Raw genomic sequence first — 69,371 nt, 5'->3', positions numbered from 1 at the left:
CATTCATTTATCACGGTCGGCTAACGGCAGGGACCGATTTGAAATTTTTTGAAATTTTAGGGGGTGACTTTGACGTTTCGAAAAGTCCAGGGGGTGGCATTGAATAAGGACCAAAGTTCAGGGGTTGGCAATGCAATTTTCTCTTTGCTTAATGTATGCAACTTCAAATATTTATATTTCATATCACATCGGTAGTAAAAGAGAGTGTGCAAGACTGTCATGTGAAACACAAGATGTAATTCTTAAAAGGTTGATCAAAGCTTCTTTAATTGGTTTCCATCGTATCAGACTTATTTGAAGAAAAAGCACTTGTTCAATTAAATTAAATATTTATTATCCACCCTAATTAGCGGAAAAAATAAAATAATAATAAAGTAATCCCATTTAGGCTTTAGCTATTCTTCCACACAAGAATGAGCAAGCAACCAAGAAGGAAGAGACCTATCACTGCTCCAATAATTCCAAAAGTACTTCCAAACTTTGACTTCCAGGACTCATCTGTACGTACATTGTTAAGTTAACATAGATGTGAGAATTTTACACCACAATACAAATGATTTCTTGTAAAATTGAATGTTCAAATTTGGAACAAATGCTTAGGGACTTGTCTGCTCAAGCCTTCCCTTGAGTTCAATTTCTACTTCAGTTGAATTGTCTATCTCTTTGTGTGTCATTTGAGTTTTTTTTTTTTTCATCTACAAGAAGTGATTCATGGGTGCCAAGGTAGTCTTTTGAGAGCAAGAATATATGTAGTTCGACAACCATAGACCCCCATGGCTGTAGCAACTTGATCTCTACTGGTTACTCTCATTAACTTAGTACCTATTGAAATTCTATCAATCAAAGTGAAGGATGCAATGCATGTTTTCAACTGAAAATTCATTAGTTTTTGAGATCTACTGAGATTGAATGTGGCTTACAGACTCAATAGTTTTATTTCAATTCAAAGAAAAGAAAAACAAATTTTGACGTAAAGATTGAAATCCTCACCTTCGTTGGGTTCTCTCCACTTGTTTCCCTTCTAAATGCTTCTTTGTTTGTCCAAGTTGTTTCTCTGTTTCAACTAAAATCAAAGCAAAGATTAGTAGATAATGGAGAAAAACGATTTCTGAAAAATAATAAAGCCAACCATCTATGATTTTTATAAATGTGAATAAAAAACGAAAGCTCAAGGAAGTGAACTGAAACAGAGTGTCTGGTCTGAAAACTAATAGTATCTAAACAATGGTCCCATTTGCTACCTATCTAGTTCATTTTATGTTCACCCTTTAGCCATTGAACAATGAAGAATCACCCAAAACATGAGACCACATGCATAAATCATTCATATTTTCAACAGAATATCTATAAATTTAAAACTTGGTGTGCAGACATACTGATACTTCATATACAAGGGAGATTAACAGTAACAATAGAAATGAATTCAAACCTTTTATTCCTGATGCTAATAATGAGAAATGTAACAAGATTAGGATGGAAAACAATAACAACAGCTTAACTTAACGACACAATCAAGGAGTTGATCGCAAGAAATAGAAAAAGAATGCTAACAAGGGCAAGGAATGAACTCTGTTCCTAACGGACCCAGGCCTCTCGAGTGATTGGCTTGGAGATTTGGTATTAACCGTGGCCACACATGGCATTAGGTGAGCCACTCCAACTTGACTCCCTCCATGATGAGAACGGGAAGACATAAATGGAGGGATACGGCAATATAACTGAGATGCTACAAGTAAAGGAAAAAAGAAACTAAAGATAAAAATCCAGAAAACATGCAGACAAAGGAACACCGTTGGGACTAATCATTGCTCTCAGCTTCCAGCAAAAGAAAATAGAGCATATTTCCCCCAAAATAAAGAATAGCGATAAGTTGGTGACCAGCCCATTTAATTGCTTGCAAAAGGGGGAAAAAACACTTCTCTATACAGAGAAGAACCTCTGCTCAAGTTGATTCCCATTCGTGATGGAATTTTTTAAATGAGTACAAATGCAACAGAAAAATGATGTTGGAAGAACAACTGTAAAAAGCTGTTAGGTATAGAGTATAAACCCTCTAGATTTAATACTCTAACCAGTTTCATGGCTCCAAAAAAGCCTTCGTCATCCACATGTTCCTCTCAATACCTTCGGAAAAAAAAAAATTAAGACTCAGTACCTTCAGAAAAAAAAAAAATTAAGGAATGAAGATGATTTGGTGTACCTTGGCTTAGAGCAGTAGTTGGACTACTGTGCATTCCTCCAATGTGTTCAATGAACAAAAGCCGATGGTTTCGATAGCAGAGACACAAAGCCTACTGGCGATGCTTCATTATGCGCTTTTGAAGGCAAAGCCAGGCCTCTGGGGAGAAGATGCAAAGAAGACCATCACAGAGGAGGAAATTGGAAATCCCAATTGTAGTTAGATCACATTCCCAATTCAAACGATTTTCTGTCAAATTGATGATAGCAGAGATTAAATAAGCTTCTGTTGGTGACGCTGTGAGCAGATGCTATAACTAATCGGCCATGGCGGAGAATTGTAGCAGTTGCAGAAAGAAGGTGGAGATCACCCTCAAAACCATAATGCCTGCAATAGAGATCATAGGGATTCACCTCTTGATCCAAGGGTGTATGCGGGAGATCCTTTCAGAACCAAATTTCATGTTTTGTTAAGGTTTTAAATCTTGGGATCGATCATAACTGAAACTGATCTAGATCGGACATGTATTAGTTGGAATCGGACTATACGGGACACATTTACCCCTTTTATAATAAAAAAAAATGGTAACTTGAACCATTTTACCCTAACCAATGGCTCGGTGTTGGATGCTCATGATTGGGGACAATCTCGATCGATGTCAATTTCGGTGATCTTGATCAGTCCGATCCAAATTTTAAAACTATAGTTTTGACACAATAAATTAAAGTACTTCATTTCTGGTTTGGAATGAAATCATTCCAAAGCCCACCAATCCAACAGTCCATTTTCACTAAATCACGAGGGGTTCTGTTGGAATCCCTGAAATGGATCAACAATTTGTGCATTGTGATAATTCTTTTTCAAACAAACTCTTCCATGTTATCTAATGGGGGAACAAAAAAAAAAAAAAAAAAAATTCCTCAACCATCTCCACATTCTTTCCAGAAGTGATGTTTTTGAGTGCTAAAGAATTTTTTTTTTTTGTGTTGAAAGTGCGAAGTTATTTAAATGTATAGTACTGAATAGGTGTATGGTGTAAATATTCTTTTGTTATAGCAATCTAGGTTGTTAAATATCTCTAAACTCTGAGCATCTAAACTGAATTGGTACTCATTAAATTTATATATCTTTGCGAATTAGCCAGTGGTTGAGGCAATGGCTATTAGTCCTACATAAAATTTAGCATTGAAAAATTATTTACAATGTTCAAAGAGTTACTTTGATTCAAGAGAGATTCACCACAACTGGAATTGTGTACTTAGACCACGAAAATTGATTCTTTTATTATAGTAAACTACGAGTTCTTTATATGTCTATATTCCTTAGCATCAAAATTGAATTTTTACTCATTATAATCTCTATTGTAGTTTTAATGTGGGATCAAGCATAGTTTGACTCATATTTTGAAAATGCAAGTGCACATCGGTACACACATGCATTTGCACATGCAAATTTGCTAATATATATATATATATATATATATATCTCTGTACCCATCTGAGTTTTCACCCTTCTCTTGATGGCTGACCTATATACTAGTAAAAATACACGTGTGATCACACATTTTTTTAATGTTTATTTTTGTGGACAAAAATTGCACATTCATTGTATTCATTTCTTTTCTTGTAGCTGGTAATCTAAATTATTTTCCAAATGTCTAACAATTCTTACAAACTTGAATGCTATAATTTTTTACTTGTAATTCTTTTAAACAATTTCTTCCTCAAGAGAGTTGTTTATCTTTAAAAAAATAATAATAAATAAATAAAATAGAACATATTTGAGATATGAAATTTTATTAGGAAGAAGTCTCATAACACAATATGGAAATGAAATAGTAAGGGGGAAAAAAAAAAACTCGATAACTATTCAATTTAATAATATTTGCAAAACTAATATTTGAGTCATAGAAGATTTGATGGCATTTAGGCTTTGTGTAATCATGCTACTTTTTTTAAAATTCCAACCTGGTTTATGTTCCCAATAGACAATTAAAGTTGAACCGAAATGAATATTCATTCCAATGGTCTATTATGATATTTTTATTAAAAAAATATTACTTATTGGGGTGGAAATAAAAGCCCTGCTGATCACTTTAGAGGCGGATACTAAACCGCCCCCATATGATAATTGATGCTTATATTTTAATAAAAAAATGAAAGCTATCGTAGAAGATCCAATAAACCACCTTTATGATGTATACTTTAGTGATAAACTATAAAAAACCGCCCTTAATTCCTAAGTTTTAAGACCGAAATGAAAAAAGGTGCCTCTAATTATCTATGTTTTGGGACGGACAAAAAAGTCGCCCCAAAGGCTAATTTTTAGGGGCGGATAAAAACTCGCCACTATAGTCTTTCTTATTGTGGCTGATAAAAAAATTGCCCCCAAAATCCACCCCTATTAGCCCATCTTTCTTGTAGTGACCAAAAAAATAAAAATAAAAGTACAAATAAAAATAAAACAGATCGTTTTGGCTTCATTTCAATCAAGGTGATTCAGTTTTTGTTCATGAATGAGAGAGTTTGAAACCAAATTATTAAGAAACTTTAGTCCTTAATTGATCTTGGTCCTATACAATTTCATTTTATATCAGTTCTTTAGTATCGGGTTAATTGATATAAATCGATTTTTTTTCAAGATTGAAACACAATGAAATTTTTACATTCAAAACCTTTACTGAGGAAAATTTTGATCGTTTTTTTTTTTTCTTATATGAAGATTTGTAATTTAGAAACTGAGAAATTTTAGCACAAACTTGATCAGATTTAAAATTAATAGACAACTAGAATTAACTAAGGTGTACTAGATTATTTACAAAGAAGTTATACGCACAAAATAACCTAGGTCCTTATCAAGGTGGTTGGTTCAGTAAACATAATCAAGATTATATCATCATGGTAAGCCTTTTGATAATTCACATACTATCAATTTCAACAATCAAAAAAGATAATATCTAGTCTAAATTGTTCCATAAACTAATGTATCTTAACAAAGGATTCAAATCATGGAAAATCGAAACCACCTAATTGTTCAAGTGGGATTCGATGATACTGATATCAAGTCACATAGAGTTCCAGGTGAAAATATTCTATTTTCTAGAAGCTAATTGTTCAAGTGGGATTCGATGATATTGATATCAGGTCACCTACTATTAAGAAACTTAGATTCTTGGTCGGTTTTATTTCAATTCAATTTAGGCTTATTGATTAAAAAAAGCAATATTTGAATAGTTTTGCATACATTTGTATGGAAAGTCAAATCCATATCATATTAAAATACCGAAACCAACCCAATTACAAACCGATATAAGAAATCAAAGACAAATCGAAACCAAGCCGCACCAAAACCAAAATCGAACCAAAATCAAAATTTTCTTATTGGTTCGATTTCAGTTTCAGCATTCCCACACCGAAACCAACTCAAACTGATCCGGACTGACCCGTTGACACCCCTATTTTATTTATGCGTAATGTACTTTAAAAATGGTGAGTAATCAAAATCATAAACGACTGTCTAAACCCTAGAAATGAAACCTTGGACCCTGAACCTCTAAATCGTTCCATAACTAATGTATCTCAACAAATGATTCAAACCACTAGTAATTGAAAATCTTAAATTTAAATCACTTAATTTTTCAAGCGGGATTTGATGTAATTGATATCAGGTCAAACAAATTTCCATATGAAAATATTTCATTATAAGAACCCTCAATGTCCTTGAATGATAAGAATGTAAAATCGTGAGGGACAATGAAAAATAAAAATCTTAAATCTAAACCGTTAAACTTTTCAATCGAGATCCGATGACTCAAGGTTTTTGTTGCTGCATTTTTTTAACTACAGCTTTGTTTCCACAGTAACAATGATTTTTTTTTTTTTTTTTTTTTTTTTTTTTTTTTTTTACTGCAGTCTTAACTATTGCAGCAATAAGTAGTAGATATTACTGCGTTTTTTCTAACTGCGATTTTATTTCCTTAGTTACAAGATTTTCTGTTACAACGATTTTTATTGCGATTTATTTCCATAGTTATAAGTTTTCTATTACTATGCTTTTTAACTACAATTTTGTTTCCGCAATAAAAAAGATTTTTTTTTACTGCAATCTTAACTATGCAGCAATAAGTAGCACATATTACTGTGTTTTTTCTAACTATAGTTTTATTTCTGTAGTTACAAGATTTTGTTTTACTGCAATTTTTTATTGCGATTCGTTTCTGTAGTTACAAGGTTTCTGTCACTGCGCTTTTTACCTGCAGTTTCATTTCCACAGTAAAAAGATTTTTTTTTACTGCAGTCTTAACTACTGCAACAATAAGTAGCACATATTATAACGTTTTTTCTAACTATGCTTTTATTTCTGTAGTTACAAGATTTCCTGTTACTGCGCTTTTTTATTGTGATTCGTTTCCGTAGTTACCAGTTTTCTATTACTGCGCTTTTTAACTGCAGTTTCGTTTATGCAGTAATAAAGATTTTTTTTTACTGCAGTCTTAACTACTACAACGTAACCACAGTAGAGGAATTAGACTCCACCCATAACTGATTAATACCCATGTCCTTAGCACGCATTAAGACTTCCATGAGACCCTCCATCTCAGCCTCGAACACACCTGTCATACCAATAATTACTTTATAGGTCCCCAACACTCTTCCCATAGGATCTCTAAGAACTCCTCTAGCTCCCGCACGACCAGGGTTCCTCATTGAACTGCCATCAAAATTTAGCTTGACCCAATGCACATGAGGTTTGCACCAAAATACTTCTAAAATTGGATTTGAGGGCATGCTCTGAGCGGCAAGCCCCAAATTCCTATAGCATATCAAGTCATCCACTGATCTCACTGTCCCTTTGATACAAGGCCTGCAATTTTTAATTTCCTCAAGAACTGAATAACACACAAACTTGGGCAGCCTCCCCCTTTCATCATGGCGCCGCATGTTCCTTTCTCTCCATATGCTATCTGCCACCATAACCAATCCTATCTCCCAAACATCCTTGCATCGAACCTGCTTCATCCAATGCTTCCACCACTGAAACAAATTGGAAATCATAGCTGGGTTTGCCCACTTGTCGTTAAAAGTCCCACAAAAGAAGATCCATATCTCAACCGAAAAGGGGTAGTGTATAAAGACATGCTCCAAGGATTCTTCCTTCTCACCACACAAAGCACATTTTGATGCAAGCTAAATACCTCTTTTTTTAACCACATCATCCACCGGCAGCCTTCCATGGATCAGCCGCCAACCAAACAAAGACATTCGAGGCTGAAGGTTTTTACCCCATATAATAGAAAACCAAGGCACTATTGGGTTACAAAATCGGGTCTCCTCCCATGCCGATTTAATAGAAAATGATCCATCCATAGAACCCTTCCAAAAACACCTATCCTCACATTCATATTGTGGAACTTTGATATCTTTGATCAAGACAAAAATGTCAGTCATGGTCGAAGATTGGACTGGAGGCAAGTTCCGCTAGAAGATGGTAATGAAGCGATCAATCGTCAAAGGACCTTGATCGCCAATGTCTTCCACTAAATCCTAGACAGAGAACCCATTAACCCATTTGTCCTTCCAAAAATCAATCTTCCTGCCATTTCCTACCATCCACCTCTCATTAGCCACAATGAGGCCCCACGCCTTTCTTATTCCAAGCCAAATAGATGACGCCCTGTAATCAGGTCTAAGCGAGCCATTTCGTTTCAGAAATCTAGCCCTGAGAAAGTTGTATGCTAATGAATTTTCATGCTTTATTCTCCATGCTAGACTACATAGAGTAGCCTTATTCATATCCCTCAACCTTCTTAGCCCCAAACCACCTTCCTCCTTTGGCCTACAACACATATCCCATTTAATAGTGACTTTTTTAACCGAATCGATATCACCTGTCCAAATGAAATTGGGCATCCACCTTTCCATAATGGAAATCAAAGTAGAAGGCCACCAATAAACAGCAAAGGAATGGCTAGTCATCCCCAAGATAACTGATCTCACTAGTTCAACTCTTCCAGCCATAGAAAGTAAATTTCCTTTCCACCCTGCCAATCTACTTTTGACCTTGTCCAAGATTGGACGCAAGGCCTCCTTTCTCACCCTTCCTTTGAAAATCTCCAGGCCCCGGTATTTGGTGGGAAAGTTGCAAACCGGGATTTTTAGTACATCAATAATGGCCTGCTTCCTCCGGGCCGTAATAGGGCCAAGAAAAATCTTACTTTTCTCAATATTAATTTTCTGACCCAAGAAATCCTCATACTTTGAAAGGATTGATTTTAAATTCTTCACATACCTGATCGAGGCATTGGAGAAAATAAAGATGTCATCCACGAGCAGACTATGCACTGGAGTAGCGGCACCACGTGGACCGTTCAGAGCTTTCAACCTCTTTTTTGCGATCAAGTTAGTCAGCCCTCTACATAACACCTCTTCAGCTATGATAAAAAACATTGGGAATATTGGGTCCCCTTGTCTAAGATGCCTTTCCATGCCAAAGTACCCAACCGATCCTCCATTCAACATAACCGAGATTTTTTCTGATTGAAGAAGCTGACTTATCCTGGAAATCCATTTTTCTGAGAGACCGAATTTACACATAACATGGAACAGAAATTTCCAAGAAATGGTATCATAGGCCTTATCTATCTTCAACCCCATAACTCCCCCCCCCCGGGTGGTGGAAAACATCAAATTTGCTAGCTCCGAAGCCAAACAAATGTTGGAGTGGATGATTTTTCCTTTCTGAAAGGTGCCCTACTCCTCAGAAATTATACTGGGCAGTACTCTCGATAATCTCAAAGCCAGGATTTTTGAAATAATTTTGCAAAAAAAATTCCCCATGCATAATGGGCGGAATTTATCCAGAGAAATCGCTCCCTCTACTTTTGGAATCAATACCAAAAAAATGTTATTGATTCCGTAAGGCAAGTAGTCTGTTCTGAAAAAGAAATTAATAGCTTTGCAAACATCTATCGCAATGATATCCCACCATACCTTATAAAATGTACCTGGAAATCCGTCCGGACCTGGGGCGCTCTCAGAATCAAGGTCCCAAACAACTCCCTTAATTTCTTCATCAGATGGAGTCAAATCCAGCCCAGTCCTCTCGCCCTCCTCTAAAGAATTAGGAATACACTCCAAGAGCTCCATATGATCATTGGGTAGGGACATCTTTATGAAAGTTTTCATAAAACGGTCACGTAGCTTTCAATTTGGTCTTTTTCAACAAGAACCACACCGTCCTCTTGTTTAATCATTCTAATAGAGTTTTTTATTCTTCTCATATTTGCAAAGATGTGAAAAAATTTAGAACATCTAGCGCCCTGCAGCCGCCATTTAATACAAGCTTTTTTCAGCCCATAATTTTTCATAATTCTCCAAGGCCTTCAGCTGCCTTGTTTTTGCGTTAGCTTCCCGAGCAAAAAGCTCATCAGACATGCCCTGTTCCTCAATCTCCCGTCGCACATCTTCCAGTCCTTTCCTTGCATCCTCCAACTCAACGTTAAAATTTGGGAAACTGCTTTTCCCTCATGTCCGCAGAACCCCTTTTAATCTTTTTAATTTTTCCACAAACACCACCATGGGGGAACCTTTGATGTCCTCGTCCCATGATCTCTTCACAGTTTGTAAAAAGGTCTCGTGCTCTGTCCAAAAGCGTTGAAATCTTAAGGGGCAATTTCTTAGCCTTTCTGAAGCTGTAGACACCACCAAGACCGGGGAGTGATCGGAGGCCACCCTCTAAAGGACAACTTGGTGGACATCCAAGAAGGTGGAGATCCAGGCGTTGTTGTAGAAACTTCAGTCCAGAACAGTAACAACATTGCCCCTCCTTCTGTTGTTGGACCAAGTGAATTTTCGACTCTGAGATGGGGTTTTGATAAGAAGGCAAGCATCCACCATAGCTCCAAAATCCGCAGTCGACCCCAGGTTAAATACTCTAGGACCCCTTTTTTCATGAGATGCCAAGGTAGCATTAAAATCTCCAACCACCATCCAGGGCACGTTAGGGCTAGGGTTAACACTTACCAAATCATTCCACAGGTCTATTCGAGCAGCCCACACACATTTTGCATGCACCACAGTGAAAAAGAAACAGGGTCTCTGCCTATTGCACCTTCATAGAAATCTGCTAGTCTGAGGAAGCCACAACAACAGGCTTGCTCACCCCTCTCCGCCAAGCAACCCATAGATTAGGGGGCTGATCATCTCTGACATTGTAAATAAAATCCGAATCAAAACCTCTCTTGCTGAAATTTTTTTTTGGAAAATTCACGGCCTCCAACATGGGTTCAGCGATGCACAAGAGGTCCACATTCTTCTCCCTTAATAAGTTACTCAAAGCCAGCTTTGCCGCTGATTTTCTCATCCCCCTGATATTCCAATAGAAGGCTAACATAATTTACTTTTTATATTCTGCAATTCAATCATACTTACTCAAAGTATGCTCCATATTAGCCATCTGTTTCCCTTTTTCTATCTCGCGATTACCCGCACAACCTCTTCCCTTTCCCATAGCATTTTATCTATATGTGCCACCTCAGGATGTGGCACTACGGCATTACCTCCATGCATATGAATGGGGCTAACATTTGTAATCACGTTATCCTATTGTAGCGCAGAGTATAATGAATTTCTTGAAGTCTTGGTCCGCGCTTCGCCCACCCCTTACAAGAGCTGTCTCAGGATCACTCTGGCCAAGACTTCCGAGCCCAGCACCACGGTCATGACTGTCCGCCTCTATCGAGTGGGTTGCTTTATCCCCCCATTCCTGTTGCTGTCTATTTCCTTCTAATTGGACCAAGTCGTCCCCTTCTTGCAATAATTGCTCTTCACGCCTCTGAACAATGCCATTGATAGAGTGCTGCCTCTTACCTTCCACTCCATAACCCAGTTCCTTGGGCGACCCACTTCCAGGCCCATCAAACCCATGGAGCAAGTCATCCTTATTGTTAACGTCAAGCTTATCCAATTTCAAAAGATTATTCCCACTTGGCATATAAAGGATATTCCTCCCATATTGAGAATCAATCATATTTGGCAGGTCACTATGAATTTGACCGTTAGCCATATTAGAATACCAATCTTGATTAATCTCCTCCCTGATTTGATTCCCAGATAAGGAAGGAAACCTAATAGGCAATTGGGAGAGATCTCTGCCCTACGATCTCACCAGAGCTCCTTCACCTTACCGTCCACCACCAACGTTCTCAAGGTAAACCACCCTTGGTATTGATCCCTGTTGCTGCCGTGCTTCATGTTCGTCAGCAGATTTTTTAGTTCTGCACTCATGTACAGTGTGCCCAGATTTTTTGCAAAATCCACAATGCTTCATATCATCCTCATATATAATTCTTTGCTTGAACTAGAAGGCCTTCCCTATGCCTGGTTGCATCCTCATGACTTGAAAATCTTCAAGGCGTTTAGCACAAATCTCGATCTCAACTTGAACACATGTATAAGTGCCCATCGCAGCTGAACGTGTGCGCTTATCCAAAGCTACCGGCCTTCCTGCCGCCTTAGCAATGGTTAGAAGAATCCTCTCATGCCAATACTCAAGGGGTAGGTCCGGAAACCTGATCCACATGAGTTTATTAGAGGGGTTATTAGCATGGACATCAAAATCAGGCCTCCATGGTTGAAATCTAATAATCTGTCCTCCGACCTTCATCAAACTCCTCCTCCACATTGATGCCATATCCACCTCAGTGTCGAATTGAAACAGGATGTACCCCTTCCCCATGGGTGCCATTCTGACATTGCCTTTGAGGTTCCATGATTTCTCAGCCTCTTTTCTAATATTATCAAGAGAGATGAATCTAAAATTAACCCTTCCAATCAGAGCGAATCTGAACCTCAAGAGCCCCTCCTCGTACACGTCTTGGGGAATAATAATTTTTGTGAGTGATCCAGCATGGATTGGATCAGGAAGTTGCCCAACATCTGGAATCGCCTTCCCTACCACCGTAGAGTAGGACCTCTTCTCAGCAGGTCTATGGTTGCTCGGATCATCAGAATTCCTCTCCTTATGTCCTCCATTGATCTCCTTAGGCCGACCCTCTCCGACTCCAATTGGCACTAGTGTAGTTCTAGGTCAGAGATACTCAGTAATCAGAGGTTTCTTTCCATGGTCAGGTGGTCGCCTCTCCATCGCATCTCTCACAGGCATCATCTTGTCTTCCATCCGTAGCTCAATCCATTAGGACAAATCAATTGTGAATCATAACAACCAAATGTCCTAATCGAATATGCAACAACCAAATGTCCTAAATGAAAATAGGGTTGACAGATAGAAGCCTAGCCTCATAACTGCTGCCATCAAAGAAGCCAAGCCTCATAAGAACAACTTAAAGATTGTTCAAAGCCTTGTCTATACATGTTTGCTTCTTTGACTTCGCCATTTAATGTGGTAGACTCAGTTAAATTGGTGTAAGAGACTCCACAATCAAAATCCAATCCTGGAAAAAAAAATTAAGTTGAAAAAAATGGTAATAGGCTGTACGAGTTCATTATGATATAAAGAGGGTTAATTTAGGATTATATGCCTATTCTTATTGCTCGTGCAACAGCATCTTCATAACCAAAACCTAGCCAATTGTGATTTTCAACCATTGTAACAATGGAATCACAATCGGAGGCAATATACCTATATAAGAAACCATCAATTAATACTATAACTAAACATAAGAAAAGCTTGTGATTTTTTTTTTCTAAAGGCTCAAGTGATTTTATTAATGAGGAAAAGGTACAGAGATATCAAAGGAAATTTTTTGTCCCCACCTTTGGCATTGCCATCAGCAGGAAAAAAAAATCCCCAATTACAATAGACTAAAAACTAGAGTAGGAAAAAAAGAACATCCAACTTTTTTCAGACTGAAAGGTTATCCTGAATCTCACACCTGGCATCTTGAATGTCCCGCTTAATTTTTTCAAAAATTTGGACGAAAGAGTGATGAGTATGATCATGGTATTTGATGTTTTTTTGCCTCCAATTATTGTCCGAAATCACAAGTCCTATGGACCAAACATCTTTCGCCGAAAGAGTTCTTCTTTTTCTCACCCACCACCGGGATAACTGATGAAGATCAATAGGCCTAGGTCAAGTTATACCAAAACACTCCAAATATTTTTTCCATATTTCCATGGAGAAAGAGTAGTATAAAAATTTTCGGTTGAATGATTCAACATCTAATCCACAGAGGCAGCACTTTGATGCCAGGGGTATGCCTTTAAGGATAATATTATCGTCTATGGGAAGTTTTTTATGCATCAACCGCCACCCAAAAATAGATTGCCGAGGTTGAAGATATTTGTTCCAAACTAGAGGCAACTAGGGGATCTTGGGATTTCTCTTTCTTATTTCATTCCACGCAGAGAAGGAAGAAAACACGCCAGAGGAGATCCCACTCCAGAGATAGCGATCTTCGATATCAACCTAAGGAATTCTAATTTTTTTTGCATTAGAGAAAACCTTCTTAAGCGCTTCAGAGTGAACTTTAGTAATTTTCCATCTGCCATCCGATATTATTTCAGAGACCTTAGTCCTGGAATTAATGAGCGCGGAGAGGGAACTGCCACAGACGTCCACTATAGATGCTTCCCCCATCCAAATGTCATTCCAGAGATTGATTTTTTTCCCATTTCCTATTATCCATCTCTCTCTGCTAGATATGAAAGACCACACTCTGTGGATGCCAGGACGAATTGAAGAAGGCCTAATAAGTTTTTTAGGCTACCATTTTGACAAAAACCGAGTCTTGAAGAAGCTTGAAGAATTTGATTCCCCATGCTTTATGTTCCATGCCTGCTTAGCAAGCAAGGAAATATTTACGTCTCTCATCCTGCGGATCCCCAAACCTCCTTCATCCATAGGCCTGCAAAACTGATCCCACTTGACAGTCATAGCCTTTGAAGTGTCAATGTCTCCTATCCAGATAAAATTTCTCATCCACTTCTCCATTTGTACGATCATAGAAGACGGCCACCAATATATCAAGAAATTATGCATTGGCATGCTTAATATAACTGGTTGAACTAGCTGAGCTTGACCAGCCATTGAGAGGGTCTTTCCTTTCCAACCTAATAAATGATCTCTGATCTTGTCCAAAGCAGGCATCATATATTGGTTTTTACTCGACCTTTGAAAATTTCCATGCCGAGGTACTTTGTGAGGAATTTACATGCTAGGATTCCCATTGTTTCCACAGTAGCCTGTTTCCTTGAAGAAGATATCGTACCCATGAATAGCTTACTTTTTTCCAAGTTCACTATCTGCCCTGAGAACTCCTGGTACTTTCTGATAAAATTCTTCAAGTTTCTGACATAATTGCTAGATGCATTTATGAAAATAAAAATATCTTCAGCAAAGAGAAGATGGGTAGGAGCAGACACACCTCAAGGGCCTTTTAAGGCTTTGATTTCCTTTCTATGGAGAAGGTGCTTCAGACCTCTGTAGAGAACTTCTTCAGCAATAATAAATAATATTGGAGAAATGGTGTCACCGTGACGAAGCCCCCGTTCAACTCCGAAGTAGCTAACTAGGCCTCCATTTAGCAAAATGGAAATTTTGGAAGTGGATAGGATTTGGGAAATCCATTTCATCCAAATCCCAAGAAATTGTGTCGAAGGCCTTTTGAATATCAAGTTTTGCTCCTAACCCGCCACCTCTTGTAGCAGAATGCATAATATTCGCTAGCTCGGATGCCAAGGCAATATTGTTATGAATAAGTTTCCCTTTCTGAAAAGCTCCCTGTTCTTCTGAGATTAGTCTAGGGAGGAGGAAGGACAATCAAGTTGCAAGGATTTTAGATATTATTTTATAGAAGAAATTACCCATGCAGAGAGGCCTAAATTTTTCAAGAGACATAGCCCCGTTGATTTTGGGAATTAAGACTAATTAGTTGTTGTTCATACCTGGTGGCATCGATCCAGAAGTAAAGAAATCACCCATTGCTCTTTTAAAATCTCCAGAGCTGAACCCTATTGTAATACCCTACTTCTTAAACCCGGTCTGATTACGTGGTTGACCCGGTTTAACCATACAGAAACCGAACCAGAGGGAGTTAGAGCGGGTTCCTTATGGGCTATGATGGCAAGGGTGACCTTAAACACCGACTGGCCCGACAAGTCCAATCCAGTTCCAGAAGAGACGGGAATGCCCAAGCCGTGTACATGTACCTACCATAAGGCCATGTACGGATAAAGTAGGTATTATAGCCGTATTTTAAGGTATAAACGTATACTACATCGTACGCTAGGGTGGGGTTCGCGCCAGGCCCGAACTCTGTCAAAATCCCAAGTTTTGGCCCTTAGGTGGGCGGACAGGTGGGTGCACCCACCCACCTGAGTGACCCATCCATGTGTACTATTCATTTATTTAGGAAGCATATATATAGCATTTAGGATTTTCTTTTCTTTCCATTTATGACACCCGTACGCTGGTGAGAATAGTAAAAAGGAGAGAGAAAAGAAAGGGAAGAAGAAGGGAAGAGAAGGAAGAGGAAGAAGAGAAGGATTTTAGCGACGCCGAAGCTTGATCTTCCCATTCCGGCGCCGGAGGAGTGATCTTCAACTCTAGATCTACATTTAGAGGTAAACAAAGTTGGGTTTCTTGAACATTCACCATACCCCAGCTTAAACCCTTGATTCGAGTAGGGTTTCTTGAGATCTTGTAAATCCCCTTTGAAATGATGAATCTAAGGTTTATTCGATGATTTATGTGTTGATCTTGAAGGATTTGAAGAGGTATTGACAAGGTGGAAGAAGCATTGTGGGTTTGAAGTGATTTGGAGGGTTTGAAGTTATTCTTGAGCAAAGAAGGTAAGATAGTTTCCCATCACTTGAATCTAACCTAGATCTAGGTTAGAGCCATCCTATAAGATTTGAAAGTGTGAAGAATGTGTTGAGAAAAGCCCCCCATTTGAATCCCCAAAGAATGGAGGAAGTTGGGAAGAAACAGTAGTTTTCCCGCCAAGACCGGTGGGCAGGACCGGTGGGCCATCCAGCCCGCCTGTGAGCACCCACCTGAGAGGGCAGGGGCCTACGGGCACAACCGGCGGGCCCAACCTGCTGGCTAACCGGCGGGCCACCCTACCGGCCGGTCCTAGCAGGGGCCCCTGGCCCAACCGACGGGCCAGACTGGTGGGCCATACCGGCGGGCCCATACCCGCCGGTTCAAACCGGTGGGTAGGACCGGTGGGCCAGACAGCCCACCTGTCTGACCCACCCGTGTGGCCCGAAGGTGATTCTTACGTCCGATTGAACCCAAATCGGACGTGGGACCTTCTTTTAACGTTCTAAACATGATTTTTTCATCGGATCTTGTTAATTTTGATTCCAAAATGGTGAAGTACTAACCCCGCTCAATTATGTTAGGTTCACCAAATCCTACCCGTTTCGCATCGAATCTCGCCCGTACCGAACGGGAATCCTTGTACTCTACAGGTAAGTGGGGAGAGGACGTTTGGCCTTGTTTCAAGGCATTGTTTGGCATTCATCTAAATGTATCTAGTCTAGTCATGCCATCATGAAAATGCTATGTAGATTAGTCATCCTCACATTGATATGCATGTGTGCTATGTTTACTTTCCAAATGCCAATTGAATGAGATGTTTATATGTTGAATGTGGACATCATTGTGCATGATGCATTGATAGACTAGATGCTGTAGTCGGCTTAGAAACGAGTGCATTGGTGGCCCATGGTATGGGACGCGGTGGCACTATGCAATCGTACTATTGTCATATAGGAGCATGCGGTATTAGGATTTTCGCCATCCCGTGCTACGACCCTTCCCAACAGGGGTTAAGGTGTTGGGTTATCATTTGGGGGGAAGCAGTGGTCGCAGTTGTCGGGTCACTGTGGCGGTTAGATATAACGCCCGGTGGGTCAATAGGACAATCGGCAACCCCGGTGGTACATTCAAGAGGGCCAATCATACTGCTTTTAAATTGCTGGAGTCAGTACCTTTAATTTCAATCATTTACTTTTCTGTTGAGAGCCGGTGGATGGCATTGTCTTTACTTTTCCGAGTATTCACGGTGGGTCTTCTCCGACAGCCCTATGGGCGTATCGCGGGATGGAGTTCGTGACTCGTACTCGGAGTATACGCGCACTGTGGCTGTAGTAGCACTAAAACCGAAGACTTAGTAATGTTGCTTAGGTGGATGTGAATTAAAATTTATTGCATAGCATGTAGTGCATATGATGTGTTTTGCTGTGTGGACTGTTGTGTGGTCCATCTTACCACTTACTGAGCTAGTGAGCTCATCCCACGTGTGCACCCCATTTTTAAATGATTTTATAGGTCATACATCTGAGGAGCACGGGGTGGGTCCCACAGTCGAGTTTCCTGAAGAGGACTGGTGGACCCCTGAGGAGTTAGAGCACGACATTGACTGCTCGTGCAAGAGTTGTGCTGTGGGATCGCATTTCTGATGCCGAGCTGAGCTCCACTTCTGAGGCCGAGCTGAGCTCTTCCATGTGATGCCGAGCTGGGCTCAACCCTTGATGCCAAGCTGAGCTCTAGCCTTTGATGCCGAGCCGAGCTGTGTACTCTGATTATTTTGGTGGTTTCCTTACGTACTTGATATTTGAATTTTATTTTTATTGTGTAAATATCATGCCTTTAGGCCCACATGTATATAATTATTTTATCAAAATTCGGGTATCAAGTATTATGGGATTATTCACAGGTAAAACTTAGTCTTCCGCTAATCTGATGAGCTTACATTAGTTGTATGTATGCTGTGGTGGAATACATAATCAGATGATCCTGGCAGGTTTGGGTAAACCGGTGTTAACCCGGTCACTGGCCCGGTTCAGTGTGAACGGGGTGTGACACCACGTGTCTTAGGAATCCTATTTACTTGTGCCAAAACTTTCACTTGCTGAACTTGGCATACAACTGTTGTTCTCTTAATCTCTGTAGTACCATTCTCAGATGTTTTGCATGTTCTTCTTCTGACTTCGAGTAAATCATGATGTCATCAATGAAGATGATGACCCACTTATCGAGGGCATCGTAAAATACCTGATTCATTAAATCCATAAAAGCGGTTGGTGCATTGGTTAGCCTGAAAGATAGCACTAGGAATTCATAATAACCATATTGGGTTCTGAAGGCTGTCTTTAGTATATCACTGCCTTTTATCTTGAGCTGGTAATAACCTGATCAAAGATCAATCTTTGAAAACACCCTAGCACCTATAGTTGATCGAATAGATCATCGATGTGCAGCAATGGATACCGGTTCTTAATGGTCAAATTGTTTAGTTCCCGATAATCGATGCACATATGCAGGCTTCCATCTTTCTTCTTGGCAAATAAGATTGGTGCACCCCAAGGTGAGACACTTGGGCGTATAAACCCCTTTTTCAACAAATCTTGCAACTATGTCAGTAGCTCTTTTAATTCGGCTGGTGCCATCCTGGACGGAGCTTTAGACACTAGGGCAGCTCCAAGAATTAAGTCAATGGCAAACTCTAGCTCTCTGTCAGGCGGTAGCTAGGTTAGATCATCTAGAAAAATATCAGGGAATTCCTTGACCACTTCTAACTCCTTTAACGGAGTGACCTTTACATCCACATCTAATACCGATGCAAGGTAGCCCTGACATCCATCTTCTAATAATTTCACCGCCTGCAAGGCAGATATAATAGTCTTTCTAGGTCACCTTGACCTTTCAACTTGATATACAAGCTTTTCCCCTTTATCATTCAACACTTTAACTTGTTTCTTAGCACACATCACATTTGCTCGATGAGTCGACAACCAATCTATATCCAGAATGACGTCAAAATTATACATATTGAATTTGATAAGTTGGGCATCTAGTTTCTTTCTATTAATTTCAACTGAGCACGACCCACGCACTTCTTTTAACTGTTCCACCGTGCCAGTAGGCATGCTAACAACTAACTTGCATTCTAAGGTCTTAAATGGCACATTAAGCTTCTTAGAAAATCTCTTAGACACAAATGAATGCGAAGCTCCAGAATCGAATAAGACATATGTAGGTGTACCTGATACAGATAAGCCACCTAGCATTGTATTGCATATAAGTATAACAAGTTACTCAAATTTTAATCACGAGTCTGTTAATTAAAGTGTAACTACTACTTCAGTACTAGCTTTAGCCTTTTCAGCTGTTAGGGCATACATCCTTCCCTGAAGCTATATTCCCTGAGTCAATGTAGTTTTATGAACAGGGGGCCGATTAGGCTGTGCCACTGCTGGGTACTGGTAATCCTTGGCAAAGTGCCAGTATGAATGACAATTACAGCATCGGTTTCGTGGTGCCTAAATTGGAGCAGGAGCTCTCTGTACTGTTCCTGGTGCAACCAAAGGACAAGGGGGCCTTGGAGCTATAGGCACCACACTAGTGTTTGGGCGGAATGATGTAGTGCTCGGCCCATTAGTCGGTCAGGAAGAATAACCCGAACGCTTGTAGGGTTGTCAATAGGTGGGACCATAGGAGTATAATCCATGAAAACTCTTACTCGGGCCACCCGAATCAGCATATGTGTTTGCCCTTTTCTACAATCCCGGTGCAAGGGATGGCTCTCCCTTCTGCTTATCTTCCATTGTCTTAGCATTTTACATAATCTGTGCATATTTCGTTAAATCTAATACCTTTAGTATCATAGCGATTTTATGTCTTTAGCCCCTTCAAAAATTTCTGGGCTTTTTCCTCAGTTGTCCTCATATGGCGAGGAGCAAAATATAACAAACTTTCAAACTATTGCTGATATTCCAAAGCAGATTTGCTTCCTTGAGTAAGTGCCATAAACTCCGCTTCCTTACGGTCTCTGAAGCTTTTTGGATAGTAATTTGATAAGAACAATTCTTTGAATTGTTCCCAAGTAGGCTCAGGGTGAGTTGCCATCAATATAGGCTTGGAAGCTTTCCACCAAGAACCAACTTAATTTCTAAGTTGCAACCCAGCACATATAAGCTTATGTGCCTCTGTGCACTCTACTATATCAAATACTTTCTCTAACTCTTGGATCCACCGATCCGATTCTAATGGGTCATTACCCACCTTGGTGAAAATGGGTGGCATGTACTTTTTAAAAGATTCTTCCACCATTGTCGTGGTAGTGGATGGTGGATGATAAGGTGGATAGTACGGATAGGGTGAATGCATCATAAATGGTGGAGTGTCATATATTGGAACCAGAGAGGTACCTCCTGGTTGATCTTGAGGTGTAACCTTAGGTGGTGTTCCTCTAAGTTGTACTCCAACACCTGACCCCACTAGAGGGTCCTGAGGAGTAACCCCTTTAGGAGGCTGACCCTGTAGAGTAACATTCAAGTATTGTTGCATAGCAGCCATAAAGGCTTGTTGCTGTTGAAAAGCCCCTTGTGACTGTTGTATTAGTGTCGCCACATCACCAGGAGTGATGGCATGTGGGGGACCCGAGATTTCATTCACGGGTGGGTTACCCTGAATATGCTCCGAATCATAATCCACTTGTGGTGGTGGATGTGAGGATTGCCCCATGGGTCGAGGACCACAGAAAATGGGTGGTCAACCACGAGAGGTACCACGGGCATGACCATGGGATCTGGTGCATACCATGGTGTTCTACACCTGGATTATTCCAAAATATAAGCATTGATTGAGTGCCACAACATTTGTATATATATATATTCACAATCAATACATTTCATATCATAGGCTACATCGATACACCACACCACATATCCAGATATGCCCACATTAATTATCCATGCATAGTTTGGTTTCACAACTATGGTTAACTATGCGGCAAAACACCCCTATTGGCATCTAATTGGGGCCTAGAAGGCGTAAAACACTAAAAATCTCCAACACAGGCCAATTTGGGGCTGTGGTACTCAGACCGATGAGCAAGGTTGGGCTGGGGCCCGTCGGTCTCGTCCGAGACCGATTTAAAAGGGGTTTTTAAAACCCTTATTTCCCACTTCTTCTTTTTCTTCTTTCCAATTTTGACTAGGGTGATTTGAGGGTCTCATCCCCTGCTCCAACTCACGATCTCACTCACAAATCGGTGTTCCAACTCTGCTTCATCTCCTCAATCTACAAGTAAGTTCTCCTTTTCTCCATTTTCTCTTTGAGGATCATGTTTTTCGGTGTTCTTTTGCCATAGAACTTTAAATCTCTTTGTATACCACATCTTCTCCATGAAATGTTTATTTTCTTGGCAATGTAGTGTTCCATTTATGCTTTCCATGGTTTGTTGGTCTTGATTGACCGATTATAGAAAGAAAATCTCAATTTCTTGCCCTAAATTCTATGTTTTAGGGTTTTATTCTCATTTTTCCTTCTTTACCTCAAATTGATGGTTCAAAAGCTATTCCCCACTCTCGATGCACACACACAATAGTAGGGTAATCATTTCCATTTGCGTGTGCATAAGTTTCCTCTCTTTTGACATACAATTACCCCTTTATGGTCAAATCCTTATAAATTTGGGGGGTTTTCTTTATTTCCTTGCTTTTCACTATGAATGCAAATATTATAATGTCCATTCTCTATCAATGGCTTGTAAAAATAGTTTGAGTGATTTCATTGTGGGAATACATGAATTTTTCCTTAAGATTGTCTCCACTTTTACTCATGCAAAATCTCCATTGTCTTCAATTAAAGTTTAGGGATTTCCATACCTTTTCATTGATTCAATTGTAACCATCTATCATCATGGTACTTATCACTTCCCTTCAATTTGCATTTGGGCATTAAATAGGTTTTCACACTTATTCACTTCCTCATTACATAATTTTCATTTCCTTCCAAGTTCATTTCTTTAATATCATCACATTTTGATATCTATCCATGCATTTAGAGGTCCTCTTCTTCATATCATTGTCCCCCCCCCCTCTTTTTAAAGTACTACTTATCACATTCTTTTTACATTCCCTGTTCATTTCACTTACACATCTCCTTTTGTGGTGTCAGGGTGTCGTCCAGGAAAGGTAAAGAGACTACTTCCTCCTCCAAAAGGAAGAAGACTACTACCTCTCGGGGGACGAATGCTACCCTTGGTTCTTCCTTATCACCGGCCCAGCCTGTGCGGAACCCTTTTTTTTATCCTACGAACTACAACGAGAGCCTATTCCATAGTATAGAGGCAGCTGTTGCCTGGTCTATACTTTTCGAGCGATCGGTCATGATGGAAAAGACAGTGGTGACCAAGGACTTTGTAGACTATCAGATGTTGGGGAGATTCACGACCTTGGGTTGAGAACCCATGCTCTACCCCGACAGTCCATGCTATGAGAACCTTATCTGGTACTTCTACTATAATCTGGAGGCTTCCTATAGGGATGGGTAGTATTCTCTTATCAGTCTGGTGAAGGGAGTAGACATTGTTTTGACTATTGATTTACTGGCGGCCATTTTGGGTGGCTCGACTAAGGGCGCTCATTTTTACAACCCTCCAAGGATTAAGGCCGTGGGTCCAGATTTGAGCGTTAGGATGCAGGAGTTTATCTTTGAGACCATATGTGGACAGAAGGATCATCCATTGTCTGAGATTGCTTATAATGCAGGCGCCCAATTTTCGCATGCCTGGCTCAGTTCAACTTGCTTTCTAAAGTAGGTCACAGGAACCAGGTAAGCTTCATGACAACTTACCTTTCCCTACTGCATCTCTGTGGCCCTGGAAGGGGGTGCTTCTTACCTTTGCCTCACATACGTCATGATGAAAACCATGGAGTATCACACGGCTCATCCTAATGACTCCGATTTTTCTTATAGGAGGGCACTCATCAAAGTCTTTGAGTACTTCCAAGTGGATTTGACTGGTGAGGAAGGAAAATACCCAGGGGATAAGTTTACTAAGGAAAATCTGAAGAGGATGGGGTTGCCAGTGCTAATGGGGGCACCACAAGAAGCTGATGAGCAAGAGCCAGTGGACATGGAGGTTGATTATGTGAGTGAGGAGGATGAGGCTTATTTCCCTCATCTAGATGAGGAGATCGACGAGGAGGATATTCTAGAGGAGGAGCCTCTAGAGACTAGGGTTGTTGATCCACATTTTACCGCTCCACCACCTTCAGGTGGGACTTTTGATTTTTAGAAGTTGACAGACAACATTGGTGCCCTGAAGGAAGGGCAAGACAGGATGTCTGAGTGTGTAAAGGAGAGGGTCGACTAACATTTGGCGGTACAACATCGACTAGGAAGACTAGACGCTAGTTTAAAGTATTTCACCAAGGAGCTGGATAGGGTTTCTAACGGAATTACTGCCGACTTCCTCTATGTTAAGAAAGAAGTTGCTATAACGAATGACAGGTTTGACGTTTACGACCGCCGCTTCGAGTGCACCTCACGGCCCACAGGTGGGGAAACCTTCATTGTGGTTGACGATGACGATTGACAAAGTGGTAGCATCTTCCTCTACTTCCTTCTTTACTATCCTTCATTATGGTGATTTTGTTATCTTGTGGTTGTATATTCTTGATATACACTTTTATAGTTTGGAACTTGGTGGTATTCATGTGGATGTTTATGACTTTTGGATAGATTTTACTTGTTTCATTTATTCTGTTGTGGTTTGGTGGTGACAATGTGTCACCCCCCTTTTTGTAATTATTTTCATGTATGTTGTTTATCAAGTGACTATCTCTGTAAAAAATTTTTAAAATTCAATATAGTGCCGTTATGCTGTCAAAATTTTTATTACTTTATGAATTTTGTTGGCTTATGGAATCACCCAATTAATTTAAATTTATTGAAAATTTTGGCAGCATATAAGATGAAATGCAAGTATCTAAACTTTTTACCTTATTACAGACTTTAGTCCCTTAAAGCTTTTATGTTTTATCCAACCCCGGGGTCCTATTATATGACTCTATGGGATCTAACTTGTATGCTGTGTGTGGGTAGAGCATCACGCTCTAATACCACCGATTGTTACACCCTGTTCCATATAAAATCGGACCAATGATCGAGTTAATATTTATTAACCCAAAACTTGCCAAGATCATTTGATACAGAAACCACAGCACAACATATACACACACTAAACCAAAAAGATTTTGTCTATCAGTGGAAGTCTTACATGTATTTACTTGTAAATACCCCAATACTCTTGATACCCAAATTGTATTACATAATACCTTTACATGTGGGCCTGCAGGCGTAATATATACACAATAAATATAATTTAAACATCTAGAGTACAAAAGGGGTAACATTTCAAAATAATCAAAAAGAGTCTCAGCATGGTATCAATGTTGCTGACCTGCAACACAACTATCACACGGGCACTTGGCCTCGTACCCGAGATCTTTAGGGACCCACCAGTCCTCGACTGAAAACTCCACGAAGGGTCCCAGCTCTAGCCCTTCGATCGGATAACCTACAAGAACAACTAAAAATGGTGTGTACATGGGATAAACTCACTAGTATAGTAAATGAAAACAAAGACCACACAAGTATGTGCAATACAAATAAACCTATATGTGTGTAGTTCATTTCATTATCTTAGTCCACCTAGACAATAGTTCTAAATCATAAATCATGTGCTACTCGCAATAACAGTGCACGTATGCTCTGGGTACGAGCCACGAATCCCATCCCGCGATACGTCCACAGGATTGCTAAAAAAAGCCAGCCGTGGGTACTAAAAAGTAAAATGGGTCTTGCCCTGCATTAAAGTAAAATGGGTCTTACCCTACATTAATTTTAAAGCAGTACGATTGGTCCTCTTGTTATATCATCAAAGTTGCCCCTAGTGATATACCCAACACCTAAACCCCTATCGGGAAGGGTCGTAACACGGGGATATGTCATTCCTAACCTCATGCTCCTATGTGAGATAATACGACTGCATTGTACCACCGCATCTAATACCACGAGCCACCAATGCATTAGTGTCCAAGCCGACTACGGCATCTAGTCTAGCAAGCATCATATTCAATAATTTAAAATCATCCATCTCATATCACAAAATAAGAATAGGAATTTAACAATTAAAAATATCAGCATATCAAGTCATAAGCGAATTTCATAATACACACATCAATGCATGCAAATGGCACACGTCGATGACTAGTCTACGAAATAATAATATGATGACATGGCTAGTTTACAAATAGAATGACATGATGCAATGTCATTTTCCCACTTACCTAATCGTGTACAAAGATCACTTCCAGTATGAGGAAGATCCGGCATGCGATGACGCAAGTCTCTAATACAACCTATCATGAAAATAGTTAGATTTAGTATATCACCACTTTACGGTCATAATTAATGAGGTATGATGATCTTAACATGTTTAAAATCACTAGAGAAGGTTGCTCAACAAATTTGGGTCTAATAAAAAATCGAGAAGTCGGATTGGTGGGTCGATCGGCGGGCAAGGAACCCACCAGTCCTTGCTCGCTTATCAATCCAGAACACTGCCTAGACCACCGGGCAAGGCACCCAGCACTCCTTGCTCGCCTGTCGGACCAGTAACTCTGTTTGGACTGATGGGCCAAGAGCGGTGGGCCAGATCGCCCACCAGTCTTGCTCTCCAATCGAGCCAGCAACCCACCCAGGACAGGCGAACGCTGGATTGGTGGGTCCTGTCCGTTTTTAGGCACCCACCACTCATAATCATGGTTTTGTTGTTCTCTCCATCCCACCTTGGGGAAATCAACATGGGTCGATTCGACCACATTTTCCATAAATCTAAAGCTCCAAATCATGATTCCAACATAGATCTAAGGGGGATCTAAAGTCTCAAGTGTGGATCTTACCTCTTTGCTCAAAAATACCTCAAGAACCCCAAATCTTCTCTTTAGCTCAAGAGATCAACAAATGCTTCACAAATCTTGCAAGCCTTCCTCTAAATCCTTCATAAACAGCATATAGAATCTTTATTAAACCTTAGATTCACATTCTCAAGAGATCATAGCAAGATCCAAAGGGTTTCTACTCAAATCGAAGGGTTTCACTTAGGGTTTCATAAGGGTTTAAGGAATATGGACTTTACTCACCTCAAATTGTAGATCTCGAGATGAAGATTGTTAATTCGGTGTTAGATTCAAGAGATCTGACCCCGATGATGCACAACGATCATCTCCTTCCCATTTTCTTCTTCCTTCCTCTCTCCTCTTTCTTCTTTTTCTCTCTCTTCTTTGCTTTTCTCAACTACCATGTAAAACAATAAATGAAGTGAAAGAAAGGTGATAAATGCCATTTATAGTGGGGTAAAATATCTAATGACCAGAGTGGTAGGTCACATTGGTGGGCCTGACCCACCTATGACCACCCACCAATCGGTCAAAACTTAGCCCAAACATTGGGACTTTCGATGGGGCTCGGCCCCGACACGTATTTCACTCTCGATAATAGACTAATACACGTACTTAGCATAAAATATGGTTACGTACCTTTATTATGCATACATGGCCTTGTGATATGTGTAAGTGTATGGCTTTGGTACACGGACTTCATTAGGCACTGAATCCAACTCATTTGGCCAACCCGAGTTCAGAGTCACCCTTGCCACCATGCTCCATAAAGTACCCACCATGTCTCGCTCGGGTTCAGGTCCTACTAGACCAAACTGAACCAACTGGAAAATTAGATCGGGTTTAGAAAGTAGGGTATCACAGTAGTATTTTGCAAGCTTGGGTGGGTGGGTCGACGTGGAAGATTCAAATGATGGCGTACCGGAGCTTGTCGACAACCACGATGACATTGATGGCATGCTGGGTGGTACGGATGAGAACTCCAACGAAAAGAAAAAAAACTGGTTCAATGACTAGACCTAACCAATTGGTGCCTCAAGGAGTTTGGGAGAGGCCAAACTTTTGCTGTCGGTGTAACGGATGAGGCCTGTGGTAGGGAGCATGTACTAAGTGGAACGAGTGGAAGCCATCATCATGTAGTCCTTAAGCTCCTTGTTGGCCATCACAAGCATGGAGTAGCATTGCCCAATGTGCATGTCTAGGGACTCGTAAACCGCTCCAACAACAACTCCAAACACTTCCGTCATTGCAACAACGATCAAACCCAACAAGGAAACTCTAAGCATCTTACCAGCAAGAAACCAGTAGGACAAACTACTAAGACAACAGATAGAAAAGGGCAAATAATGGGATAACAACAGGACAAGCTTCCACTTCAAAAAGTCTATGGAGCCTTCATGATGCCGATTAGCTGACTCAACCTTATGGTTATACATGAGAAGGGTGTGTGGGGGTGGATCAGTTGTAAAAACATTGGACTGTGTGGGTTAGTGGTGGGAAAGTTGGGAGCAGGTTAAGAGGTGGGCAAGTACACTTTCAACGCGTTCTTGTCAACGTTGTCTTCATCGTCATTGCTGTCATCACCATCTCAGCCTGGTGGACTAACAGAGGTCATTGAGGAACACCCACAAGGAGGAGAAAGGGAGAAAGTAAGGTTTACACCCCACAAGGGCAGTGGTATTTCACACCACTAGGGCGAAGATAGCAGAGGTTTTCTGGTAAGAGGGAAAGTTGTAGAACATATCCTATAAAGCTCGGCTTCTGAGTTCAAGCAAAACAAGCCAAGCCAAGAGTTCGAGTTCTCACTCAGTCCTTGATTGAAACTTTTTGGGCAAATGGTTCTTGGATTTGGAATGGCCTAAGTTTAGTCCTACCTGATCTATATAATATTACTTGTTGGAGGGTAGATGTGTTGGGTTTGGCCCATTTTGGGCCAGCCCCATGTGGAGTTGGGTGGTTTGGCCAAGGTGGGTCCAAATTCAAGTCAAATAAAGTGGTGAGTTGGCATCCACCATCTTTCTCTTAGTGGGTCGTAGAACCTAATAAGTCATTTGGAAAAAGTGTGTAGTGCTTTTTTGTAAGGCGGAATTGAGGAGAGAGAATGAGTGGGATTTCTCTACCAAAGAGAGAGAAATTGTAAAGTTTTGAGAGAAGAAGGGTTTTGCTTGCTTGAAGCAAAAGGAAGAAGAAGCGTTGAAGAATTTTGTAAGAGAGTTAGTCTCACTTTTGGGCCACTTTCTTGAGACTATTTTGCTACATCTCACACTCTTGTTTAAGCCAATCCATCGAAGCTATGGTTTGTGAGTCCGGCTGGGTTCTCCAAGCTTAGGAGAATTCTTGGTGGCTTTTAGAGGAGATGTGGTAGCACGTTGTTGGTCTGAGGTAAACTTGTAAATCTTCAAGCTCTTGTTATTTCTTTTCTCAATCTTGTGATTGTCTCAAGTTTCGGATATAAACTTGTGAAGTGAAAAATTATAATCTTTTGCTTTGGTTTTTAGTTGATTGCACTCAGAGTTGCCCTATGGTTTTTGCCTTCACATAGAAGGGTTTTCCATGTTAAATCTTCCGTGTGCTTTGCTTGTGTTTATTTTGTTTATATTCCATTTCTATTTTGTCATCTATTTGTTTCTTTGGTTTATACAAGTGGGAAGATTATCCCGCATCTCTTCCCACAAGGTGATGGCCGCTCCATTGCCATCTAGAATTCTTCTTGGTCGCCTAAACTTGAGGATCACCACATCCCTTCTCCAGTGACTATTCATCCTTATAACAAGGTAAAATATCTCATGATTAATCACAACTTGATCTTTAACATCTTTCATAAATATTATTATCCCATTTTAAAAGAAAAAATCATTAAACATATTGTTGAAACCATCATTGCCCTACCACTTAGCATCACCCGTCATGAAGGCCATCTTTTCCCCATTGATCAAATCTAGAATTCTCCAACCAAAGTTGGAACCTCCTACTATCCGTACCTCTCATACACCCGCTAGGGGTGTCAATTATGAGCCTGCACCGGTAGGCCCGATCGAGCCCAACAAGTTTACGATCCAACTTGGATTAGCCCGATTAATAAACGTGTCGGGCTATCTGACATATTTATTAAACGGGCGTTCACGGTGCAAGTAGCTAGCCAGAATGAGTAAACACGTTTATATGCCCGGCTTGAACCGACTAGTTGTAGCCTGACCCAACCCGACCCCCTTTAATTCTACATAAAATTCCTATTTTGCCACTACTAGTAAGAAACAAATTGAGCTTTCTTATCCTTTGCTTTGTAATAGGATTTGATTTAATTGAGCTTTATTTTGTAAGTTATAAATGTCATAATCTCTTCTTTTTCTTTGTAAGAACAACTATAATCTCATATCATTTCTCATTTTTTATTAAAGATTTGGCTCACATATTTATGGGTTTTCAACCAACTTAAGAAAAGAATTTTAGGGTAAGCACGTCTAAAGCCCGTTTAGAGTCTGTTTAGACTTAAATAGGTCCGTAGCCCAATGAAAACTCATTTAAAGAATCTCAATTAAAGTCCGACACCAACCGGCCCAATTATAAACCGTACCATGCCCCCCAAAGCTATGCCTCTTTACTTAAACAGACATTCATGGTGCAAGGCTTCCAAGTGGTCAAGCCCGATTAAGCCCAACCGAGACCGGCCTAGCCCGACCGGTTGACACCCCTAACACCTGTGACTCACTCTTGTATTGTAAGGTATGGAAAACAATCCAGAGTCTAAAGACCGCCCCAAATTCAAAGTTTTCTAATGAAAAATATTGAAGGGGTATCCCAACATTGGTAAAACTAAAATCCTTTATGAACATTGATGATAGGTGTAGACTATGCAACTCGGTGGTAGAATCAGATGGGCATTTGTTCCTTTCTTGCAACTGTTTTAAACAAACTAGGCTGTTGGTACTCTGGCTTCTGTACTTGAAATTTACAAGGTCTCAAATTTGTTAGGCCTAATTGAAACAAGAGAAAAGAATCCTGCCAAACTACCGTTCTCTGTACTAAGAAACAGTAGGGAGTGAAAAGACCTAGTTCCCCATGGGCGGTATTTTTACACCTAATTGTGTTCAGGTTTGGGAATTCTAGATTGAAATGATCTCCTTGCCCGTTATAAATCTAATCACCAATCCAAGATTCCCCAAATGTGATAAATCCTTCATTATATGTGTGGCTTCAATGACAACCTATTTCATTTGGATCTCAATAAATAATCAATTTTTTTGTAAAGACGATCCCAATCCCCATCATTTGCTTACACTAATTAGCCGTTTGGAGCATGACCTTAACCTCTTACTTTCTTCTCCCAAAGATGCCCCAAGTACTCATCCGCAACCCCCCTAGTATTACCTTAGTCTCCCCAACCACTAACCCTTCTATCATCATTAGTTCATCACTGATGGAATCTTCAACCCAAGTACAAAGGAGCCCAGATGAGCCGGTTTATTTTCTTTAAGAACCACTTTGTTAGCTTATATGTACTTTAGATTTGCAGGGACAACACAAGAAATTGAGGCAAGGGGATCCAACAAGGAATCAATAGAGCATTATCAATGGGATGTAAAAGCATAGAGATTTAATAAGGAATTGAATAATTCCTTTGGCCAATCTTGTTCTATATCCTGCATCAGCCAGTCCACGACTTCTTTGCAATCCATCCAAGTAGTCAAAAGTTGTGCATCTTTGTTCTTGGGCCTTTTGTGTCCCTTGTGGTAACAAGAGCGTTTCTGCTCTTGGAGAAGCTACAGGATAGAAACAAATGACAATCATATTCAACTCCCCCTAAAATAGAAGCATCGTATAAGATCTAAAGATAAGAAAGCACTTAAGTTATTAATGGTACTCAGACTATTAACTAACACTTTCTACATAAATAAACAAGAATTAGGGTGGTTATTCAGGTGCCAAAAAAAAAAAAACTCTATACTTTCCTTATATAACCATAATCACTTCACCAATAGTTGAGAGACACATGTCAAGGGACCAGCCTAAACATGCGCCTAGGCTTCGGATCACTATCAAACCATTAGGAATTATATTATTCCTTACGTAACAATAAACCAAAGACTATATATGAAAAGACTCCCGCAAGCAAAGACAAAGCATTCCGTTAAGGGCCGATTCTTATGTGGAAAGGGCACCCTTACTCTCCATCTATAAATAAATAAACATCATCCAGGTAAAGAAATCCGATCCATTCTCTTCTCCACTTATGGTCCATGTCCAAACTCTCACTTCTGTTGTTCAGAATATTAATTTAGGCATCGGAGAGTCACTTCTGGAAATAGTCTCTGGTCATCGCTCCTACTTGTTTCTTGACTTTTTGTATACTGTTCTTTAGCTGATGAGGAGGATTAGTCTTCTATCCACAACATTTCCTATCTGCACAACTGCTGGTATGTCTTAATCTAGCTTGGCACAATAACCTTACTGCAATCTTGGTATTAAAGGTTTATGTTTTACTAAAAGGAAAATCCAAGCATTATTATGGTTATAATTGTTAGAGGGGATTTTACATGAGAGTGGAGCCGCTACTCATACAATCACCTGATCGTATATGTGCGGATCCAACATCTGTTCTTTTTTATTCCATATATACATCACTTCACTCCTGTAATAACAGGAAGTGGAACAGGTGTTGGATCTTCATATATATGACCAGGTGACTGTATGTGCAATGGATCCAATCTCATTTACATATAGCATGCACCACCTCTGGAGAAAACATAGATTGTAAGACATCGACATTCCACATACCATGCACCATAAGATTGCTAATAGTTAAATTACAAGAGTTACTCCTATGGATTATGATTACCCTAAACCCAGACAACGAGGGGATGTAAGGGTCAGTCCAAATGTTAATATTCCTTCAAAAACCTAATCTCTAATGCACCATTCACTATACTGTTCCAAATCACCAATTCATGCTTGGGCAAAGTGCTAATTTGAACCCATAATTTATTAGTTTGAGGTAAAATCCGCCTAGCTAACTTAAGGAGCAATGCTTTGTTATATACAAAAAAGACAGGAAACACTCAACTTCCTCTTACCTTCTTCCTCTCCCCTCAAGAACTTACCATTAATAGAATATAGTTTATTACAAATCTTAGCAGGCATCAAGAGTAGGTCGGAATAGAACTAAGTACAACCTTAATGAGGGTATCTCCAACTCAAATTACGGATCTTTGATTGTTGAGTGGAATCGACGAGTCATGTAAATAAAAGGGTTTTATTTATAGTAATTTGTAGGATAGGCTTGTTGGGACTCCAATCTGATTCTGATATAAATTGGATAGAATTGGGCAAAATCAGCTATTCCAGATCATGGGAAAGGGGTGTAGATACATAATATTTTCTTTTCGATCGGTAAAAAATGATTTGTTTGCTAGAATCACATTGATTCTTTTTTCTTTTTTTTAATTGATGAGAAAAAAATATAATTATTATGTATCTCTACCTCTCCCTAATGGCTACAATTCTGATTTCTTAAACTATGAGAACGTGTTTCATTAAAAAAAAAAAATAATACTTCATTCAAAATTGGAGGATAAAATGAGTTTTGTACAAAATAAAAACTACAAATTTAGGATCATTATATAAATAACCAACTCGAATTAGTATCTACGACAAACACGTATGACTAAGTTGGCTAAAATGAATAGAAAGTTTGCTAAAAGCTAAAAAATCCAAGTATCTTAGGTTTCTCTCATCAACTGATCTAAAAATAAAGTGAATTGATTAAATAAAATTCCAATAAATCATCGATTCATCATTATATTCATCATGTATCTAGGATTAGTTTCGAAAACCCCCTCCCCAACTTATTTGACCTCATTCTATGGTTCCATGGCCAAAGACGGAATACCTCATTGTCATTAGTGAAGGAAAATCAATAGCTTTACAATAACGAATGCTAACATCTTAAACTCTAAGGAAAGACCAATATCTCAAAATTAAGAGATAATTAGTTCAAATTTTCCTGGCCCTAATTATCAGAAAAAAAATAAAAATCTTAAAAGGGTTGTACAGCGGCAAACCGGTCAGGCGGTCCCCCCTCTCAAGATTTTTTTTTTTCCCAAAAAAATAGTTTACAAAAATTTGAGAACGCCCTAATACCCTTAACCTGAATCGGATTGAACTAGTTTACAAAAAAAAATTTCCCCCAAAAAATAGTTTACAAAGATTTTTTCTGAACAGAAAGCTTGGTAAACAATACAAACTGGAAATGGATCAGGAACTGAAACCATAACCTGAATCGGATTGAACTAGACAGTTAAACTCTCAAGTCTCAATCGTGGCAGTCACTTACTTACAGTAAGTAATAATCTGTGATTCCCTTCTGCTCCCCATCTGTTAAGAGCTGCGTCAATGCAGACCAGCATCCCTGTCCATTGCAGAAGTAATTCCTTTAGCTTGAAGAAAGCACTTGCCGGGAAATGAAGCTCTGCAACAGTTCATCCGTTGCTGATGTCTACTACGTTGTGCACAGTACACCTCTTTGTCAAGGTATGTCGCGCTTCTCCTCTCCTATTCCCAGCAAAAGCCACCCATTTGAACGAATTCTTCAAAACCCTAATTTTTTTCACATTCGCAAACCCTCGAATAGCCCGAGCTTGTCAAATGAGGAACTATTCTTCTTCGGCTACTTCTACTACCACCACCACCGTTACAAACTTAGATTTTCTTGATCAGTTCTTGCCTTTTGGAAACTTGGATTTGCCTAATATCGTTAATGCATATGAAAGGCGTCAAATTGTGGTCGGGTTATCGAAAATGATCAAACAAGAACAAGGGTATCTCCTAAAGGGTTTTTCTCGAAGTTTTTGCCCCTTTTTCCTGGTAGAGATTATGAAATTCTTTAATAATCGTCAATCGGCTTTTGCATTCTTCAAACTTGCATTTCGGAATGACTCAGAGAGCTCAATTCAGTCGTGTTGTCTTGTGGCTCATCTTCTTGCGGCGGAAGAGGTTCGTTTCCTTTCACAAGATGTCCTTTCTTGTGTAATTGCAAGAGTTGGACCTGGTAGAAGTAAAGATGTGGTGGATTTTGTGTGGAGGGATCACCATTTGTACCAGTCGAATTTCTCGGCTCTCGATTCACTTATGAGGGCCTTTATGAGGGTTGGTATGGTTACAGATGCAATGGAGCTTGTGGGTAGAATAAGGAACCTTGGGTTGAGGCCAAGTTTGTCTGCCATGAGCATTCTCCTCAAGCAGTTACTTCAGAGGGGTGATTATAGTAATGTTTGGAAATTGTTCAGGGATTTGGTTGGTAAAGGACCTTCTCCTTCTAATTTTACTTTTAATGTTGTAATTAATGGGTTTTGTAAAAGAGGATATCTTCAAGTTGGGAAGAGTCTACTGCACTTGATGCACAAATTCCACTGTGAACCTGATGTCTTTACGTATAACATTTTGATCAATGCTTACTGCGTCAGTGGCCGAACATCAGATGCTCTTGGCTGGGTCCATTGGATGATCTCGATGGGTTGCAGACCAAGTGCTGTTACTTTCAGTACACTTATCAATGCTTATTGTAAGGAAGGGAATATGGTTGAAGCAAGAGCACACTTTGATGGACTTCAAGATGTTGGTATTGCTCCAAACACCACCATGTATAACATCCTCATTGATGGATATGTCAAGGCAAGAGAGATTGGGCAGGCTAATTTACTTTATGAGGAAATGCAGGGTAAGGGCTTAGCTCCGGATGTTATAACTTTTAACATTCTTGTGTCTGGGAACAACAGGTTTGGGAGGGAAGAAGATGGTGACAGGTTACTGAGGGATATATCCATGTCAAGTTTGGTTCCCAATCATTCATTGTCAGATATTTCAATTGCAGGGTTGTGTTGGGCTGGTAGGCTTGATGATGCCATGGAATTCCTACGAGATATGCTTCAGAAGGGGGTACTTCCTAGTATGGTTGCATTCAACTCAATAATTGCAGGTTATAGCAAAGTGGGCATAGATAACCAGGCCTTTGAAGCTTACAGGGTTATGATAGAGTTTGGTCTGACACCTTCATCTTCCACTTGTAGTTCTCTGCTGATGGGCTTGTGCAAAAAGGGAAGGCTGCAAGAGGCTGGAGAACTTATGGATAAGATGATGGAGAAGGGTTTCCCCATCAACAGAGTAGCTTTCACTTTGCTTTTAGATGGTTATTTCAGGGTGGGAGACATTACAGGGGCTCAGGTGTTGTGGGATGAGATGGAACAGAGGGGGATATCTCCAGATATGGTTGCATTCTCAGCCTTCATAGATGGGCTTTCAAAATCAGGTCTTGTGGAAGAGGCCTATGAAGCATATGAAGAAATGTTGAGGAGGGATTTTGTGCCAAACAACTTCACTTACAACTCCTTGATTGGTGGGTTTGTTAATTGTGGAAAATTGAGCGAAGCATTGAAGTTGCAGGTGAAGATGAGACAAAGAGGACTTATCCCAGATATATTCACTACTAATATGATCATTAATGGGTATTGTAAACAGGGCAGGATGAATTCAGCGAAGGATGTATTTATGCACATGCAGAGAAATGGGTTGACCCCTGACATTGTTACGTACAACACTTTGATAAGTGGGTATTGCAAGGCTTTTGATGTGGTTAACACTGAGGATTTTGTGAGTAAGATGCATGCTAGCTGGTGTAACCCGGATATTACAACGTATAATATACGGATCCATGGTTTCTGCAGTATCCGCAGGATGAGTCACGCTGTGATGATGTTGGATGAACTTGTTTTATCAGGTATTGTTCCTAACACTGTAACATACAACACTATGATGAATGGTGTTTGCAGTGACGTACTGGATCGTGCTATTTTATTATCAGCAAAGTTGCTTAGGATGTGCTTTGCTCCAAATGTTGTTACTGTTAATTTATTGCTCTCTCACTTCTGCAAGCAAGGGATGCCTGATAGAGCCTTGATGTGGGGCCAGAAGTTGAGTGAAATCTCCTTTGCCTTTGATGGAATTACATATAAAATATTGGACAGAGCCTATCGTGACCTGCAGGACGGTGCAGAAATTTCAAAAGAGAAATCAGGGATGAATGTGTTCCTTGACTTTCTCATGTACATTACATATGATTATCTATACAGAAATAGGCCTAATTTTGAATTGGATCATAAATACTTCCTGCAAATATGACCTTGGTTTTAATGGGTCTCACAAGGTCAAACTACTGGGACAGTTCTACAGGGCATCAGGACTTCATTTGTACAGATTTATTGAGGGAAAGGGAAGTTGGACAGGCCTGCATCAATGATTCCAGAAGATATAATGGATTAGGCTGCTGAGAAGGGTGATCTTCCTCAACCGTGTTACCATTTTCTGTTGCCAGCCTGTCTTTCCCCAATTGTACTGTTTTGTGGTCTTTTATAATCGATAGACAACATATGAGAAAATTCAATATGAAATTTTTGGTCTGATAGCTGCATTTAAAGTAATAGAGTCAATGAGTCTGAGTATTTCACATGGGCCACTAAAAATGGTGGTGTAAACTTGATTAGTTTATCTCATGATTTAATGAGGGGCATAGAATCCCACAAGAGCTATCATATTTGTTAATTTTAGTTGCCACTATGAATTATTATTTTTACTGCAATTTTCAGTTTTACCTCTTATCTGATCAATTTTGAAAAATCCATTTGCATTTTAGGCTTTGTTTGTTTCAGTGTAAAACAGTCGGTAAAATTAAAATTTCTTCTGATTGTTTCATAATTTGGAAAATTTTCATAGATGTAAAATTTTACGGGAGCCTACCTTTTCCAGAAAAACGATGGAACAATTACCCTAAATTTATTGGTAAAATATTCACTGGAAAATCTATCGGGCTTGCTCGATAATTGATATGTCTCTTCGAAATAAAGAGAGCAGAGGCTCCTCAATTCGAGTCTTAAAAATAGCTATCGCTTCAATCTCCTTCTTCTTCGCCGTTGTCTCAACTCCTTCTTCCTCTGATCATCCAAGTCGCTAACAATGGAGCAAGGTATGCACTTCTTTTCTTCTCCCTCTTTCCTTCTCTTCTCCCTATCCTTTCTCTGTTTGCTCCTGCAAAGGTCGTCAACCTTTGGAGATCGTTAACTATATTAGGCTTCTCACAATGTATTAGTTCTCATTTTCATTATGCTGTTTTTTTTTTATTCTATGAAGTGTATCTGTAACTACTAACCTTTGTTTAATTGCGGAGCTGGAAGGTCTTCGTGGGCGTTGTCGAGTCTTGGCAATATCATAAAGCTTCTACTAATTGGCGATAGTGGTGAGTTAATCCATCTTCTGTTCTCTTTATTACTGCCTTCCATGGGATATTATCAAGATTCTCTCTCACTAATACGAATCGAATGCTGATTAATCCTTACTCCGTTATTTGATTTTAATGGTTCTTTTTTGTTATATGATTATTACCGGTTTCCTTCTAAATTACCTGAATTCTGATCTTACATTTCAGAAGGTGCAAAGCGCACCTCTAGTTGGGTTTCAGAAGGTGCGAAGCAGCTCCTCTAGTGAAAAAAAAAATGCCTTTTGCTGCGTCATCTTAATGGGCCCATATGGGTAAATCCTGTTATCTAGTACGAGAGGAGGCAGGCTTGTTCCCTGAAGGCCTTGATCTGGGATTTTGTGTGTGCGTGTGTGTATTTTTCTGTCCAAGCTCTCTATGGTAGTGCTAGTTTTTTGTCTTTGCTTTATAGGATTTATATATATATATATATATACTATATAACTCTTTTTTAAGAGCAACTGAGTATTATTTGGTGGTAGCGTATGTTTTAATTGTCCCACTGAATCTGAGGTTTCAGTCTGGGTAGATTCTATATTCTTGCTAGAGTTGGATCCTAAAGCCAGCAGGGATGTTGGAATGTGATACTGGAACCAGGATTCCATAATCATTGCCAAAAGCCACTCTAGTGTCTTGTTTCATGTATTCTTGCTTTACAACCACAAAGAGATATTAAATAAAGGTTTTCTGTCGGGGTAGATTTGAGCAGGGATTTGTGAAGCCTACAGTTAGGACCATGAATATGTTGTCAAATATTGACTTCTAAGTTATGCTCAGTTAGAGAGGTGATTCTTGTCTGGGTGCTCAAACTCAACTGGGCATGTACAGAGCACTACTTTGTCAGCAATTTCACAAGCGCACTTCATAGAGAATGGAACTTCACCTCTTTGGCCCCTCTATACATGGAAGTGATGAAAGCATCTTCAGCAGAACAAATCTAATGTAACAAGAAGGGGAAAATATTGATATTTGATTGAATGACATGATCCTATTCAATAAATTTAATTTTTGATGCCATATCGCTAATGTCTACCTTCATATTACAAAGAAGAAAGCTCATAATCTCAGTTGCTAATTGACCCCACAAATTGACCGTACTAGTGCAAGCAGTGTATTGGGAGTAAAAGAAGTTGCATCTTGGTTGAGTTGAGAGAAGTGTTTTCCCTTCGAACTTGCCACACTGCCCCTGCATTTGCTTCTCTGGAAGTTCATAATTCACTAGGATAGATCTTGAACTGTTTAAAGTAAATACTAACATGTTGCCCCTTCACTGTTCATTGTACACTCCAATCGTGCGAAGTAGTGATTGGAATTTTGTGGGGGGATCAAGAGTTATTGTAAGTCCAAAAGTTCCTGGATGTGTGCCTCACAAAAGAAACTATGAAGTATCTGCTTCATGTAATTTTTTATTTTTGGTCACTCGTACTACTTATTTTTACCTTTATATGAAGTTGCATTGTCAATTGTTTTTTTCCCCCTTATTTTTTGGCTTTACGAAATCATGTGTCCAAAAAAAAACACGGGAGATTCTTGTATAGTACTGCTGTTTTTTTTTTTCTCCCGTTCCTTTTGCCTTCTTTTTCCTGTTGAAGTAGTTGTTGGGTTACTTCAAAAGCAGAAAAAATTGTTGGGAAAATGCCCACACCTCTCAAGTCCTAAACATGTTTTGATGATTACAACCTTGGTACTCTAATCCTTGTTCCAAGTATTATGTGCAAGCCGAAGGTCAGGCCAGAAGAAGTCAACCCAAGCACGTATTTCTGAGCCACATTGCATGAGGAGTGAAAGCTACAAAGGCACATCCTCACCATGTCAAGCTTCTTCATCTAAGCCTTGACCACCGAAGATGATTGAAGACTCTACATAGGCATATATTAGACTCATGCATTTCATGAAATTGTATAACGTATAGTGAAAATTCATAGCAAATAATTTCACACACTCACAAGCCTAGATAGACCCTAGGCTAAGTTTGTCAATCGGCTCAGTTTCTGATTTTCGGCTCAAGGAGGTGATGGTGTGAACCAAAACTGAACCTAGTCGGTTCTGGAATTGCATACTCAAACCAAGCCGACGGGTTCCAGTTCTGATTCGGTTCTTGGGCTACCATCGTCTCGACACATACTCCACTGAGAATCACCCCAGCTGCCTCCTGGAATTGCGTACTCACTCTCCAGTTCGGTTCCCTAGGTAGCTTACTTTTTTTAATTTGTTGCATTTGAATTTTCTAACCAATAGTATTTGTCTATTATATTAGTTATATATTTCTCACCATTGTATAATGATTGGTGAGAAAAGACATGCATATGGTGGGGCTTGATTCTAATATGACCATGGATAGAGTTTTGTGGAGGACAAGGACCCGGGTAGCCGACCCTGTGTAAGGGATGTCCCTGTGATGCATCTTTAATTTCTGCCTTATCTGCTTCTCTTAGTCCATTTTTATGTCCTTTTCTTTGTTGCTTCTTTTTTTTTCTTTTTTTCCAAATTGGATCCATGTAGCCGACCCCATTTAGTTGGGATAAGTTTATGTTGTTGTATTAGTCATATTAGTTGATAGTTCTTTGTTTTTTAATTTTGTTTAATATTAGTCATTGGTCAATTTGTCCCATCAGCACATGTGGGTTTGTCATATGTTGCCTCCTCTCAAAACCCTTCCCCATTATATGTGAGGAACTCTCTTAATAAGCTGTTCAGTTTGGTTTTGGTTGAAACCGACTGTTCTTAAGCTAAAACCAGATTGAACCGATTTATAATACCATAATTGGAACCAATATTGAACCAATTTTAATTCGGCTTGGTCCTGGTTTTGGTTTTCGGTTCCAGTTCCAAATTGACACCCTTACCCTAGGCATGGACACATGTCCTTAAATATGCCTCTAGGATGTTAAAATGAAATTAGAAAAAGACTAGGACCAATCAAAGGGATTAGCCCTACTGGTGAAATTTGCCCAATCAGCTCACGGGTTGTGGATCCGGATCATTCCGGCTCATTGGATCCCAATTCGGAACGAAATTCAGATGCCTTGGTGTTCATCCGGATTTGAGCAGGGAATCCGGCTGTTTGCAATGGCCACTTTGCCATCCGGCTTGCTAGATTATAAATTTGTAAAAAAATGATCAATTAGAAGATCCTTTGGCCATAGGTTTTTGGATTTTTGTGAGGCTTATTTATATGAACATTGTTCATCATTAACCTCACCTCACTTGCATCAACTCCAACAATTACTCTTAAGTTCTCAAGCTCATTTATTGCAAGCTCTAGTGAGATCTAGCATCATTACCTCAAGCCCCCAAGTATCCTCACACGCTGGCTGCCACTCCGACCATCTCCTGATTCTCCTCCATACTCTCATCAAGTGAAAGACTCAAGGAGAGCGTCGTGCACATCATACACATCAATTGCATTGATTCAAGGAGTATTGGCACACTCCTTGATAGGTAACAAATTCCAATTATACATTTATTCATCATTTTAGAATTGCGCACTTGATTTGTGCACTAGTTTAGACTGTACTTAGGCTTTTGCAAAGGACTCTCTCACCTCTAAGAGATTGTGCAAATGATCCTCTTATCCTTAAAATGATTTTGTAAAGGTGAATTTCCCCATCCGTTGTACTGAAAGGGAAATACTAGTGGAACACTGGAACCACTTAAGGGATCTTAAGTGGAGTGGACTAGACTCAAGGAGTCGAACCACGATAAATTTCTAGTGCCTCTACTTGTGTAATTGATATTTACCTTGTTAATTGAATTTGTACTTCCACATCATTTAGAAATTTACACAATATTGTTCTAAATCTAAAAAAGAGGCAAAATCCAGTAGTCTTAGCCTATTCACCCCTCTCTAGTCTAAATTACAAAAAATCTGTATAGATTGTTTGTTCTTCTCAGATTGTGATTGGTGTATGTTGCAATTTTCTTATTCTTTGTTTCTGTCATTAGAGTTGGTAGAGGTCGCTAAAGATGTGCTAGGGTTGTCAAAGGGTTTACGTCCTGATTCCAAAGAGACTTAGTGGTGGGATGACAAGGTCCAGGAAGCCATCAAGAAGAAGAAAGAGCTCTTCAAGACTTGGCAAAGGAATAACTACATAGAGGATAAAATGAGATATTTTGCGGCCAGAAAAGAAGCCTGAAAGACTGTTGGGAAAGCAAGAACGAAGAAGTAGGATGACTTCTATGCAAACTTTAACACAAAGGAAGGAGAAAAAGAAATTTATCAGATAGCCAAAATAAGAGAAAGGAAGAGCAGAGATTTAGACCATGTCAGATGCATCAAAAGCGAGGATGGGAGTATTAATTTGGAATGAAGAAATTTTGGGGAGATGTGATGATTTCAGCAATCTACGTAATGGAGATGCTTCGATTGATAGGGTGGTTTTGGGAGTGGAAGGGGACAACCATCAGGTCGACATAGGTCTTGGCCATCTACATTAGGTTGACGATGCGAAGTTAAAGATGCACTACGAAAGATGAAGTAGGCAAATTGCCAGGACCGGATGAGATCCCGATTGATGCGTGGAAGAGCTTAGGAGCTCGGGGGATATCATAGCTAACTAAACTATTTAACAAGATTATGAACACAAAGAAAATGCCAGATGAGTGGAGGAGAAGTGTTGTAGTTTCAATTTACAAGAATAAAGGTGATATTCAGAACTGCAATAACTATAGAGGCATAAAACTTATAAGTCATACCATGAAGCTTTGGGAAAAGGTTATTGAGCCTGCTAAAAAAGAGAATAATATCTCGGAGAACTAATTTGGTTTATGCCAGGGCGATCGACGTCAGATGCTATTTACCTTTTAAAAAGGCTTATAGAGGTATTTAGAGCATAAAAAAGGAACCTTCACATGGTCTTTTTATAGACCTCGAGAAAGCCTATGATAGAGTCCCTAGAGAGCTCATATGGCATGTCCTATGTGGATGTTATTAAGGACATGTGTGCGGACTTAGTGAAGAAAGTCAAAATTGTTGAGGGCCAAAGTAGTGAATTCTCAATTACAATTGGGTTGCATCAAGGATCAGCGCTAAGCTCTTATTGTTTGTGCTAAACATAAATGAGTTAACCAAGCACATTCAAGCAGGGGTCCGTTGGTGTGTATTATTCGCTAATGATATTATCCTGACAGATGAGACGGCAGAAGGGATTAATGCTAAGCTGGAGTTATGGAGAACAAGTCTGGAATCAAGATGTTTTAAAGTAAGAAGAATATTCACAAAAAAAAAAAGGACAGAATATGAGGTGTAACTTCAGCCAAACCAAGATAATAGATGATGTAGTGAAATTCGCGGAGCAAGAGCTGCCACAAAGTAATTGTTTTATATACCTGGGGTCAACCATTAACAATGAGGGGGATATAGAGGATGATCTTGCCCACAGAATTAAAGTAGGTTAGATGAAGTGGAGAGGTGGAATGGGATTGTTGCGTGACAAATGCATGCCTAGTAAACTTATGGGAAAATTCTACAAGATAGTGATAAGACCAACTATGACATATGGGGCGGAGTGCTAGGCTATAAAAAAGAGTAATGTAGACAGGCTGCGCGTAGCTGAGATGAGGATGTTAAGGGGGATGTGTGGTAAGACAAAGAGAGATAGAGTAATGAATGATTCTATCAGAACGGATTTAGGGGTCACATCAATATAGGACAAGCTCCGCGAGAGTCGTTTGAGGTGGTATGGTCATATCTAACGAAGACCCATGGACACACCAGTAAGGAGGAGTGACCAGATTCAAATAGAAGGTGGTAAAAGAGGAAGGGAAAGACCTAAAATGACTATAGGAGAAGTGGTAAGAAAAGATATGCAAAAGCTAGTCTCAACCCAAGTATGACTGCAGATAGAGTTGCTTGGAGGTCAAAGACCTGTGTAGCTGACCCCTGTTAGGGGAATGTTCCTGAGATGCTGTTCTGACTTTTGTGTTTTACCTCTCCTTTTACTTCTTTACTTCTTCAATTTTCATTTATTACCTTTTAATGCCTTCCTTTTTACTTCTATTTTTGCCTCTTTCGGGTCCATGTAGCCAACCCCATTTAGTTGGGATAAAGTTATGGTTGTTGTTGTTGTTAGTTGTTCGGAACACTCTACTATTCCGTTATTAGGCGGTGAGGCGACCGAGGCGTTTAAGGGTCTTTCAGAGCGCTTTGGCGACAGGGCGGGCATAAGGCGTCGCCTTATTGAATAAAGCATTCTAGTATTTTATTTTCTATATAACCATTTTATTTGGCTCAAATGACATATTAAATACTACTCATATGCTGAATAAAGATTAAAGGTTCATACTTCATACCAATGCAAGATATTCATAAATAAAAAAAAAATAAAAAATAAAACAGATCAATAAAGTGAATAAACTAAGTTCATCTTGATCAATCATTATCATAGCATATAATATAGATATATAATTACTCAATCAATATTGATAACCAGCAGCTAAGAACATCAAACCAGATTACTAGAACCAAGGAGCTGCATATTCATCCAAAAAAAAAAAATTTTTGAGAGTTGCAGGTTGCAGCTCTAAAAAAAAAGAGAGCTGCAGAATAAGCCATAATACTATATCCAACAGTACCATCTCACAAAGAATAAATCAGAAAGCTACCAGACACAAAAAGCAATGCTTATTAATCAAAAGAATAATAATACCCAGGCTACAATACACAATCAATATTGATAACTGGCAGCCAAGAACATCAAACCAGAACCAAGAAGTTGCATATTCATAAAAATAAAAAATAAAATAAAATAAACGGGAAAAAGAAAAGAGACCTGCAGGTTGCAGTGAAGAAGTGAAGAAGAAGGAGGGAGAAGATAGAAAGGAGACTGGGTGAGGAAAAGAAAGCAGGAAAAAACGCTGAGAAAAAAATGAAAAGAAAGAAGAAGGTAGAACCGTAGAAGGGAGAGGAAAAGAAGAAAAAAAATCTCTCGTACTGCAGTGCCACACTTATAGCTGCAGTAAGAAAAAAAAAATAGAGGGAAATAGAAGAGATTAAGAGAAAGAAGAAGAAAATACAGCAGGAAGAAACCATAGAATGAAGAAGAATAAAGAAGATGAACAAAAATTAATAAATGCATCAAACGCTCCTACCTTGGTCTGAGGAATTTTTGCTGGAGGAGTCTCACCACTGCCGGTGGGGTTTCTTTGCCACCGGAGCAAGATCCGAAGGGGGAAGGAGGAAGGACTGCTGCATCGGCCCCAAAACGCTTGCCCGATTTCTTAGTTAGTAACATAATGTGATTTGTGTTTTTTTTTATTGAGGTTTTCTATTTAAATACCCTTGATCCCATGCTTCTCAAGTGTAAACTTCTCCATATACTTGCCGATCGATAAAATCTATCTGGAATCAATGGTAAAATAGTTATAAAAAAGGTAAATAAAAAATGGGCATAAGGCGACCGCCTTGCCCATAAAGCATCATAAGGCGTCGCTTTATAGCGCCTTAATAGTTAAAGCGACCGCCTTACGTGCAGCCAATAAGGCAGTGCATTGCCTTATGCTCCCAATACCACCTCAACGCCTAGGCGTCGCCTTACCAGTGCCTTGGCGATGCCTTAATAACTAACAACTAAAAGCCAAGCTCTCCAGTGAAACCATCATCAACATCTAGTGGTGTTGGAAATATGCGATCTAACTATATTGTTCCTCATCCATTTAATGGAAGAGAGATGCAATTAGTAGTTCTAATCACGCATGCAAGCAGGGTGGCTTGTGCTGTACTGCTAAAATGAAATTACATTCTAATTGCGCCCCCCTGGCGATGCTTCTTCTCCTTTTTTTTTTTCTTCTTCTAACTTTTGGATCTATAATATCTCTCTCTCCATTACCATTGAATACATTCAAGCTTGTATTAAGTTTGATCACCATATTGATGTGAACTTTTTGGATCTAGAATATCTATGATAAAGCTTCCGATTTATGTAGGTACCTCCTTCACCTCTTTAATTGATTTTCATGATTCATCTTCCATGGTAGTGTTTGCTGTCTTTTTCTCTGTTTTACCTCTTGTGTTGGGTGGAGTTTTAATGTGTCCTCATCATAGTTTTTAAGGCGCTGCTAAGGCGTCGCCTTACCAGCGCCTTGGCGCTGATGCGGTCTAGAGATGGTAAGGCAATGCTCCGCCTTATGTGAAGTAAGGCAATGCTCCGCCTTATGTGAAGTGGCACCTTATGGGTTTTTTTTTTTTTTAAACACATTTTAAAATTACTTGATGAAGATTCCAAATATAGATTTTTTATTGGTAGGTATATGGTTTTGTTAGCACTTAAGATGTATGGGATTAGCTTTACTCCACAAAAAATAACCAAAACAAACAAAACAAAAACACGATTCACAAACAGGGTTTGGATTTTGTCAAGGGTTTTAAGAAAGGGCTTTGAGAAGGAATCAAGGAACAAGGAAGAACCACTGATCCAGGCGAACATTTTGCTCTGGCAGCGGTGAGCTTGCTCTGGCAGTGGTGAGCTTCATTCTTCTTTGATAGGAGTAGAAATATAGTGGATGACCTTGGGGCTTAGGCACTTATTTTGGCATCATAGAGGTAAGTATAATAAATATTTGTATTTTTTGTCTTCTTTTCTTTATATTTATAATTTTGTTTCATAATTATGTATTTATATTATATGTTAATATGTTATGATGATTGATGATTGATGATTGATGAAGATGAACTTAGTTTATTCACTTTATTGATTTGTTTTCTTGATGAATATCTTACATTGGTATGAATATGAACCTTTAATATTTATTTAACATATGAGTAATAGAATTGAACTAGAATTTGAGCCAAATAGATTGGTTTTATAAAAAAATTATACAGGAACGTTTTAGTCGATAAGGCAACGCTTTATGCCTGCCTTATCGCTAAGGCGCTCCGAAAGACCCTCAAACGCCTCCGTCGCCTTACTGCCTTAAAAACTATGGTCCTCATGGTGAGATGTTTCTTTGGCTGCACATGTATTATAGATTAGGGCAAGAGAATGCTACCCACTTGTGCAGCCACTGCCCCAGCACATAGACCAATGGGAGGCCGCACGGAAGCATCTTCAGTGCAAGGGAGCGCCCGCCTGTCTAGGTGTAGACACACGCAAAAAGGTAGCTTTCTTTTTCCCTATAGAATATATAGTTTGAGCAGGCATGATAGGATTTTTTGTCATGATATATATTTAGCAGACATTCAGTAAATAATTTTGGGAAAAAGAATGATGCCTGATCGCATGGTTCTTGTGCCCAGACATAGGAGCATGTGAAAATACCGCCCTGCCCCTTGTGAAGTAAAAAAATACCGTCCATGTTGATGCCTATGCGCACACTCTCATTGGCCTATGTGCTGGTGCAGGGGCCACATGACCCGGCAGCAATCTCTTGCCCATAATTTTAATTACATTTTTGGTCTTTCCTTTTGTTTTTTTTAATTGGTTATCAGCAGATGCTCTTTTCGTATCTGATATGTTGCTTTGTTTTTCACCTTCTGATGTCTTTTTTACACATACACCATTCAATAACCACCACCCCCGTGCGCGCGTTAATTCTATTCCAAATCTTTTGTAGGACAGAGTGTGGGCCAGAAACTTCAATTCAGAGAGGTTTGATGTTGCAGTGGCAAGAGTTGTAGCAGAAACAAGAGTTTTAGGTATGATGCAGAGTTCCTCTAATATTGATTTCTTTCATTTATCTGTAAATGTTTTAATTGGTACTATTTAAGTTTTGGCTGGTGACATTGTTTTCTATCTCCCGTCTGCTGAGTACTGCCTACCTCTGGTGGTGGCTTGTTTGTGGCTGCAAAAGGCCATGATTTCCAGATATCCATTTCTTTTCTTCCTTGCCATCTCTCCTGAGTATTACCAGTATCTTAGTAGCAGAAGCAGGTTCATATTGTCTTCTGACATATGTAAGCTATTCCAATCTACTTCCCAGATGGTTTGCTCGTTCCTGGGGCTCCTGTTAGAAAATAGTCTTGATATTATTTCATAGAGAAAATGTCATAATAATGGTTCCAACCCTGTCCTTTATTACTCTTCATGGAATTGTATTTTATTGAACTAGTATTTGAATGACCTTTGGCATTAGTGTTGGAGTCATGGGAATCCCAAGTTCTACAGGAGGTTTGTGTACACAGTAATCAGATAAAATCCCAAGTTCTTGGATGAAGCTGATCTCAAGAACTTTTCTGTGGTCTTTAGTAGATTAAAAGAAAACGATTTTCAACCTGTGCAAATAGTGGTCAAGAATAAGGTACTATTTTCAGTGGGGGACATTGATGTACGCAATCAGCCATGAAAGGGGTAAAAGATAACCAGAGACACCTTCCAAAGTGACCAACTGGGAAGTCGCTGCCTTTCCTAGCTTTGCGGCTAACTAATGTGGGCTGCTTCTCATCTAGCAATTCGAGCTGTGCTAGACGCTCTTTATGTTGTTCCATAAACTAATGAAAACTGCAAGAACTTTTGTATCTTGTATCAGATGGATCCTCTATTAGGGTCTTACCATGCTGCTTATCCTTTCCAGTCTGTTGGTCACTGCTCAGGTGAATATTCTATAAGTGGGATTTTAGTGTAATTAAATGAGGATTAAGCCATCGTTGTAGTCATTATTCGTATATACAATAGAGATAAAATATTCTAATTACTACAATCCTTGGTGAATGGAGTTTTAATTATCCATGAATCATTAAGTTAAAAGTTTCAATCCATTGGTTGTAACCATGAATCATTAAGTTAAAAGTTTCAATCCAATGGTTGTAACCCACGGAGGGACTTCTACATAACCAGAACCTCCCATCTGTGTTAGGTTTACAATAGAAAAAGATACAAGCATAAGAAAATAAGTGCCAAGACATAAGCTAATGGCTCTCTCTCTTTACTTAAACATTAGTGGTATTGGTATTTACATCCTCCAAAACTCTAAAGAGATTCTCATGCTTGGATTTTTAGATGCTATCATTCCCTCACAAGTACCTGTTGTATTTCTCTCGTTTAGAGAAGTTTATCCACTTGAGCATTGCTTCCATCAAGTGGGCTATGAACTTTATTGGAATCAGACCCTTTCTAGTAAAAGTTCAGATTCGGGAGAAGCAAATTCCAATTGGACTCCAGGTAATTGCCAATAGGAGAGGAGGCATCACTTAACTGGAACCAAAAATTTCAGTTCAACTTGGTCCGAATCATAGTACATTTGAAGACATTATTTCCAAAACAAAGAAGATAGTTGGTGGTTGCTGTCAATTGTATTGTAGTCCAAATCTTGCACCTTGAAGTCAAATGAAACTATTACCAAATGAAAAAAAAGAAATTTGAAATACTAAGACTATTGCAAAACAATGATTAGAGAAAATTCAAGATTGAACAAATGCCAGGGCTATTTGATTATTAACCCACCATTGTAAATTCCATGTGGTTTAAGTTCTCGATGATTGTTTTTCCACAGGTTGGGTGAATTTATGGATCAGTTACAGAAGATATATTGACATGGTTCATGATACACTGCAGTGGATGGAGGTTGGTGTAATGTATGCACAATAGAGCTACTTCTAAGGGTTCAGAACCAATAAATCTTTCTGATTGGTTGCACCAATTTCTGAGGTGGGCTCTTGGATTAGCCTTTACTGCCCCTTCTGGTATGGCTATGGTGGAAATTGAAGTGGTTCGAGGGACTTGCTTTCCTATTGCACTATTCTTGCCATTTGTCTTCCTACAGGAAGTTTAATCATTTCCACTGTTAAGTTGTTGCACTTTTTTTTAATAAATTGCTTAATGTTCTGGAAACTAGTAGCATCTTTTCAATTATGAAGAAATTGGTTCAGACCAAATGCTTCCAAGTGAACAATTAAGTGGACATCTATAGTAATTTTGATTTTGTTGTTCATTATCAAAACCTGGACTGTCATTTGCTTTCTAACCGAAAAATTCCCATGTGTCAGCTGACCAACATGGCTACATATCGTTCATGGGTCTCTTCCTCTCCATTATCGCAACTGGTGTACTGAGCTCCAATGGAGTGGTTTCAGTATCCAAGACTAATGGCGCAATGATCAGTTAATGGGTGATTGGAGGTGTCTCAGCTCAGTGAGTACCTGAAAGGCTTTTAAATATTTCCCCATGTCATCTTCCTCTTTGGTTGAAGTACACTCCAAAGAGTAGAATTTTCCAATTCATGGTCACAATTCATGTAAGCTCAAAAGTCTACGAGGATCTGTAAGAAGGTTTCCTTGGAAGGATTTGGACTTGACAACTTGATGGTAACGTGTACGTCCGCAAACTGATAGATTTGTGGACTGTGACGTGGAAGCTGAAAAGAACATTGTAATTTAGAATGTTTAGTAAGCTATATTCTACACTAAAAAGGGCATCCAGGTTCAGGGGCGAGAACTACGCAGTCTTACCCCGAGAATGTGGAGAGACTATTTCGATGAATTAGCATCAATGCTGCCTCACAACGTAGTATGCTATTGTGCGAGGTAAATGCACTAATTCATCCTATAGAGTTCCCATTAGTCACTAAATCTGTGAATGTCTCACAATGTAGTATGCTAGTGTGTTAGATCATGTGTATTTTATAAGCTTAAGAACAATTGATGATAAAACCTAGGGAGAATTACATGATTACCCACTTCTGGGTTTCCTTTTACAAAATTACCCACCAAAAATTTCAGTTAACAAAAATACTCAAAATTAGGTTTCTTTTTACAAAATTACTCACTTAAAAGTTCAAGTTAACAAAAATACCCAAAATTAAGTTAGGGTTTACAAAATTACCCACACAAAATTTCAGTAATAAAAAAATACATGATTGTATGTGGAAGATGAAGAATCACTATTTTGGGTAGTTTTGTAAACCCAAACCTGATTTTGGGTATTTTTGTTAATTTGAACTTTAAGTGAGTAATTTTGTAAAAGGAAACCTAATTTTGGGTATTTTTGTTAATTGAAACATTTTGTGGGTAATTTTGTAAAGAAAAACCTAAAAGTGGGTAATCATGTAATTTTCCCTAAAACCTATGTATTTGTGGGTTCCATGCCGGTACATGATTCTTTCAACCATATAATATGGGTTTTCTAATTCAAATTTGTTACAGTGGTATCTTAACGGAATTATTTTTAATAATTATACCTTGTAAAATCAATGGCTAACAATCATTGAAAAAAATTTACGATGATATTTTACATCATATTTTATCTTTTGAAAACACACACTGGATAGTTTTTCAATATGTTAAATTTACATGAATATTTTGCCATGTAAAATGGTAAATTTTATTTTACACCAAAACAAATGCAGCCCTAAAAAACAGAGGGTGCCATGGGAAAGAGATGAAAGATACAGGGGCTCGACAAGAAGGAATAGCTGCAGCAGTCAGTAGCAAGACGAGAATGAGAAGGAACATCACTGTAGAGTGATTATTCTTCACAGTGGGTGTGGTGAGCATCAAATGGCTGAGAGCATTCGGGCATGCACCCCTAGATCCTCTCGGCCATCTGATGCTCACTGTACTCATTGTAGAGGATGTTTTTGCCCCACTTTATGTTTACATATAAGAAAATAGCAATTGGACAGCGATCACCCAGTAGGGTAAGCCTCAGAGAGGAATTAATAGACATTGTAATCCGCGCTTAGGCACTGTAGGTTGAGTTCCAAACAGGAGACATGTTTAACCCCCTCCCCTCCCCATCTACACCTTCAGACGCTAGTAATACAACCACCAAAAGGGTGCTCGAAAGTTTTGAGGCATATTCACTGGACTATTGAAAGACTTGAACCAGACTAAATGGTTCACATGGTTTGTTTCATACATTGTCAGAATGGGTGTAAAAATCTCCTAGAGGGTGGATCTGAAAGCAACGATAAGATTGATTCATTACAGTCCAACGGTCACAGGTTCGAATCAGTAAGTAAAAGCGGGGGTAAGACTACGTATATTATGACCCTCCCTAGACCCAACAGTGGCAGAAGCCTCATGCATTGGGTTCTCTCTCTCTCTCTCTCTCTCTCTCTCCTCTGAAGTCACGAAGAACAAACCTTGAGGTCCCATAAGCATTTTCAGATTCATACCAGACTTCCCTATTAAAACAATTGATATTTCACAGCAGACGTGTATAGTCTGATGCTGTGATGTATATCATCTAGATAGCCCTGCATTTCTCTCTCCAAAAAAATAAAAAGTCCATGCAATTATCATACAGGCTAATTAAACATGTTTTAGTTAATTTAAAACAAAGATATCCATTTATAAAAACGCCAATTGGATGATGCTTCTTCATCCTCAAAACTTTTCACATGTGGGGCTATCCATCTCAGTGATGTGTTGCATAGGATCCGGTCTCAACATAAGCAACTTCCATTATATGCTAACCATGTTAATCCATTTCCACCAAAAAAAAACCATGCTAATCCATCTTGATTATTTATTTTTGCCTGAATTTATTGAAAATTTGGAATAGAAATCCCAGGAAGAGAAGAAAGTATGAGCATCTAAAGTTGAGCCTAAAGCTTTTGAAGGTAAAGGCTCAAAAGCTTTCAAGGTAAACAGTAAACCCCATCATTTCTTTCCAACAGTCTTACCTTTGAATTCTAAAAGTATTAACCAGTTCTATTAACAACTAAATACATTTTCTTTTCATAATAGTTCAAAACATATTTAACAAGAATTAGATAACATAATTACATCAACTGCTTCATTGACCTACAAAACATGTTCAAAAATTGTAAAATAGCCGCTTTGGTTTCATGGGTTTCTCAACAGAAACAAAGGGGGTGGAGGGAGAATTCTGTATTCTGGTTAACTTGTATCCCTTCTAGCAGCCTTCTTCCTTTGTAGTCTTTGTAAAGAACCCTGTGACCAAACCACAAACATTAGGCAAAGAGCTGTTATTCTCATTCCCAAAAACTTGAATAGTTGGCACGGAATTGTGATCCATACCAGAGAGAAATTGAGAATTACTTCATTATATCTAGGATATCCACATATTTAAACCTGCCAAAGAATCAAAAGGTAGCTTGTCAGAAAAAATCTAAAAAACTTCGGCGCTCTGCATGATCATAAATCTTCGACCAATCACATTAAATTTTCACTCACTCTAGCCTGGTTGGCCATCCGCCTCTTCGCAGATCCAGAGATGCCAACTGGATATGATTTCTCATCAGAGTCAACCGGGTGAATTTCAGAGGAATCAGAACTCTTCTGAGGAGTGTTCCCATCTTCTGCAACTTGGATTGCTTGCTTCAAGCTTTCTACAACCGTGCTCATCAATGGACGTTCTTTTGGATTCTTGCACAGGCAACTGTCTGCCAATTTGGCAATTTTCTTTGCTGCATATAGAGAATACTGGTTTTGAAGCCGTGGGTCCATTATCATGCCAAACCTCTTACTCTCAGGAGGAAACTGCTTCACCCACTCCAAAAGCTTCTGCTCCAATCTTGGGCGGTTTCTCTCCAATGATCGTCTACCTGTAAGGACCTCATATAGAACCACACCAAAGCTGTATACATCACTCTTGGTTGTGAGATGGCCGGTCTCAACATAGTCCGGAGCGGCATACCCATATGTTCCAACCACCTGATAACCAAGAATGCATTCTTATGGGTATGAAAAAAAATCATTATCATGTTTAAAATTGTGAGCCAATTATCCCAGGACTGTTGTTACACAAGGCTGTGTTTTGATATGCGTCTCAAAATCTATTCTGGGTCTAAAATGCATTCTGAAGCAAAATTTTGACCCAGAATCTACTCCAAGAATGCATACCAAACACAACCTAAGAATGCTAGTGACTAGAAGCAGAGATCATCTTAGCTACGGCCAAATTTAAGACATCGCTATCAATAGGACTGTTAAACTTGTAGACTCAGTCATCCCTCCTTGCTAGAAAAAGTGGTATAATGCAAACATAATAAAAAGAACTATATGGCAGTTCAGCCCTTATCTATCTTATAGGCTTTCCTGTGAGTGCAAAGTGTTCTGAATACTTACCGCGGTAGATACATGTGAGCGTCCATCTGCTGGTCCCTCCCTTGCAAGCCCAAAGTCTGATAGCTTTGGTTTGAAATCCTCATCTAGTAGCACATTTGATGATTTAAAATCCCGATATATTACCTGTACATTAAGTATAAGTGAGATAGGACAACAACAGTAAACAAACGAACACCTGATATCAAAGTGAGACAATAGAAGTCAACCTGATAAGCTAAAAACCCAATATACAGCGATTGTTTTCAAGATTTCCAACTTTAAGTAGACTATTGTAGAACCTAGAGGCTTATCAAGAGTTTTATGTTGAGCAAGTGCTTCCACACAGTATCAGATAAATCAAAAAAATTAAGGGCACACCAAGCACCCCCGACTCTTTTTTCTGGTTTATTACCAGCTCGCAAGGACCTAGTATTTTGAGTCTTTCTGGAAATGTTGACAGCCTTAAAACCATTTTCATAATCTTCCAATCTATTTTTGAGCATCAATAATATTTCGGAGCACTTTAGAAAATCCAATGTACAGAATGGAGTACACAAATCGAGGGAAGAATCCATCAAACCACAAGGCCCTCAATTTCAGTTTCAATGCCAAAATCTGAGAATTTGGAACTTGATTAAGATAAGATGTTTTAGCAAATGATATCATGCGGTTATACATAGATCAACAATCTACAAAATCAATCCAACCAATCAAAGGAATTTTGCAGACAGCCAATTTCCTAGTATAAATCAAATTAGAGAAGAGAAATCGGTTGAAATGAAGGATCAAAAGGTGTTCTACATTATCCTTAGATGCCATGCGTATTCAGCTTATGTCAAGTAATAAGTTTTGAAGTGAAACCTGGACTTCCAATTCTTCATGCAGATAAGCCAACCCTTGGGCTGCACCAAGGACTATCTTTAATCTCGTTTGCCAGGGAAGAACCGGAAGAGCTCGGTTGAAAAGATGATCTTCTAAGGTCTTGTTTGGCATGAATTCATATATAAGTAATCGTTGGATGCCTCGTTCACCATCTACAGCGCAGTATCCAATGAGTTTTACAAGATTCGGGTGCTCAACAACACCGAGAAACTGAACTTCTGCCAGCCATTGTTTATGACCCTAAATGGGGAAAAGAAAGAAATATGGGAAACATTAATCAATACCCAGAAAATAGGCTAGAGAAAACACATGTAACAAAGGGATGAGCTATCCAAATTCCACCAATTTGGCAAATGTTTTCCGTGATACAAGTGTAAAACCACACCTTGATATACTCTACAACTTTTAAAGATAGTAAGATGAAGCATGGACCCATGAAGTAAGAACCCAAGAATTTACATGTAAAATAATACAATGTCAATATGCATCTACTTATGCAATATTCTGGACACCGCTCATGACACACTGCTAAGCAGTAAATAAATAACAAAAATATAAACGGTTTCCCAGTAAAATTGATTAATCCACTCTGATGTTGTAGTGACTTTAGACTGGGGTGCAAAAGGTTGTAAGACCATGCAGATGCAATTGCATATTCTTTTTCTATTAAGCCCTACCAGGGTCCTTCCTTAACCCATCCTTGTTATCTCCAAGAAAATGAAAACAACAACAAAGACAATTAAAAAAATAGAATAACAATGTGATGCCGATGATAATAATTTCCATGGTAATAATAGCAATAAACGAAAATGACTGATTATCCCTATTGAACAGGCCCATTCACTGTTATGGACTGCATTCATAAACAATGACAACCACAATGCAAGCTAACTAACATTCTAACAAGAATTACAGCAAAAAATGGATGAGCAAAGGATTTTTCTTCCCATGATATCTCCTCTGAAATCTTATGGCTAATGCATCATGCTGGTACAGAAAGAGCATAAATACAGATCTTAAAGGATATAGACAGAGTAATGAATCTGTTGATTTGGTGTCTCATAATCTTAAACAACTCAATGGGGTTTCGGTGAACAACCTTCAAAACCCAATGGAACAACATTATATTGGATAGGTCTTTTGTTGCACATATTTCCATCAGCAATATAAAAAAAAGAACCCTAACGAATGAGGCTCCCACTACTGCAGGGTCTGGGAGGGGCAAATGTACACCGTCTTACCCCCTGCTTTGCAAATGTACACCATCTTACCCCCTGCTTTGCAGGAGAGCCTATTTCCTTCAGCAGTATACTTATCTAATATTATCATACTAGCTGTTGTTCTATAAATAGAGCAGTGCCCTTTCTCTTTACACACATCAATAAAATTAACCAATTAAAAAAAAAAATTATGGCATCCTCATACTTCTAGGTGAATACCCTTGAAATTGTTTTAAGGATTTTTTTCAGACGACACAAAAAGGGACTTAACAGAGGAGCTCATCAACATCCATTTTATCTCAACAGATAGCATGATCTATCTTGAAATTCTTACAGGTAGAAACAGAATTCACAAGAAGAAAATTTGCCAATGATAAGAAAAAGAAGAGAGGGAAAAATTGAAACACTGAGAGTGATGTATTTTAGCCATCCACTCTCTGAAATAAAATCGAGTTTCATCATAGATCACCTCAATCAAAGGATCCAATAATCTAAAGGGATTACAAAGAACTCAAGAAGAACAGGAAGATGTTACCAAACAAAAAAAGGAACAGGAACAAAGGCACAAAGAATCCACAACACTAAACAGAGAACTAGAACTCAAACTCAATGGAATCACAACACAATCCTTGCCAGACTATATTCCGCAAAGGGCTACTGCCCATTTTTATTTTATTTTCGCATCTAAAATATCAACCACAGAGATCAGATGACAGTACCTGCAAGCCATCTTTGTTAAGCTTCTTTATGGCAACGACCATCCGTTCCCCATGAACACCAGAAGTCTTAATGATTCCTTTATATACACTCCCAAATCCACCTTCCCCAATCTTAAGCAACCTACTAAAATCATTTGTTGCGTTCCTAAGCTCCGAGATGGTAAAGACCCGCAAATTGTGGGCCTTCTCCTCATACATCTCAGGGATGCTTCGCTGCACGGTAGGGGAACCTGAGGATTTCCTTCCCTGAGCCAGGGGCGGACTATCCGGTTGGCTTCTAGTTTTGAGCTCCGGTGCCGACTTCTGTTCCCTGCTTTTGCTTCTCTTACTGAAGCTGTAGAAACACTTCATGCTTCAGAACTTTATAACAAGCTCCAAATTCAAGCACCTATAGCACCTAGCCTGGTCTCCTTGCAGTTCATCGTAGGAACGAAAGCAACAGCTCTGAAGAAGCCATGTTGCCTGATTTGAACCAATTCTCTGAGGAAAAAAGAAAACCCAGATGGAGACGAAAGCTAAGACAGAATACCCAGTTGGGAAGAGAAGCACATTTATTAAAAAACGGAGAGACGAAGAAAAGAAGCCCAGATGGGAAACCAGAGAATAAAACCACCAAGGCAGGACAGAAACAAAGGCCTAAAGAAAAATTTCAATAGAAAATTATGATCAGGAAAGAAAAGCAGCAAAATCTTATCCAGATGAGGATGGACCCAAAAGAGAATTGAGGATTTTTTTTTTCCCCCACCAATCAAAAGCAGGTCAAAAATACAGGAAAGCAGCCGAATAGGAAAAATGAGAAGAAATAAAGAAGACCTAGATAAATGAAGCTGAAGCAGAGATGGAAATGAAAGCTCCCAACAACCCAGTTATAGTAGATGAAACCGAAGAGAGAGAAATTAACTAAAACCAGAATTCAAGGAAGTAAAGAATACGTAAAAGATTTGTTGGTGTTTTACATTGTTGTCCTTTTCTGTCCCCTTTCACCGGCTTTGATTTCTTCTCTGAATTTAATTTTCTTCTTCTTTTTCCTCTGCTCTTCTGCCTAACCCTTTCATTTTGCGTATCGTGAGGAAAGGGTCGAGCTTGGACTTCATAATGATTCAAGGATAACTGCCCTTCTGAATACGGAAACCCAAATTGAAAATCGTCGTTATCATCAAAAGCCAACGCCCGACAAAGAGTGAAGTACGAACACGACTCTAATTTTTCTTTCCTTACTACATAGTTCTCTTTTCCGTGAACCTTTTTGAACAGCGTATGCCACCTAGGCTAGCACGCCAGGTAAATTCCCCCTGGTTGATTCCAATCTGACGTTCAGAAACTGCCCATCACGTGTGGAGATACTATGCTCTATTAAATTAATTAATTCCATCTTTCAGGCACTAACCACCATTCTTTTTGACTAATTTCAAAAGTTTTGTTTTTAAACTAATTTCCAATATTTGGCTTCTTCAACCCTTTGATAATAAAAATGGTTATGGTCAGATGCTAGCTGGAGGGGTTGGTACACTAGAGAGGATTCGGGTTGAGTTCAATAAAAGTACAATGCAAAAGAGGATTCGAGGTTTAGGCATCAAAATTAGCCGACAATAATATTGATAACTCGTTGATGTCAGATCAGTATACAGGAAAGGCAAACAGTAAAATAGTTAAGCTTCATTTCAGTATCGGTGTCTTTGAAGGAAAAAACATTTGATACAATTAATACGGATCATCTTATTGATAACGGATTCGAAACTGGCCATATCCAATCTAATATTGTGATCTAGAAATATGATGTGTGTTGTGCACTGAAGATGCTACATTTTTTTGGTTGGTAGCAACCTACAATGGTACGATATAAATTTTTTATTTTTATATGCACTCTTTTTTACTTGATCTTGTTTTGTATTATTGCGTTTTACATATGTAGTTCATACCCCATGATTCTGCCCTAATGTATATGAATTCAAGTTGATTATGTTTCACTTCTTACTCAAAAGAAAATGATCTAGGTTGAGTTCAATAGAAGTACAATACCAACGGGGCTCAGGGTTTTAGGAATTGGTATCAGCCTGCGCCAATATCAATAACTATCGATATGAGATCAATGATACAGTAGAGACAAAGGATAAAACAGTTAAAATTCATTTTAGTATCAGTTTCTTTGAAGGGAAAATTGTCTGATACAACTAATATACGATCGCATTGATAACGGTTTTGAAACTGGCCTATCCAATCTATTACTGTGATCTAGACATATAATGTAACCATTGTGATTTCAATTTCACATGATTTTTTTTTTATGTTAAAAAAAAATGGGAGAAGATTTTCTCGTACAATAGTTCACATAACTAAATCATGATCATATGGATGTATAGACCTAAGATCCTTTATTCACATGTCAAGTTTCATTTCAACCCTTATGAAGTTGGCCATTGGACGAGACAAATAAGATTTGATTTGGGTACAAAGTATTATGAAGTGGTGTGTGTACAATGGAGCCATGGAGGTAAATGGTCGAATTTGGATATGAAATTTGACATGTGGATTATCCAATTCATATCCTAGCTATCTAGAAACCAAATTTACCATTTGATTTTCCGCATGGTGGAATTAGGTATTCTGATTAAGGCCTCCCTTACTTGATATAATCAGGGAAACATCTACTGATAAAAAAATTGAAATTTGAAATATTAGAGTGCTGTTCTAATTTTTCACTTATTTTGGATTTAAAATTTCCAACTGAAATGACCATGGGTATTTCTTTTAGTTTAATTTTTTTTGTAATCTTTTGTTTTTTTTTTTTTTTGGAAAAATAACCTTGCTAGTCTAGTATAGGAGACTAAGTCATGCATGAAAGGACCATGCTGGCCCTCCCCGCTATGCACTAAAAATGCCCCCACATGCCCTCCCATTGGCTTTGTTTGTTGGTGTTTCCTACACTAGACTAGCATGGTTCGCTCTCTCTCTCTGACATTTTTTTGTTTGGTAGCAACCTCCGATAGTATAATATACATTTTTTATTTTCATATACACTCTTGATAGTATAATATACATTTTTTATTTTCATATACACTTTTTTTTTACTTGACCTTGTTTGGTACTACTGCGTGCTTGCATATGCAGTTCATACCCCATGATTCTGCTCTAATGTATGTGAATTTAAGTCGATTATGTTTCAGTTCTTCCTCGGAGGAAGATGATCAAACAATTCTTAATCATGGTCCTTGTGGATCAGATCAAATAAATAATTTAATCATTTATATCATTATTTTTTTATCATTTAATCATTATATTAGTTTATTTTTATAATTAATTAATCATATTATTTGCACAACATGTAGCATATATTCTAAAACTAATATTATCTTTATTTTTATACTATGATTAAAATTACAAATATTTTGAAACTTTAATTTATTGAATAATAAAGAATATATTTTCTACTAGGTCTTAGTAAATATTAAATAAGGTTAGTTCACTAATCAAAGTTCAAACATTGCAATCTAGGAACCTCCCTCCTCCCAAGAAAAACTTATGATTCCATCCGATATGTCAAAGTGTCATCTATAATAGGCTCTCTTATAACTAAATTTCATAATGGAAAGAATTTTTATTGAATATAAGATATTATAGCTTTTAATAGTAGCAATGGACAAAAAAGAATATTAATTTTCTAGGACAGATTATTTGGATATACCATATTAACTATGAAGAGTTATTATGTTTTATAATTCCAACATATTGGTATCAGTTTAAGATGAAATAAGTATGCGTAGTCATTCAAATCTAGTTTCTGTCTTGTGATACTAACACTAATACATCCATTTTTAGATCCATCATTATTTGGAATTGCGATTAACCTCTTAGTTCACATGGTTGGCTATATCTATGTAACGAAAATGAATGTATATGAATATGAATTATTTATTTATTTATTTGGATATTTGTTATGTTCAAGTGTATAATAGGTTTTCTAGTAGTTAAGCTTCCATAGACAAATATCTAATTGCGTGTAAAATTGGTCCAACCCAGCAAGTGATTGAGTTTGTTTCCTTGCCTCTATCTCAGTTGGACCATAAGCTCTTGTATTTAATATTAGTGATAAGTATCCTTTCATGCTTAATAATATTTTAGGGATCATATATAGTTCCATGATATTGCATATGTATGTTGGGAAGTAATTTCCACCCTGGGAGCGGAGGGTGAACTAGCATCTCTCTCTCTCTCTCTCTCTCATCCTCTATCTCTCTGCCCTAGGCAGCAAAAATTATCCCTAATTTGTTTTTAAAAATTTTCTACCATAGCGTTATGTCGAGTTTCTCATATCTTATTTAATATCCTACCTCACACTAAACAAACTAATTCTTTTTCATTTAGTAATACGTATGAAGAAGATTTTATGATCTTTATTTATGTAGCTAAAAGAACCATAGGGCAATTCAAGGTGGATCACAAAAATTAAAATCAACAGGTGAGACATCTATGAGGCTGATGTAGAGGATTGTTTAAGATTTTCAAAGTCTAGATTTAAGACATCATCTTCCATATGTTAATCATGTTCGTAATTTAAGATTGTAATGTCAAAACATGATAATATTTTTTTATTAAATTGGACAAAATCTTATGTAATCTCTGACCCAACTAGAGCCTCATGGAAACTTTATCCATCCTCCTTGTGTCTCCTTGGTATCCTTCACTCTCCTTATTCTTCCTAGCATGGCATATAAATTGCTGATATTATCAAGAAAAAAATAAAACAACATAAAATGAAAAATAATAATAATAATAATACTCTCAAAAAGAAGGAATATATTTTCAGCAAAATTATAGATACAAGAGAATCTACTGTAGATTGAAGAAAATAATTTCATTTCCTTCTATAGGCTGTTATATTGGCATATCTTTTTGACTTCAGGCTTCCATTATTTTCTGTCAAGTCTCAACTGGCTAACAATATATGATTTAATTGTGGGCTGTGGCTCTCTTTCATCATGATGCATTTGCCTTTTCAAATGAAAGAAAAAGTTGAAAAGTTCATGTCTTGTATTTCCTAGTGCAATACTATTTTGATGATTTTTTTTCATCATTGTGTAATAATTTTTTTATGAGATCTTTTCTTCACCATAGGTAAAGAGAATAATCCCATCAACGGAATGTCATACTGATCTTTATTTTTATTCAAATGTCTATAGTACCCTTATACTGTTTCAGAGTCTCATTCAAGCACAAGGACCTATAACTGAAGAAAATCTCAATCTATGTAGATCATGCGTAATTTCATAGATTTTTTTATTATAATACTATCATCCTAAGTAAATCATATAAGACAAAAGATAGTTAAAAAGTCTGATTATATAAAATCTTTTGTATCATCATTTATACTTCCTATAAGATAAAATAATCACCCTTCTTATTGTAGAAAGAGGGCACATTCAGTGTGATAACAGACTAAGTATAAACTTGAGCTTTTTTTTTTTAATTGAAAATTTTCCTTGTGGAACATGAAGTAGCCTTTTTATATTGAAAATTGATCTGATTTTTGGGAAAAACTCAATTCTTTGTTGGAATTTGGAAGATGGTCAATCCCATCACTGACCCTTGTACACACCTGGTCAAACAAGCCACTGAGAGAGAGAGAGAGAGAGAGAGAGAGAGAGGTCTTCCATGGGAACAGGCAAGCCCAAAAAATGGTCACCATTGGTCAACCATGGTGTTTGACTATCCGGTAGCTAGCAAGAACAGTTTTCCTTTCCCCACTTGAGGAAGGAAACAGCTAGACAAGCAACAATAGTAGTTAGGACTTAGGAGCCAAAGCGTTTTACCTTCAAAGTTTCATATATCACAATCTAATAAAGGGACTATATGAGGCCTACTTTGCTTATATAGCTTATCAAGCTCATGTCATCAAACCTCAAAATTCAAAATGGGTTTTCTCCTTTCATATTTAATGGTTTCTCCCAACCTCCAACACTAATTTGATTTGAAATAAAGCCATTGGAAATTTGTGACCAAGAGTCCTAATCCAATGCAATATCACCAAGGTTAAGTAATCAATTTCTTTGCAAATACTAATGTGTTCAGTCAATCTGATTAAGCCAATAAGTTACCTTTTCTTCTTTCAAATTCTTTTCTTGGTATACACTTGGAACATCCCCCCGCCTCCCCCTCCCATTATTATAATATTCAGAACCATTTCTTATTGGGACAACACAGCACAGCATGCCAAGGAGAGCTATCAAGGATGGAAGAAACGCTGCCTCCTTTTAGTTTAAAAAAAGTTTCTTAGGCTCCAATAAAGAAATATGTCCACAGCTAGCAAAATTAGCACAATGGCCACTTCCTTGACATGTGGGATGTTCTCTTCTTCCACTCTGGTTAGGTACTCAGCATGATTTCTTACACCTTTCCACCCATTGTTGTTTTGTCGATTGTGTTAGGGTCTGTTTGATAATCTTTATGTAGTTTATGTGTTGAGAAATAATAGAAACATATTTTTCCGTCTTTGTCCTAATAAAGAGTTTTTTGAGTTAAAAAAAGCCTTTGATAAACCTATTTTTAGAAACATTTCCAGTTTGGGTGCCCCTTCCATTTTTCAAAAATGCATTCATTAGAGTAACAAGTTCAAAGATAGGTAAGTGATTTTGACAAACAAAATATCCAAAATATTATAATGGGAGTGTATGAATGGCACCTCTATTGGTGTATTTAGAACTTAACATCTCTTTTAATTTCCCTTTTGTCTTATTCTTAAAAATTTATTAAGATGTGAGTATAAAAGGATTTTCAAAAATAATTTGAAGTGACATATTATTAAAAATGTGTCATTATCATGCATATATTTCGAGTACACATGTGAAATGCCATTATTACTATTATTGGGAAAAATTGTACGTAATATTAAAGGAAAAGAAAATATAAAATTATAAATAATTTGACACCTTGAAAGATATCATTATTATAATAGACTATATCAAAGATCTACCATTAACTTTGTATTTTTATTTCTACTTTAATTTGTACAACAAATAACATCATGAACACATACTTTGTAGCGTAAAGATAATTACTGGGAACATAATCAAAATGAGGATGGTGAGATAAATAAGAAAAAAAATAAAAATATATAGAATAAAAATAAAGGAAGATGTTTTCTATAGAAGTGTGGCCTATGCTAGCACTAAATTATTTTTGGAAAAATAACTATGTCTGGGAGCGTGGTCTATGCCAGCACTCTCTCTCTCTCTCTCTCCATGTGAAAAGGAATCTCTACCCCTTGTTTAGGGGAGGAAAGAGATAGACACAGTCGCATAGGTTGCACTCCTGATGACTGAACCACTTCTCATTATTCTTTAAAGAAAATTAACTTTGTGCTCCCATGCGTCTGTCTCTCTCCTCCCCTATTGCTTGGGGGAGGAGAGAGATAGACACATGGAATGCTGGCATAGGTTGCATTCCCAGACAAAGAATCACTTCCCATTCTTTTATACACTCTTGGTAATGCCTTATATAATTAGGGTGGAATTAGGGTGGGCAATAGGTGTATGAAATCGTCAATATGGGGATGTTTTCCTATGTCTTCTCAAACTCCCTCTCCTTTCTGACACTTATGACTCCTCTTTGACCATGTGAACCCTCTATTAATTAAATTAACATGATTAATATTGCTTGAGAAAGTCCTCCCACACAAGAAACGTCGGAAACCATCTCCCAACAATAGTACATGGAAACTATATATCGTTTGATTAGAGTAGAAAGAAAGAGAAAGCATCTAAGTATCTAAGGTGCCGTGCAAGAGTCTATGTATAGGTCTATAATTTTCAATAGGACAAAATCCAAGTAGTGGTAGAGATAAAGGAATCTAATCCAATGATACGTCCTTCATTCTTAATTGAAAGTACAATAGGCTACGTTTGGTTGCAAAGGGAATTAAAAAGCAATGAAATGTTCAAACCTTAAAAAGAAAACTTTTATAATCGTTATTCCTTGTGATTGGGTAAAGTATTAGAATTTCTCATCATATTTAGTAATGATGCATTTTGCCTATAAGTTTTATTTATTTTTTTTAAATTAAATGTAAAATAAAATAAAATTTAATAACTAAATGTGATATGATTCAAAGTTAATGGTATAATCATAAAAGTTAATCACTATAAAATTTTTATTTTTAAATATCAAAATTTTTCGTTTCCCTTCCCTTCCACTCCTCTTACAAACAAATATAACCTTATAACGAAATATCCAAGGAAAGGAAAATGCTTGTTCCACATGCTGCGCTAGCATGGTTTATCTGGTTGGAGAGAAATAAAATAAAATAATCTAAGATGGAAAGAATTAAAAGGCATTCAAAGGTGATTTCCAATTATGTTGGATCCACATTGACTTCTAGGGTTCTATAAAAATAAATAAATAAATAAATAAATAATGTTTGACCTTTTACTCATTTATGATGAAAACTTCAAAGATATCAACATTGATTCTTGTAAAACTTTGACCTTGATTTTTGGGCTCTTTTCTATTATGTTCTATACATGGTTAAGTATTCGGTATCGTATCGACCATTTCGCATCAATATTAGCTGATATTGATCTCCGATCTTTGATCAATCCGGATTGATCATTTGTATCATTTTATGGGTAAAACAGTAAAAAATATAGTACCTTTTAAAAAAGCAAAGGCAAAATCGATCGATGCTCATTAATTCAATCCGATCTAATACCAATACCATCCCCTAATCCATGGTTCTATATGTTGATTGTCTTTGGATGGAATTAGATTTAAGGATGTATTTGTTCAAGGGATCTCTGTCCAAATTATCCATTTGATTCAATAAAATCCTTTATTTTATATCTTCAAGAAAAAGAAAAAAAATTTGAAATGAGAGCCATTTCTTCTAATCCATTGAAGACTTGTGACTATCATGTATTTTAAAAATCAGGATTTTTGAAAGAGTATGGACATATATGAGAGGGCATTATCAGATACTAATTAAAAATCCTCTCTTCCCCAATCCCACCAGCCTTGGACAAGGTCTGTACTTTTGAGCACACAAGTGGATGTGACTATCTGAGTTTAGGGACACGGCAGAGTGGGTCCCATGCAAGAATGGGAGGATTGAATGAGATGAAATATTTAATATTTTTTTCTTATTTTTTATATCAGACCCATGTCACCTATCTAGAAAACACCCCACCAAGTTATTTAATCAGAAATTTAGACATAAAAAGAACCTAATTTGGTAGTCGCAACTTTTGGAATTGAAGCAAATTTGTCAAATAATTAACTTTAGTAAAAGGAAACCAAAGTTTGGTAAGTTGAAGAGAGGCCACATTTACATATTTAATAATTGAAGACTTGAAGTAGTTGACGGGCAAACTGTCTCATTAAGTTTGTAGGGCATATTCATTAAGCTTGTAGGGCATATTACAACCCATAAAATATAAATGTCCTCATTTTCTTAACATCAACTGACTTAGTGATCCTTAATGCCCAAGCAAATAAGATCGATTTGGTGGGGTCAAGGTTTAAAAACAGGGGATGAAATCAGCCGGAATCAGTCTTAAAAAACCCTAGAATCGATTTTCATATTAAAAAAAATTAATAATAATTCTAAAGTTTTTAGACAAAATCAATCATATCAGATTGCACAGAATCAAGATTAATCACGATCGATTCTGATCTGAATCTACTGATTCTTGATTTTTAAACCGTGGGTAGATATAGCCAATTTGCCAATCTACCAAAGAGACCCTTTAGCCTACAGGTCAAGCTCACTAGCCCATGGACATAGGCCATCATTGGGTTAAGTAAGCTCCCTCGAGAAAGGCTGATTTAGTGCTATGAGTAGTACTAAGTGCCAACAACACGATTGACTTTGTAATATGTAATTCCTCAATAATCTAAAGGGATGATGGATGGATGTGATAAGAGGGTCTCGAAATTCCACATGTCATCACCTGAAAGGCACACATTTGACTGAAGATCTAAATTGAACTAATTGTCGTCATTAGTGGAAGTGCTTAACAACTAGCTTTATATTCTAATCTTTTGGAATGCTCAAAACAATTAATTAATTTGGGTTTTATGGTTAGTTTAACTACTTAAACCACTTTAGTTGTTGGAGATTGTTGCTTCTTGAAGGGCAAGCTCTCGATGGTGTTGTAACAACCATGTGATTGAACAGTTCAAAGTAATCCCACAGGCATACCCGGTCAGTTCTTCTTAGGGGTCTTGTTTTCACCTTTATTGGTAAACCATGTGACTTCATCATTCAAAATGGTAAGAAGAAGTTGGTTCTCCAAAGATTTGACTATATTTTATAGGAATTAATTAACAGGATTTTAAAGTTGAATCATCGCATCTCCATGGACAATAAAATACATTCAAATTGCTCTCCACAAAGCGAGTAAACTTGGATTACTGTTGAATGCGTTTAAAACTACAAAGCAGGAAAACTATAGAGGATTAATAATTAAAAAAAAGCTGCAAATGATGAGATTATCTAGACAGTGTTTAGCAAGGGGACTTTTTTCTTGTCTACCCAAAAGCCATAATTATATGAAGGATTTGTTAGTGATTCTAAATCCTATAATCATTTGAATGACCTATAGTGTATAGAATACAAGAATGAATAATGGAAAGAAATCGATCACATACCCGTTGAGCGTGAATAAAGTCCATAAATCAAGGTTGACGCTTGTACCACGAACTATGATGAAGAACCACGCAATATGTGTCCTTCTACTGAGATCTTCTGCAGCCTCTTACTATGAGATCTTCTCTCTGTCTCTACACTAGCTCTGTGAGAAAGCAGTGTTCTCAAAATATTATTATGAAAAGTAATAGTTGCACGGACTGTCAGTATTCTATATATAATAGAATTCTTAAACCCTATTCCATTCCCAAAATAGAATAGGGCTAGAAGTTTCTTAATTAGAGTGATCCTTATTCTCTTGGACCCAATAGGTCAATCAATATCAGTTAAGCCCACATAAGAGTCCTAACAGGATTATCGTCTTTTATTATTAAAAAAATGAAAACTCCACCCCCAAATGCTTCAACTGTCACCTATCTAAATCCTTCTAAATCTTGACTCATGCAATTATATGGAGCTAATCTTGACTCATGCAATTATATGGAGCTATGGTTACTTAACTGGGTTAGTCTCCAATGCAAAAATTGCAGGAAAGTCTTTGATGAGCCACAAAAAATATACTCAATAAATCATTCAATCTCATCCAACTAAATGGGGTCAGTGATGAGCACAATAATGTGTGGAATCTTAGGGATATAAGTGTACATTTTGCCCCACTTTGGATAGTACTACTTTTATTTTTCTTGTTTTTTTTTAGTTTTCAAGTCTACAAGAGAAAGTGTTTAAAGTGAATCAAGAACCAGTCCAAATGTGGGACCCACTCATTGGTACCACATCCTCTCTCCTACAAAATCCTGAAGATTATTTTCTCTCCTTGCCACCTCACAAGATCTTGAAGATGCTATGCAGATATTCATTTCTGATTTAATCAAGATTGCAAGTTATTGGTGAATATTGTAAGGAAATAATAGAATTTGTTAATTTTGGAAACAGATTCTCTCTTTCCTCACACAATATCTCAGAGAATGAGGATTTTTACTAATATTTTATTTTATTTTATTTTCTTTCTTTTCTTAAAGAAGACTTGTAGAAGGAAGGAGGCAAGAAAAAAACCCTATAAAAGCCCCTTCTTCCCCCCTCCTATTTTATTATTCCCATTAGTTTATTTTCTAGTTTATGCTTAGTTTTCTTCTCTCTCTCCCTCTCTCACTCTTTAGTTTTAGCTCCTCTCTATTTTTTCTTTAATCACTTTTGTAATAGTTTTTTATGTCAATTAATGCAAGCACTCTTTTATTCTTATTCAGCCTTTTATGTTTATGATTTATGCAATTGAGTTGTAATTTTTAAAGTTATAGTTCTAAGCTTAGATCTAGGTGACAAGATCACGAGCCGTGGAGCATCTTTTTTTTTTTCAAGTTCAGTTTTTTTTCAAGATTTGTTTTCTCTAGTACTAGAAATTTTAGATTTGGTTTATTCCAGATCTGGTTTTTAGTACTGGTAGTATCTCAAATCACCCAAACTTTCAAGTTCAAGCATTGATTCAAGTAAGTAGGCTCCTTCTGTAGTCTTCTCTCCCCCCTCTCATTCCCTCTTCTGGCTACCATTTCTTTCTTAATTTAGAATTTTAATTTCAGTCGTTACATTATTGCTATCCCTTTCCCCCAAGGTTCATGGCTAGTGTATGTGTTGGCTTTGCCCCTCCTAGCCATAGAACCATCAATTTATTGCTTTTATTTTAATTGTCTCACTTTCCCTAAAGCCAAGTAGAGTAACCCTTGTAAGAGTAACTCTCTGGTCAAGTAAGGAATCTCATATTATGATGCATCCCTCGGGCTAAGTAGAGAAACCTACTTGTGAGTCTCTCTCTAGCTTTCTCCCCTTTCTTTTACTTTATTTTTATTTCAGCATTTTTTTCCTTTATTTTTTTTTAAATTGCGTGGATTGTTTATTTTCAGTTATTTATTTATTTAATTTTAATTGCGTGGCTTGCGTCTTTAAATTCTTAGATGAATAGTTAGGATGTTATTTTAGACACATATGTTTAGGACGGTAATTAGAATTAGATCACAACCATTAATCGGTTCACTTTCGTATTATTAAAAGAAATAAAAAAAAATAAAGTGACTACTCTCTTTGTGTTCGATCCGTAGCTACATTGATCCGTACGTTTGCGGTTACATTTTAGATCCCAACAAGTTTTTGGCACTGTTGCCGGGGATACAGTTTCATGTTATTTTTTACTTTCTTTTGGTAAATTAGAGTGCTTTGTTTGCTTTGTTTTTTTTTTCTTTTTCTTTTATTGAATTCCTGAGAAGAACAACTTGCAATAATAGTTGTATCAGTGGAGGTCGTCATGCCTCACAATATGATAAAGACAAGTTTCGCCCTTTAGCAGTACCTCAAGAATTGATATGAGCAACCCTGGATCCCTGTCGGTAAGCTCCCAAAAATCCAAAAAAAAAATCAAAAAAATCAAAAATTCATAAAAAATCATAAAAAAAAAATTTTGCTATCCATTCTTTTGTGCTTGTCTTACTCTAGTTGTGGGTAGTTTTCTGTTGTATGAGTGTTAGGTGGGTACGTAATACTAATAATCGGTTAGAAAGAAGAGATCCAACAAGTAGTGACCCTATACGTTTGCTCTCTTTGAAACCCTTCAATATAGGAGACCAACATCAAAACCCTTCACCTAAATCTCTGAAAGATAGGTTCTACCCTGCTAGAACAGTCCAACCTTCCTGCATAGTTCGACCACAAGCCCAGGGTAATAATTTTGAACTCAAATCTCATTACATCACTATGTTGCCCCACTTCCATGGGTTGACCTCTG

General features: G+C 38.1%; 2 protein-coding genes and 1 long non-coding RNA gene across 5 annotated transcripts; 1 reads left to right on the top strand and 2 right to left on the bottom strand.

Moving 5' to 3' along the window:
* Positions 1 to 398: 398 nt before the first annotated feature.
* LOC122066044 lies at positions 399 to 2,608 on the bottom strand. Its single transcript, XR_006136207.1, has 3 exons — positions 2,201 to 2,608; positions 991 to 1,054; positions 399 to 498 (listed from the first exon to the last, which is right to left on the bottom strand). It is a non-coding gene; the product is annotated as an uncharacterized LOC122066044 (long non-coding RNA).
* A 30,422-nt stretch (positions 2,609 to 33,030) lies between these two features.
* Positions 33,031 to 49,541, top strand: LOC122066040 (pentatricopeptide repeat-containing protein At5g39710-like). 3 transcript variants are annotated; one of them, XR_006136204.1, is made up of 4 exons: positions 33,031 to 35,671; positions 37,122 to 37,183; positions 46,756 to 48,915; positions 49,119 to 49,541. XR_006136204.1 is itself a non-coding variant. In XM_042629866.1 (2 exons), the coding sequence occupies exons 1-2, from the start codon at positions 33,360 to 33,362 to the stop codon at positions 36,070 to 36,072; spliced, it is 2,613 nt and encodes an 870-aa protein (XP_042485800.1). In that variant the 5' UTR covers positions 33,032 to 33,359; the 3' UTR covers positions 36,073 to 36,504. The 3 variants fall into 3 exon arrangements, 1 of the variants encoding a protein (XP_042485800.1); XR_006136203.1 differs by having other exon boundaries at positions 46,751 to 48,915; XM_042629866.1 differs by lacking the exons at positions 37,122 to 37,183; positions 46,756 to 48,915; positions 49,119 to 49,541 and having other exon boundaries at positions 33,032 to 33,429; positions 33,530 to 36,504.
* Positions 49,542 to 51,718: 2,177 nt separating this feature from the next.
* LOC122066041 (probable serine/threonine-protein kinase PBL19) lies at positions 51,719 to 57,123 on the bottom strand. Its single transcript, XM_042629867.1, has 6 exons — positions 55,966 to 57,123; positions 54,006 to 54,266; positions 53,166 to 53,288; positions 52,272 to 52,751; positions 52,116 to 52,169; positions 51,719 to 52,028 (listed from the first exon to the last, which is right to left on the bottom strand). Exons 1-5 carry the CDS (start codon positions 56,314 to 56,316, stop codon positions 52,164 to 52,166), a joined length of 1,221 nt encoding a protein of 406 aa, XP_042485801.1. The 5' UTR covers positions 56,317 to 57,123; the 3' UTR covers positions 51,719 to 52,028; positions 52,116 to 52,163.
* Positions 57,124 to 69,371: the final 12,248 nt, after the last annotated feature.

The sequence above is a fragment of the Macadamia integrifolia genome, unplaced genomic scaffold (assembly GCF_013358625.1).
Source record: "Macadamia integrifolia cultivar HAES 741 unplaced genomic scaffold, SCU_Mint_v3 scaffold22, whole genome shotgun sequence".
NCBI classification, from domain to species: Eukaryota; Viridiplantae; Streptophyta; class Magnoliopsida; order Proteales; family Proteaceae; genus Macadamia; species Macadamia integrifolia.
This window is presented reverse-complemented; position numbering and strand designations above follow the sequence as displayed.

Bases quoted from the DNA above. Each gene is read 5' to 3' on its own strand.
- LOC122066040 (XM_042629866.1), top strand. From the start codon at position 33,360: ATGAAGCTCTGCAACAGTTCATCCGTTGCTGATGTCTACTACGTTGTG. The intron at 33,430-33,529 runs GTATGTCGCGCT...ACCCTCGAATAG, and splicing joins CAGTACACCTCTTTGTCAAG to CCCGAGCTTGTCAAATGAGG.
- LOC122066041 (XM_042629867.1), bottom strand. From the start codon at position 56,316: ATGAAGTGTTTCTACAGCTTCAGTAAGAGAAGCAAAAGCAGGGAACAG. The intron at 54,267-55,965 runs GTACTGTCATCT...TTCCCCATTTAG, and splicing joins TTAACAAAGATGGCTTGCAG to GGTCATAAACAATGGCTGGC. The intron at 52,752-53,165 runs GTAAGTATTCAG...CTTGGTTATCAG, and splicing joins GCTCACATGTATCTACCGCG to GTGGTTGGAACATATGGGTA.